Here is a 69,605-nt window from a genome sequence, read left to right as displayed (position 1 = left end):
TCTTTCATACTTGTGTAGTTGAGGAATGAATTGGTGCACATTTGAACAGAACTTGGAAAGATATCTCCTTAACATTTGGACTTGTAATGGATTATTTGAGATGATAGAATTTCTTGTTCAGAGACAAAGTCATACTAGTTTTCTTGTAATTCTTTATGTATCTTCAATCTATACATCAATTTCATATATAGCGAAGTAAATCAAAGTGTAATATAACGCTATCAATCAGATAAAAAGTTACAAGTTAAGGGAGTAAATATAGAACCAGCAAGTTCTATGATATATATTTGACTAACTTTTAGGCTGTTAAAGCTTTTCCAATTCACAAAACCCTGAGAAAGCTACGTCACCAGTCCGACGTGTACTGTGTTTCAGACAATTTGTTACCACTAATAGTAACAAATGTACTCAAAATCCCCTACCAGCACCTAAATAGATACCAAGTTCAGAGCAGTAACACAAGTCCTGGGAATGTTGCAGCAAAAGTTCCAATTCCCTGATGATGATGCATAACATTACCTGGCATAGATGAAGGTTCCAACCTTGAAGGAAATGGAGAGGATTAGAACCCAGAAGAGAAGAAAGTAGAGCCAACCCCCAGATAGCATCTTCCCATGGCCGACTGGTTCCAAGCTGGCTGGACTTTGTGCGCCTTGTAAGAAGTCGAAAGAAAGGATGATGTTGTAATTGCCATGCTTGCTGCCGAGAGTCAGGTCGCTGATTTGAATCAGACCAGCAGTAACGTGCACTGAGCTGGATGCTTGGGTTGCTGCATTGAGGCGCAGAGCTGCATCTTTTGGGAACTCTGATGCGAACGCTGGAGGAGCGGGTATGTTCCCCAACATTTGGCTGGCCTGCTTGATAAATGGATGTTGGAAGTCTGTGAAGCAAAAAAAAAAAAAAAAGGAAAAAAATGAGAAATAATCTCAACAATGAAATGGAGAAGTTTGATTTCTCAGTAAAACAAAAGCTTTCGACTGCCAAGGCATTCTTATCCTACCTGATCCCAATTTGGTGGGCTCTGGCTTTGACGATGATGCAATATCATTCTTATGTTCAGCATCAACGGACTTTTCGTTGGGCAAAACAGCCTGTTCAGTTGTGTCACACACATCCTGTCAAACAGCAAGAGTTAAACTGCAGTCACTAGGATTGCACTGCTAAACGAAGCAACATATAGTTCAATGTGCAATTTAATTTACCTTATCAGCAAAAGGTGATTGCCCTTCAAGAAACTCATCATTTCCAATAAATATATCAGAATCGAACAGCACGTCCTGGAAATCATCCTTGGCATCATAGAAATTAAGGAAGTCAAACATGTCGAAGCCTGAGGTATTTGCTTCGACAGGATTTGAAAGATCATTAGTTTCAAGAAATGTTCCATCATTGAACTGAAATCCGTCGGAAGCGTCCATGAGTGGTTCATTGAGTAAGCAATTCACATTTTCAGAGGTCATGCTATTGCTAGACTCGCCCATGTACTCGCGTTTGACAGGCTTGGGATCAAAATCATGAATTGGTTGATCAAAGGGCTTCGGCTCATCAGGATGTTGCAGTCCACAAGGATACTCAACATTATCCACCAAAATATTCTCAAAATCTTCAACATGGGCAGCTGCGTCCTCAATGTTCCCAGTAGTATTGTTCACAGGAACCAGAGCACCGTCTATGGGAATGTCTGCCCCAAGAATCTGGTCAAAGCATCAAGCATATTAAAATATAAGCACACCACCAACAAATAGGGTTCTCTTGTATTCATCTTATCAAATAGGAAATACAACGACTAAGTTTTTTCCTCAAAAAAAAAAAAAAACAAAAAAAAACAACTAAGTTTCAGATTACACTACTAAAATTTTATCTCAACTCCCACTCCCACCACACCTTAAATAGTGATCATGGTGTGCTCATTTGTAATAATACTGCCATTTGTTTACCACTATACATATTTTTAAGAGAGAATTTGAACATATTAAAAAATAAAATATAGATGAGAAATATATAATGCAGCTCTAGAAGAGAAATCAAACCTGCTCAAGGTCATCTCCATCCAGAAAGATATCATCTGCAAGTTCTGCTTCCTCAGGCAAATCTGCCTTAGGGACCATTGCTATCTCATCATCCTCCCACTCTTCCTCCACGAAAGGTGCTCCATACTGTTCCCCATTCTTTGGCCCTGCCCCGCTTTTTTGAAATACTCTACACAAAACAAATGCATCCTTCTCCACAAAAAAATAAAAAATAAAAAAATAAATGAGACAATTGAGGAAAGTTAAAAACAAAACATACACACCCAGATAAAAATTAAGACAGGGGTTTTCCTCTATTGTTTTTGCTATGGACAGCTTACAAAGATATAAAAGGTTTCTTTTCCACCTCTTGTTGGGAAGAAAGGATCAGAGGATAGAAGAGGATGATTTCACCCAGTTTTATGTAAAACAAGTAGAACAATGAAAAATGTGTGCTTGTACATGAATTTACTATGCAAACCTGAACAATTCCAGCTTTACTTAAATCCTCATCTACAAGCCTGTATTCATGCATCACCCAATTACTTCTCTGACCTCTTGGAGCCCGACCACTATGATATACCAGAGTCTTCTTCATCCCCACAACCTTAGACCGATGATTGACAGCCCTATCCTTCCCAGTAGTCTTCCAGTACCCTTTTTCAGTTGCCCGGTTAGTCCTTGAACCATTGCCATACTTCTTATCAAGCATACTGAAGAAGTACCACTCGAGATCTCTGGTCTTCAGCCTTGACATACCTGATGGCATGACACAATTACACCCCCAAAATTAGAATAATTTGAAAATAAATCTGAGTCATTGTATGCTAAAGATCAGTAAAGAAGTTAATAAATATTCTACTTAACATAAACAGGATGGGATAATACAACATTAGTTTCTATAGGTGGAGTCTTTATATACCTCTTTATATGATACAAAAAATGCTTCAACAACTTAGTAGATAATGTTGATAAATTTATTAAGGAATTGTAACCATAGCACATCCTACACTCTTCCAATATTAAATAAAAATATGAGATTATAGTCCTAAACCTCCTTTGTGATCCCAAAGTACCAATCACTCAAATAACAATATAAATTTCAGAAATTCAAATGCCTTTTGAGTTTTCTACAGCAAATGAGATAACAGTTATACTGAGCAACCTGTCTTACAAAGGAAAAAGCTTTTCATTAATTTGGGGAACAACTCCAGAAGGGAGATTATGCTTTATAGTACAACCTTCATCAACAAAATCCTCAGTATAGTAGTATACATCTCATTAGTCCATAGCGTGACCAATGAAAATCCCCTATATCAGAAAAACCCAAATTAAACATATTCCTCGACAACAAAATTTTAAAAAATCCATATTCTTAAGCAAAAGCAGTGATTAACCCTGGAAACTCAAGATTAGTGCGTCATTTAGATGATATAACCCTAAATTCTAAAAGGGAAACACCGATAACTCTATATTAGCTCACTACACCTCGGTCATCATTCTTTTCAACTAGTTATACCTAAATTCCTCGTAAACGCTAAGACTATAGCTCAGATCCTGGTTCAAACACGAAAGGCGCCGCCTTTTAATAATACAGTTCACCGAGACTGATAATCACGTGCGTGTATACAGCGAAAGAGAAAAAAGAAGGTTCTAGAAGCGGGTACCTGGGAGATCCCAAGGCTCGACCTTGTAGATATCGATCTCGGAGATGGCATCAAAGCGGAGGGGCTTAGCGCAAACCTTACGCCGGAGATAGTAGAAGACGAGCTCCTCGTCGGTGGGGTGGAACCGGAACCCCGGCGCCAATAGCTGCGACGACCCTCTGGATTCCATGAAACTATTCCAAAACTATGAATCACTCTAGGTTTTAACACCGTGTAATTGAAGAGAAGAGACGAATTATAGAGAGAGAAAGAGAGATTCTGAGTTTGGCGATTGTTAATGTAGAGCTGGAAAAAGGAAAAGGGATTGCATTGGTTAGGTCAGTCCGTCCCAGGCAGGACTCATTATATTTAAGAGTTTTATAATTAGTTTTTGTTTTCCGTATAATTTTTTTGGAAACTTGTATTCCGTATAATAAAAACCTAATATGCGTGTTTACTGCCTTCTTTTCCTTTTGGTGACAAATCTAATCTAACTACTATTATATGAGAGAGTATCTAATATCTAGCCTGCGTATAGAGTTAAATTGGTCACAGTGATAAAGTTTGAATAATAAGTCAGGGATCAAATCTCATCACAAGCTTTGTTGGGCCGGCACGGTAACAGTGATGTTATGAGATTACAAGGTATTTAGTATGGTTCTTTAATATAATAGTGATGTCATAAGACTACAATATATGGTAGACTAAATGGTCAAAATCAGCAATTAGGCATAAGGTTGGTGAATGATAAAGTTGGAGATTGTTGTGAGAATGTCCGTGAATAAAAAAATTCACTACCCTCTCAAAAGTTTGATGGTATACAAAAATAAACGCACGCCTTTATTAAAACTTATAACTTTTAACGTTATGGTAAGCGTTGGATCCTAAAAAGGTACTTGAAATGCTTAATTGTCATTATTGGGGTATTAGTGAAGGATTGCAAAATGTCGAGGTAAGAGCAAATGAATATAGTGATGGTATTACTCATTGAAAAACCATATATGAAGTGCCAGCGAAACAATAATCTAAGTTGGTGTTAACTCCACTCTTTAATATTAAATCATGGTCTAGTGTGTATTAGAATAGGACACCACTTATTACGCGATAGGTTTAATAGAGTGTTTAGTTGGAATGAAGGATGAAAATTTGTACTTATGTGAGAAAATAATAATGTGAAAATTTAAATTACATTATTTGGTATGAAAAAATATAATGATTGGGAATTGAGAAAAAAGAAAGAAGTAAATAAAAATTAAAAGAGTTAATACCCAATATAGTCATCGACTATAGTGGTTTTACTCAATTTAGTCCTAAATGACTTTTTGTGCTCAATTTAGTCCTCGACTTTAATGATTTTACCCAATTTAGTTCTTTGTTAAAAATTCTGTTAGTTGACGCTTAGAAATAGGGTCCTAATGGTAATTTCTCATCATTCGTCCCATTTGCTTCTTCCCCTTATTAAGATCCACACAGAAATGTAAATCTTTATACCTAAATATTTATTTACTCTGTATTTATTTATTTAGGGTTGAAGCTGATTTGGTATGAAAATTTGCATTTTTGCGTTGATCTTAATAAGGAGAAGAATAAGGAATCATCCCAAATGGGATGAATGGTGAGAAGTTACCATAATGGCCCTATTTCTAACAGTCAACTAACATAATTTTTTACAAGAGGGCTAAATTGTGTAAAATCATCAAAGTTGAGGACTAAATTAAGCACAAAAAGTCATTTAGGACTAAATTGAGTAAAACCACTATAGTCGAGGACTATATTGGGTATTAACTCAAAATTAAAATGTCCCTATAATAATAGTAGTGGTGGTGGTATAGTAGTAGCAGTAGTAATAATATAATTAGAAGGGTAAAATATTAATTTACCATTGAATTAATATCTATTGTACATCATCATATAATGACAGAAGATTTATCTCGTTATTTAATAATTATATTTTTTATAAATACAAAATTACTACTCCGTATTACTTATTTTTTTTGATGTAGTATCTGTCCATATACTTTTCTCAACCTACTGAAGCCCAACAAAGTCAACATTGCCCCCACTGAGGGGCGAACCCATGACCTCCCACTTGGGAGAATCACTTCATGCCGCTTGACCACAGGGCCTTTGGCCGTATTACTTATTAATTATGAGCTATTTCCCTCTTTATTTGGTGTTTTAGATTAGATATTTTCGTTGTTGATATTCTTAACTTTCTTTAAATTTGTTTTCCAAAAAAAAAAAAAAAAAAAACTTTCTTTAAATTTGTGGGTCAATAGCAGGTGACGTAGCTCGTGACAACTTGCGGTTTACCGTTTACGCCGAAAAATGGTCTACTACGTGTCAAAATACTGATGAAGATTCTAGAAATCATCTTATGTTTATTTTGTCTATTTGGGTCCGTCATGGTTTATTCATTTTGTTTGATCAGGTTTGATACTCTGATTTCAACCGTCATAACCGTATTACAGCCCTAACCGCATGTTTACTTCATAAAATATGTCAGAAATAAAATAATATTTTTTATAAATAAACCTATTTCACTATTTATTTTGAACTTTTAATCTGAGAATAACATTTCTACGAATGAACTATTCACTTTGTAGGGGAATAGCTATTCCTAAGAGGTTACTGGTGTTAGTTATTCCTAAACACTCAGGAATAGCTTTGTATTATAATACGAAAAATATTTCATTACTACGCACTTATATACAAGGATAGAACAACTGCGCTCCTTCCCCACCCCACCCCTTTATATATATAAAGATTCCATTAAGAATTATATGCCCTAAATGTCCCTTTTTAATTGCGATTAGCAAAACAAAATATCTTTAACTTATTTTATGACAATTTACTTATCTCTTACACCGAATAATTTAAATTTTGTAATAATCTATAATACACTATTATTTGAATAAAGATGGAAGCACCTTCTCCAACTCCACTTGTCCCCCCGATTTGCATCTTGTTAACTAGAATTGCTTCACCGTATCCCATGCATCGTATAGTAGATGGATTAAAAGTCTAAAAATGAATGAAAGTCGAGGACTGAAATATGAAATTTAAAAGCGCAGGGACTTCAGCGATATAAAATTGAAGGGCTGAAGTGAAATTATCCATGGGCTTTATATACATTCCACGAAAGAGAAGCTTGCTTACCTAGCAAGAAATAGAAGATTAAGGTGAAGAAGGTGGACGCCATTTCTGACTTCCTTCTCCGTGAAGGCACTGCCACTTATCATCGGAGCTGTGACGTAAGAGCCTACGTCAACGATGTTGGACGATATCAATTTTAATACTCCATACATTATATTTATTCTTATATATATATATAAACATACATTTACATTTTTTGAATAGTTAACGAGGATCAAGTTAATATGATTCATCATCATCCCTAATACTGTTTGGGATGATCCGATAAGACATGTTTGGGATGACCCGATGGTCCGATAAGACATGTTTGGGATGACCCGCGACTGTTTGGGATGATCCGATAAGACATGTTTGGGATGACCCGATAAGACATTCGTGTATCACGTCTATCATGTTTCTACGCTCAGTTTCCACACATGCTATACAAAAAGTCTTCATCACTTCTGATCAATTTTTAAGACTGAGTCTCAGTAACCTACATATTTTCAGTGATGACTCTTGAATCATTGAGCTAAACTCCTCGAGACCATGTAATTGTTTAAAAAAACACAGTGAACCACTTCCACCATGCACAATCCCAACAGAACATTTTAAGGTTTCGGCTAAAAAGATTGAAACATCTGAGGATTATTGCAACTGTTCAGGAAACACTGCTTATATTCATAGCTACTGGCACATCTGGTTCATGTACTCAGTCAACTATTACACATATATTACAGAGTTGTCGACGGATGAAGTAGAACATCATCTCCAGCATCGCTTTGCTTGTCTTCTTCCACTTCCCGATGCCATCTGAGATGTAGAACTACAAAAAGCTAGCAAATAGGAAACACGGCTTCTACTAGCTTAACCCCCTCGGACAACTCGTCTAAGGTCCTCGTTCTCCTTGTTCAAAAGGTCGATGCGCGATTGAAGGATGTTGATCATGGCTTGTGCCCTCATTACTTCGATCTTCAGTGTCTCTCTCTCCATGGACACGTTCAGGATCTCGTTCTCCAAGTTGCTAATGAACTTGAGGTATCCGGGAGGCACTGATTTCTCGAGGGTGGAGGAGTCGAAAGTAGGGGCGTTTGTAGGCTGGTTCTCCCTGGGTTCAGTGGGGTCCAGCAACGGGAATTCTAAGAGAACGGGGGAAGAATCATTTGTCGTCATCATCATGGTTGGAGGATCCTGACTTGTGGTAGTTGAATCTTCCGAGCCATTTGCGTGGCTCGAGCTAGGGCAATCCTGCTTCGATCTTTTGCTTTGGGCCAGAGAGAGGGGTTCAGGATCCTCCTCCGATCTCTCTCTTTTGCAAACAAATGAAAGGGACAATGGTTCAACTGGACTCTCGGGAGCCTTGCATAGAGCACCCTGCAATCGTGGCCAACATTTAAGAGTACGCGTTAAATACAATTCAAGGCCGTGCCAATGAATAATTACGAGCACCAATGCGGAAAGAAAATGGACTCATTCAATTAACAAACCTGGTCGAGGTCGTTGCCATCAACTCGAGCATCATCACCATTGGCTACATCATCTTCGGCTACTCCTCCGGGAACCACAAGAGCCTTACCATCATCCCACTCTTCCTCAACAAAGGGTGCATACCTATCACCATTAGGAGGTCCCAAAGCACTTTTTTGGAAAATTCTACATAGCACAAAAGCATCCTTTCCTCGCAAAACAAATATCATTTGAGATTCCAAATTCTCGAAATAGTATCAAATATGCAATAAATAGATTTTTTTTTTTTTACCTGAGTTACCCCAGCTTCCACTAATTCATTATCGGTGAGTCTGTACTCATGCATAACCCAATTCGTCCTCTTTCCATCTGGAGCTCGTCCACAATGGAAAACGAGTGTTTTCTTCATTCCTACTGTCTGAGACTTATGACGGACAGGGCGATCCTTCCCAGTGGCCTTCCAATAGCCTTTACCAGTGGCTCTGTTGAGCCGAGACCCATTCCCGTACTTACGATCTACAGGGCTAAAAAAGTACCATTCTAGATCTCTAGTCTTCAGATACGAATATTCTGCATATTATGAATAACAAGACAAACCAACCCTTTTAAAGCAGCCAAAAATTCAACAAAAATATCACATAATGCAGCAAACACGTCACTGCATCGCAAAGCACTACGTACATAATTGAGGTCTGAAAGGAATCACAATTAAAACAGCCAATTCCATTCACATTTGCTACGTTCATTCCTCGGAAATTACTTTTACATTCCACACCTCTTTTACACCACTACACTAACATAAAGCAAGAAATCAACATTTACACTGTTGGGAACAAATTAACTTTGAGTAACCAATCGCAATCCCAATCCAATTCCACTTTCACACGGTTCGATTCCAGCAATCATAAACGAATCCTAAAATATGCATAAGAACCAAATTAACTTTAAGCAAGCAATAACAATCCTTCTCAACCCAATTCCACCTTCACACGTTTCGATTCCAGCAATCATAAACAAATCGTCAAATCCTAAACCACGCATAACACAATCAAGAAACCGACACGGGAAATATGCAAAAGTGAGCTCAAAACAATAACCGAGAATCTTAAAGCTCTGCACGGCACTACAAATATATAATCTTCCTCAGAGACACACATGCCTGCAAACTGGAATGTCCACAAGACTATCTTACTATGATTACAGAGAATAATTGTTATCATTATTTTTCTCAAACCCCCCAAAAGGGAAATCAAACTGTGCCAAGATACTAAAAGCTCCAAACTTTACAGCATTCCAACCATAAAGATATCATTTTTTATTCCATTTCAACGCTTTACAGCTCCATTCCTACTTTTTAACCTCACCTATTACTGATAGAAAATTAGAAATGATCTTAATTCCAGTCTTTAAAAAGCAGCCATAATTTAATTTTACACAGAGTAAAAAAAAAAACCAAATTTCATTTAAAAAATAACCAAAAAATCAAAATAGAGGTAAATAATCAGCACGAGTAACACTGGGAACACCACATAGATCCGGCAAACAGAACCCAAACAATAAAATTAAAAATAAATTTCAAATAAAATTGAAAAAAATCAGAAAATGGAGATTAAAAAAAAAAAAAAAAAAACCTGCGAGTTCCCAGGGTTCAGATTTGTAGACGTCGATTTCAGAAACGGCTTGAAAGCGGAAAGGTTTGCCGCATGCCCGGCGTCGGAGATAGTACCGGACGAGCTCCTCGTCGGTGGGGTGAAACCGGAAGCCGGGCGCGAGCGACGTCGGCGGCGCTAACGTCCGTTTCGGCGGCGCCGGCGACGCCACCACCAAGGCTCCTCCCTCCTGCGCCGGCTGTTGCTCCATCATTCGCAAATCAAACAACAACAACCCAACCCAAGAAATCGCTAACGCATACAGATTGATATATAAACACCGGTTAGGTCTGAGAGATGATTAGAAGTGAAGCAAAGCTGGAGAGAGAGAGAGAGAGAGTGTTGATAATGGTGCGAAATGTATGTATATAGAGCAGTCCAAAAATTAAATTAAATTAAAAATTAAAATAAAATATAGAGAGAGAAAGGGAAGAGAGAGAGAGAGAGGGGGAAGAAGGCTAAGCTCTTGCCCGTCGGTTAAGCAAACGGAGATAGAAATGGATCCTTGCTTGACACGGAAATCGATAAACTAAAAATAAATTTATAAAAATTCCTCTCTTTTTTTTAAAAAATATATTCTATTTTTAAAAAAATATTAAAGGGAGATATTGGTAATTTTAGCAAATTGCATTACCTAGCAGGCAACAACACAATGCACAAGAAACAGCTTTGCTCTTTTGTTTTCTTTTCTTTTCTTGTTTGTAGTTTATTGGTTACAACTTTAACTTGGTGCGTAATGCATGACCATTTTTTGTTATGCATCAAAAAATATTACAAAAATTAATCGACAAATTCACGCGATTGATAAGATGACTTGTTAATGCACCTTCAAGGTCAAAGGATTAACTTGTATCGATGCGTCATATTAAAGAGTTTTGGTGTAATCCAATTTCACTATGGTAGAGTACTAAATACCAATGTTATATAAAATTTACAAAAATTGCATTATATAGTTAATGTTTTTATTTAATTATTTGCTAACTGATTAATTTTATGATAAGTTATGACATTTTTATTACAGTAATATTCATCGTTGAATAAAAATGTAATCTTACGTTATTATCATATAAAATATATCTCTTTTTAATCGATTAGCTATAATGTTATTTCCATATATGGAGTTGAGCTGTCAATTTTTATTTTGTTTTACATTTGGCATTTGGTTTTTAAAAATATACTAAATTTGACATTTTAACGTGATTTTTAACGTGTACTAAATTATCTATGAATAATTATTTTACCAAATATTCTGTGATCAAATTTAGTAAACTTTCAAAACTCAAGCACTAAATAGTACAATAATAATACTCCATAATTGGGTACTATAAATAAAAATTAATATAGTAAAAACAATTATCTAATTCTAAATGTGTTCAAAATATTAGATAAGATTACCTTCAACAATACTAAAATCTCACACTTAATTGGTGGAATTGTCCCAAAAAATATCATCTAAATATTAAAATAGTAGGGAATTGCAAAATTTAGTATGAATCACAAATTTAAAAGTTCTTCATCGCTCTTATCTTATAAATGGGTGAGTGAGATAAAGTGTACGGGATATGTCCCAACTGGCTTACAGACTCGCAAATACTTGTAAACTAGTGTTAACAACAAAGTCAAAACCATAGATATGAACTTATTTTAAATTAGTTAACTAGTTGAGTTATGTCCCGAGGGAGTGAATTGCAAATATGATAAATATGACATGGTCGACTTCTTAATGTGAGGGAATATTTCAGTCATGCAGGATAGTTTTATACTCAATTTTTATTTTATTAAATTTATTTTTATTTCATTTATATTTATTAAAAAATGGTGAATGTAAAACATTTATTAAAAAAAAAAATTTGTTTACTCTGTTGATTTTGGTTGTTGTTTAATTTTGGGAAAGCCCCTCCAAGGCTACAAGCTAACCTACATAAACCATAAACGCACAATTACTGGATGATAGCGAAGGGGCTTTTTTGGTAATCTGCGAGAATCTTGGTTATTTTTGGAAGGATTGTAACAATTGGGGTCCATTTGGCAATAAAATAAACCCGTGGAGCATCCTGATACGGGAAGTTTATCGTTGCACGGCTTTGCGTACCAGCCCACCAACTTTTGTAAAATTCGTAAACTGCTTCATTTTGGATTTTAACGTTTTATCCTTAAATGTATTATGTTACAACTTACAACCCAATACTAACATTATTACTTAAATAATTTAATCACTTATTTTATATGATATTATTGTGTTAATATTTTGCATCCAAGCTAAAAAATTAATATATATAAAAAGTAATGTTTGGTAAATTTAATCTTTACAATATCATACATTGAAAATGCATTTCTTTATTTGTTTTCTTAACCATATCACACTAGCTAATAGAATTGAATTAGACATGACGAAGACACGTTAAGATCAAGTTGTAAGTTATCAAATAGTTAATCTTTTCTTGTCCCAAATAGTTAATCTTTGATATTATGGTTGTATTTAGCAATTCAATTACCGATTGTTCTAAACTATTGTGGTAATTTTAATTATATGTTACCACTCAAATAAGATGATTATAATATGATTTATGAAATTTCCCCACCAATTAACATCTCATACTTCAACTTCATCATTTGGTTCCGAAGACTTGTTGACACTTATGGTTATTCAGCCACATAACAATTGTTGTCATGAAGCATTATCTTATGGTATATATTGGGTATATATTCATTTCGAACTACTATCTGATGGTATATATTGGGCCTGGATGACCAAATATGTTAGAAAAAGCATAGTTAGGGGATTAATTTGTTGGTTTTTAAAGTCAAGTGTTACAATTAACAAGAGTCATATAGTCATAGGACTTTAACACTTAAAAACTGAATAGATCAAAATGACCTTGTATTTAACGTTATTTTAAACGAATTTTGTTGATATATAGAGGACAAAAAATAGTCATATCACAATAATATTAAGACAAAAATGATATATATTTAAAAAGAAAACTAAAAATCCACTAATATCTATAAATTTATGACAAAAAAACAAAATTAATTCGGACACAAAATATGTTAACAAGCATCAAACCCATAAAAATTGTTGTCATGAGGCATTTTATTGTTCCGGTAGTTAATAACATCATGCAGGGAATGCCAAACAGATAATCCTGTTAAAAATATATTTTAAACAACAATATTTTTGACACGTGTTATATAAGAAAAAGTAAAAGACAAAAGGATATGGAAAGGCAAGGACGTAGCGTTGACCAACCAATCCAACAAGGATTACAGCACAAGAATTTGATAAATAATGGGCCCCACTCTGTTTTTCACTTGGTATCATGTGAGTACGTGGATGGACGGTGAACCTGTTTAGACTACAGTCAACTCAAAACAAAAGATGCTCCGTAACGATGAAGCAACGGTCGTTTATGTGAAAACTGAAAAAGGGATTAAGACAGTTTAATTTGGAGATGAGTTTTACCAATTTAATATGAAATTACGAATGGACTTCCTCATTCGGTATTTGTTACAAAGTGAAGTGATTTTTTTTGTTTCTTAATTATTTACGAATTGATTTTTGTTTTTTAATAAAAAAAATAGGTGGACTTAGCATTAGTGTCTTTCGGTAATTTTTATTACCCAATAGACGTTGACATACTCATTCTCAATTGCCTTCCAAATCTCCGGTTACGCATTTGTATATTCCTTCCATCGCTCATTCTGGTGAATGGCCATCTTAGCGAGAGCATCTGTCAACTAGTTTGTTCTCGGTAAACATGTATGACTAAGATCACCCATTCTTTTCTTCATATATTTGTCTCACATAATTTCCAAATTGAATTATAAAATAAATATACAAAACAATAATTATAATAATTATCATTATTACAACAATATCATCATTATATTGTATATTTATGATATAAGTCATTCACTTGTTCAAGGCATTTCAAGGTTACGCAAATCACAACAAAAATGAAGAGCCAAATAGAAGTATCTTATTTTCTTAGAATTAATCTCGATGATATTTATAATATTATAAACAAATGTTGATCATCTTCCTATAGACAAAAATTAGTTTTTATTTTTATTAGACAAATATACTCGTATGTAATAGTTCACAAACCACATAAGAAAAGTAAATTACACTACTAATACCTTGTGAGATGAGCTCAACCGAGATGGAGAAATTAGTAATTTTGAAGGTATTATAGATGATGATAATTTATTAATTGTGTCACAATTACTTGTGCAGGTGACATTGGCGACAAATATATGCATAAATGTCGTAAGTGAGAATTTATTAAAAGTTAGAAGTACAAGTAAAGCAATCTATTGCCCATCCCTTAAGATTTTTTTGATTTTCTAATTTATTTTGCTTTCGCACAAACTTTGCCCAAACAATATAGTATCATGTAGTCAACTGTGGTTTATATTCCCCTAATAAAAACTACAATAATGTTAATTTTCAATGTTAACTTCTTAAATCATAATGTTCACTTCTTAATGCATGCGATAATAATATTTTTTTTTGATACATTAGATTTCACAACTTACGTTATACTAATCATAAACTCCATAATCCCTGTCCAAGGGCACTGGATGAGGTAAATCACGAATTGCCTAATCAACCCTCATTTTTCACCCTTGCCTGTACACTCTACACACAATGAGCTTTCATTGCCTTTGATAAATTTTTTGGAGCTTGGGTGGTAATAAAAAAAATTTTGGCATCGGAAAAGATGAATGCATTGGTGGACTATGATTCTCATTACAGATAGTTACGAGTTCAATTATACTATAACTAATTGTATTTATCATAATCACATATGAGCCAAAGAACATGTGATCTAGTGGCATCCGGTTTACACTCCTATATGAAGAGGAGTAGGTTCAAGTTTCAGTGGAGACGAAGTAGTTATGAACAGATAATACATTGTGATGAGTTTACTTTGGAAGATGAATACGGATAACTATTGGTATTTGACTATATTCAGTTGCCCTGTTTCTGCAATGTGGCTTCGTGTTGCACATGCAAAGCTCTTTTATCCATGTCTGGTCAATACTCGCGCGCGCAAACAGTATGCAAACAAGGAAAAATCATTGAAGGCAACACTATTTCACTCCACTCCCAATAGTTGCTGATAATCACACCATCACCCCTTATAAATTACAATTTACAAGTTCAGCAACTACAGGGGTAAAAATGAAAATATTATAAATTACATATGTCTAGCCAAAGGCATCAGTGTTACCATTTCAAACGGAATGTTATAAGTTCGAGTCTCATTCAAATCAAGGAGGTTGTTGACATATCATGTGAAGCAGATACTATAGATAGACTAATATGAATTCCACTGAGTCATACTTACAGAGTTTGATTCTTATTCAAAATAAAGTTTGGTGCATGACTCTTTAATATGGCACACTATATACAATTATTTTAAAATTCACAGCACTACTCTGATGGTCTGCACTAAGTAAATTCCGCTATTTTTTAATATCTCATAAACCACACATGATATGTAAACTGAACTATGAAGATTCTGTGCAATATGCTCAATCGAGAAGTTGTTGGTAAAAATCAAATTCAAATTTTTTTTTTGCTATGAAAATTACCCACCTTGTTATAAAAAGCAAAGGTGTCCTAGAAAATGGAAGAAGGAAATTGGAACCAGCTTGCCTCCTTGGTTTCACTTAAAAGAAGAAATTTCAGATTCGTAAAATTGCATAATTTTGAAAGACAACACAATCCTCACGATTAGTTCATTAATTGGTAGCCTAATATGGGTTTAGTTTAGGCTTTAGCACCTGTTAATATAGGCAGACTGGTAATATGTCGCTGCCTATGTCCCATGAATAACTAGGAATACTTGCTATAAATATAGCTTAATTAATTGGGCATGACAAGCTTAATTAGCTGTTTTTGAAACGTATTTACGTTAAAAACTTCTATAAAAATATTTTCTGACCATTTTTAACATTTAAAAAGTTTCAAATTAAAAAAAAAACGTATATATAGGGAAGAAAATAAAAGTTAGGAAAGAGGAAAAGAACGTATATATGTAGGAGGGGAAGTGGTTATGATAAAAGAGAAAGGTCTTTTTGAGGTGAAGGTGAGCGATTGGTCAACACTAAAGTAAAGAAGATCAACTGAAGAAGATGATGAGAAGATGTGTATGTATTCTCTGGATAATAAGCAAACTTTGTTGTTGCTGTCCACGTCTTCTCTTCTCCCTCAAGCAATGCAATTCCATTACGGATCGGATTACTATTATATATATATATATATAAACATAAAACATACACACATCCCCATTACCCACCATAATAATTATTATTATAATTGTCTAGCTCGAAAATGGTCGACAAGTAGGTGAAGTACAATTCTTATATATATATTAAAAAATCATGAGTTTGATTCTTGTTAACATTCTTTCGGTCTAACTTATTGCACATAATTTGTCTAGTACAATTTATCTGTGTGGTTTGCAGGTTGTTAAACATGTGCTAAGTTTGTCCAATACACACTTGAATACTGACAGGAAATTTTCCTCATCAAGCAAAATAATTATTATAATAATATAAATTCCTATGATATACATAATGAATACATCTATGTATGTTATTTAAACTGTATCAAACATTATAAACAGTTATCTTTTCAATATCCAATACAAGCATACATGTTATGCATGAGAGATTGTATTTAACAATTGTTACTAATCGAGACCTTAATAATCATAATCATAATATTTATTAGTTTGAACCTTATTTTGTTATTACTTTGATTAGTTGATTGCACAAATGTCCCCCTCGTGCACGAGAGGCGTATTAGTTAAGGTTTTGTGGATCCAAAATCGTATCCTCTGTTTGACCATTCAACTATGGGTTGCCATGTCCCTCAAGTAAAGTCTGCACCTCATCCATCGATTAGGATGGCTTCAACCAAAATATTATGGGTCACACCTGTGTGAGACCGTCTCACGAATTCTTATTCATGAGACGGGTTGGTCGGGTCAAATCACTATGCAAATGTCATACTTATATGTGCAAATATCATACTTATATGCTTAAATATAACACTAATTAAGAATACAATTTTTGTTACTTATTAGAGCAAAAGTAATACATTTTTCATAATAAGTAATGTTGACAAGTGACCCTTACTTATAAGGGTAAATATAATACTTTTGTGAAAAAATGTAATACTTTTAAATCGAAATGTAAAAGTATTGTATTTTCTCTTAAAAGTATTACATTTACCCTTATAAGTAACAAAAATTTTATTCTTAATTAATATTACATTTGAGCATATAAGTATGACATTTGTGCATAGAAGTGTTACAGTTGCATCTCGACCCAAACCGACCAGTCTCATGGTGAGACGGTCTCACACAAGTTTTTGCCTATACATAATAACTACTATATGGAATTTTATCCACCCATATTCATTCATGATGTTTTTCATTGCCCCAAGAGATTTTTGGTACATTTAAAAGGTTTGTAATCTTGATTTTTTATTTGTGGTCTGATGACATCATTGTTATCATTCCAAATAGAATGTCACATGCTCAAGTCACATCACAATCAAGGATGTTGGCATAATCATGTTGAAATGATTGTAGTCATCAAATAAAAGTGTCACTTCAAAAATATATCTAATTTGGTTGTACCCTTAGTGAAGTATCAAGGAGCTCAACTCACTAATTTTTAAAAAATGTACATGTCAACTGGTCCGCTGGGTCCATGAATCAAAAATTAAAATCCGATCTTGTCCATAGTATAAAATGGGTTAGTCCAAATCTACCCATTGTAACAAATGAACCGGACTGAATCAACCCAAAAAATATTAGGACTAGAATGAACTTCATACTAACCTGTCTCTTTGACACCTCTAGATCTTATCAATTCAAGCACTAGGTAATTCTTTACTTAGATCACCCTCTTTGTTAGGCCAACCTTAAGACCCCATGAAGTACAGAGAAGTACGAAAGAAAAACTTACCCACCATTACGAAATTATTTGCAAGTCCAATGGGCCTCGCAAATGGATATACATGGGCCGAACAGTTTACAGTGACAAATTTCAACATACATGACTTAAAACATTATGTCCACTTATAAAAATGAGCCTGTCCATTACACAAAATACTTCATGTTGAGATTGTTTGAGTATTGGCCAATAAAACGGTTAAAATGGGCTTAGTCTCATATAGATCGATCGACCTCTAAACCTAACGAGGTAGAGGATAAGTTGGGGATTTTTAGGCCCACCTCACCCTGCCAAACTGGAGGCAGGTTGTTATGCCGTGTAAGGTGGACCTGGGTCTACATTCACATACACTATATTCTACATTCAAAATTTGTAAACTTCACATTCACACATTACAGGATTATATGTTTAGTAATTATATTATCACTGTTATGCATTCACACATTCAAAACTCTATATTTACAGGTCCTATACTCCATATTCACAACTTGAGAACTCCACATTCACACATTATAAGGCTACAAGTTGCTAGAACTTCTTAACTCCATTACAGATTCACACATGCGTAACTCTACATTCACGATTTCTATATTCCATATTCACAATTTGAAACCTCCACATTCACACATTTCTGGGCAACTCTACATTCACACAATCATAAATCTACATTCACAATTTCTATACTCTACATTCACACATTTTTGGACAACTCTATATTAGGCAATATGTTTACTAATAAAAAAAGAAGAAGACAAAAACGACGTAGTTTTGGACCCAGGTCCACCTTGCAAGGTGGACCTAGGTCCACAGCATAATTTGCCACTGGAGGCATGGTGAGTTGGCAATATTAATAATAATGTAAATTAATTTACTTTCTATTTAAATTTTAAATTGTATATCAATTTTATTTAGTATTATTTAGACTCATTTAATTTTTTGAGTACAGTTAATTCTATTACATGATAGTATATTTATTATTTTTATCTGATAGCAGTCCAAAATGCGTATTGTACAATTGTAGAAAGATTTACAAACACTCATCAATAATAATGTTTATAAAATCACATGCCGTAATGAAGAATAAACGCCGTTAAATCTACGGCAGCCCTGGGGAAAGCGGCAAAATGGGAAGCTGACGCTAATAAAAAACGAAAAGATCACGGAAGATGAAGCCGGTGACGCAACCGCGAGGGGCCCACGCCCCCCTCCCAGAATCTGGCGCGTGGACGACAGACTGAGTGAAAACACGACATTTGTCTCGCCACCTCTCACTCTCACCCGCCAACTCTGCACCCAACCTTTTCAAACAATCTTTTCTTCAAACATAAACATAAAATATCGTTGTCGGAAAATATTATCTTAACACTGGTAGTTTTGAATTTCTTTCTCTTTTCATCTGAACCTACTATCCTGTTTCTCTCTCCAACAAAACTGCCACCTCCATGTAGAGAGAGATAGATGAAGTTGAAGGTATAAAGAGAAGGAAATATGGAGACAAAAGGCGGGAAGATGATGATGAGTTATAAAGGGTGTGGGTATGAATATTCTTTCAAGATTCTGTTGATAGGAGATTCTGGTGTGGGCAAGAGTAGTCTGCTTCTCAGCTTCATTTCTCATCACTGTCCTCTCCAAAATCCCTCCCCCACCATTGGTAACCACTCAAATACTTGTAGATTTTAATTCTGGGATTATATTAATTTTTTGATATATAGCTTCATATATATACTCTATGAACTTTGATAAATTGTTTAAAAATGATGCATTGATTTTTAAGAATTATAGTTCTTGGGATATCTAGAGACTAGAGAGCAGTATCTATGTGCTGTGTAATTTGTTTGTGTGTTTTAAGACGTACAGTGAAAGTTGTTGATTATTGCTTTAAATTTAAGGGAGATGCTGAGTCCTTTTAAATTTTGATGGTTGGTAGGACTAATTAAATTGGTTTACTTGTAGTGTTAGATATTAGAATGTTGATTAGGAGAGGTTGTTTAGTTAGTCAACATAACAAAAAACTTGCCCATGAGCTCTTAGTAGGTTATATCTAGTGTTAGTGTGATGGACGGCTGAGTCACTGTGATTATGCTTTCATTATCCTGTCTACTTGAGGAGTGAGTATGGCCCGATGGATGGCTGAGTCAATGTGATTATACTTTTATTATCCTGTCTAGTTGAGGAGTGGGTGTGGGCTCGGCGGGCAACTGAGTCACTATGATTATGCTTCCATTATCCTGTCTAGTTGAGAGTGGGTGTGGGCCATTGGGGCGAGGAGATTTTGCCTTTAACATAACAAAAAGTTAAGACTTTGATTCTTTGCATACAAAATCATTGACGTTGAACGGTCTATTGGCATTCTTGATTTGAACCGGTTAGCTATAGACAATCTAGGTTGGTTTATCTCCCAGGTGGTCCCTTTGCTTGTTAGAGTCATAAGGCGAGTTATCGAGTGCATGCTTTAACTTTGCCCATGTTTAGGTGTGGACTTCAAGATCCGGGTGCTAACCATTGGTGGGAAAAGATTGAAGTTGACAATTTGGGATACAGGTGAGTGAATATATATGAAACCATTATATTATATTGGCTCAACAGTGGTATCCCATTTAGTTGTTTTGTCACTGGCCTGCATATATATGCAGGTGGACAGGAGAGGTTTGGGACATTGATAAGCTCTTATTATAGAGGGGCACATGGAATTATACTTGGTAAGCCACCCCCATCATTTCTACTCAATTGCAGACAAGTTTCTTAATTCCTACAACTTTGTCATCACACTTTCCTACAACATATGACCCATGTTCTATGTCTATTCTTGAACCAACTTCTCTGCTTTTGGTTTCTTGTTTTAGTTTATGATGTCACGAGGCGGGACACCTTTACAAACTTATCGAAAATCTGGGGGAAGGAGATAGAGCGTTACTCGACAAATCCAGAGTGCATCAAGATGCTAGTTGGAAACAAAGTTGACAGGGTGAGTCGAATTGGATTGCTTATCGTGATCATCAATCTCGTCTAGTTAATGACATATTGGGTTTTCAGGATAACGAAAGGGCTGTGAGTAGAGAGGAAGGAATGGCGTTTGCACAGAAACACAAATGTCTGTTTCTTGAATGTAGTGCTAAGACCAGAGAAAATGTGCCCCAGTGTTTTCGAGATCTTACTCTCAAGGTACACTATATAGCACGATTCAGCACCCGATTTTTTTCTTAGAAATGTCTGCAGATCGGTTTAGTTTAAACTTTCGTTTTTTGGTAACAGATACTAGAGGTGCCAAGCCTGGTAGAGAAAGGATCCAATGTTGTGAAGAACCAAATTTTGAAACAAAAGGAAATCGATGAACACAAAAGCAAATGTTGCACGTGATTCGACTTTAATGTGTAATGCAGACTACTACTGTTTAGAAGTGTGGATCTGTTGTTGAGAGGAAAGCAAAATGATCCTCCATTTTTGCTGGGGAAGAAGATACATCTAAAGAAGACAAGCTAGCTTTTGAGCTTGGATAGATCTTCTGAAACATCATGGGAACTGAGATCATGTCAGGGAACAGAGATCATATTTGTGTACATTTTTTATTGTTCGATTTCTTTAATGTTCAGAACACATAAAATAGACGACTACAGCTTATATCATCAGGAGTTATACAATACTGGTTTGAATGAAAACAGTTTTCTTGGCAGAATATTTTGTGCCAATTCAAGTAGAAATGAAACAGATAGGCATAGCAATATGCATTCTTCAGCTAGGAAAAGTTGTTCTCCCATGTTTAATCCCACAATCTAACTATTACTGGGAAAAAGTTTAGTCAATCATAAGACTTTATAATTGCATTAATCGTTCACTTAACAATTCGACTCTTATTAGACTTAATAGTTGTATTAGTTGTCTGCTTACCGGATTTTGTTGCAAGGTTCTCCTGCTTTATTTTTATTGTTAAAGACAAGAACTTTGTACATGGGTTTATCATTAAACACAGCAAAAACTAGGATGATTTGAAACTGTCAAAGCCATACACATATTCTTGATTCTTTACAATGTCTCGGAGTTAACTAGGCTTTTCAAGCTGGCAAATACTGCAAAATCTGTATATCTCTCTGACTTTTTCTTGCCGGCCTCATACTTGTGCTGTTATTTCCTTCTTTACTACTCCAAACTTGTCTCTTTCTATTTGTCCACGACTATCGGTTTAGACATTTAGTTGAAACAGAACAAAGCTCGGAATCAATTCTGTTCGTCTTCATTGATAGGCTGCACTGTATATATATATATATATATATATATATATTGCATTGTCAACTACATGGGAGAAAATTAGAGCTCAGGATCAATGGCGTTTTGCAGCGCTTGCGGGTGGCTGGTTCTGAGTCTGATTGTGGCTGTCTTAGCTCAAGTGAATTGCATTGATATCTATTATCAGTGGATAGTTTCCTTAGACTACTTTCTGGATCCTCTTGGAGGTTCTAAGCCTGTAAGTTAATTGATCAGATTAGTTATCTCATTTACTTGAACACCACAATCACTGTTCTAAAATTTGAACTGAATAATGAGTGCAGGTGATCACCATCAATGGGATGTTTCCAGGCCCCCTGATCAATTCCACAACTAATGATGTTGTTCATGTCAACGTCTTCAACGATATGAATGAGCCTATGCTCATAACATGGTACGTTTTATGTACGAATTGAATGGAATTGATCTCGAGATCTCTTGACGAACATTAATTGCAGCTAACTTAATTAGTACTAGGATGTTTAATTTCTGTTCTGCATATTTAAGATTACTGATTGTCTGTCTGATATCATGGTTTTTGAAGGAATGGGATACAGCAGAGGTTAAACTCATGGCAGGATGGAGTGTCTGGAACTAATTGCCCCATTGAGCCTGGCACAAACTGGACTTATGTTTTCCAGACTAAAGATCAGATTGGGACTTACACCTATTTCCCTTCCATCCTTATGCAGAAGGTGGCTGGAGGATATGGGCCGATTCGTGTCAACAACCGCGATGTGATACTTGTCCCCTTCCCGAAACCAGAAGCTGAGTTTGATCTTCTCATCGGGGACTGGTTCCGGGATGATCACAAGGTAACTATGCGCTTGTGCACGCGCGCACACACATACACATACCCAGTAGTTGACTTGCAGCTTCATCTGTCTGCATTTTCTGGTGCCTGACAGCTTCTTAGGATTTACTCAAGATTCAAGTCCTCCAACTCTTATCTCGATGAGCCTGACGCGATTCTGATCAATGGCAAAGGATCTGCAAACCCCGAGTCTCTCACTGTCACAAAAGGTACAAAAAGATACAGCCACCTAGTAAGACACGATTATTATGATTTACTCTTTCACTGTCTTGTCGGGCTAAAAAGTAGGTCCTGGACAAGGGAATTGGGCTTTTCGTAAGCACCAGATCAGACACTAATCCCCCAACCAAAGAGTCTCAATTTACCCTCCACTATACTGTCGGGCCGGGCTAGGGTGTTGGGTGGGTTGAGTGATTTAGCCTTTTGTGGGCAACAACTGTTGAAATTCTATTATGGGAATGATGATTGCAGGGAAGACATATCGGCTAAGGATATCAAACGTTGGGAGTGTGTTCAGCTTCAATGTCAGAATCCAGAACCATAAAATGGTGGTGGTGGAAACAGAAGGCTCTTACACCAACCAGATAACGTTAGACTCCCTGGACGTGCACGTTGGACAGTCATACTCACTTCTTGTTTCTGCTGATCAAGACGATGCAGATTACTACATTGTAGCTGCTCCTAAGCTGCACGAAGCCAACGAAACCAGCCCTCTCATCGCCAAAGGGATACTTCATTACGCCGATTCCGTCGCTGCACAGCCCGCCGGTCCTCTGCCGGAAGGCCCTGACCCCTTTGATCTCCAGTTTTCAATCAACCAAGCAAAATCTATCAGGTAAGCATTAGTTTCCAACTTTCCATTATAGTCAAGATGAAGATCTGTTGGGCGGAGGCCAGAAAAACCAAGTCCACCACGAGGTAATTAGGAAATTTTCAATCATTCAATATAAAAACAATGTACATTTAGTATATTAAAAATGTACAAACACTATGTGAACCATGGTCCACACAATAATTTGCGGGAATTTTTGGACTGAGGCTGAATGGTAGTTTAACATTCTGCCTTTTGAAAATGTGACTAAATCAGAATTGCTAAAGCGGGCTGGTGGGTCAAGTCCACCAAAATCCGCCCTTTTGGTAGGGCGGGCTAAAAAGCCCATCAAAATGTTGGGCAGAACGGGCTTTAGAAATTAGAGTCCGTCTCACCTTTTCGACAAGGTGGAACGAGCCAACTTGGCGAGTTTTGACAGCTCTAAATGTGACCCCTCTGGACGATGTTAATTAAGTGATGATGAATATATATAGGTGGAACTTGACGGCCGGAGCTGCGAGGCCTAATCCACAAGGGACGTTCAACGTGACCAACATTACACTGTCGCAGACCTTCGTCCTCCATGGCTCCAAGGGCGAAATCCGAGGAACCCCGGGCTACCTAGTCAACAACGTCTCGTATCTAACACCAGACACCCCATTGAAGCTGGCCGATTACTTCGTCAACGGCGCCGGCGTCTACAAACTCGACGAGTTCCCAACTCACTCCGTGAAAGACGCTGCGGATTACGGCGTCTCCGTCGTCTCCGGCACCCATAAAGGCTGGCTGGAAATCGTTTTCCATAATGACCTCGCCGTCATGGATTCTTGGCACTTGGATGGCTTTGGCATGCACGTCGTAGGGTAATTAAGCTTAGCTTATTATATATTATTGTCTTGAATTGAATCATATGATGACAATTTAGCTGTAATTATTATTTTAGACTATATTTATATCAAACATTTAATTGTAATTGTTGCGATTTTTAGATATGGAGACGGAGAATGGACGCCGGCGGCGCGTGAGACGTACAATTTGTACGATCCGGTGGTTAGGTCGACGGTGCAAGTGTACCCGGGAGGATGGACGGCGGTGTATGTGTTCCTGGACAATCCAGGAATGTGGAACTTGAGATCACAACATGTTAAACATTGGTACTTAGGACAACAACTCTACATTAGAGTTCACGACGATGATCCCAATCCGGCCAAGGAGAAGCCACCTCCGACCAACCTCCTCCTTTGTGGTTAGCTCCATTCCTTTTAACTTTTCTTTAGTAGCGTCAATGTGGGCTGGCCCACCCCATTGACTCCAAGCGCTTAATTCAACCCTGGGCAGATTCTCAGGCCATCTTCGACCCTAACTGCCTTATTGCGGAGCAGTTTAGACTGGCTCGCCTGTTTCAATCACTTTTGACACCTCTACTTTTCTTCAACTTAATTATTTCTTTCTATCTATCTAATTTTTGGTCACAATACTTCTTTTTTGGCAGGAATATTTGCAACTTCACCTTCACCCGCTCCCGCTCCTCAAGCAGGAGGCTGATTACATACTTTGGAATGCTGATTATGAGTTTGCATAGTTAAAAAAATTAGTATACAATTTTATCATTGTCCTCCATAATTTATAAATAATGTTCAGTGTATCAACTACCAAAGATGATAATTTTATAAATCTTTATTCTTCCTTGATCAACATCAAGATCAAGTTTCATGTAATGTATCATGCATGGTTGAAAACTATTTATTTATTTACATTTTTGTATATTTTTTTGGTTGGTCGCAAAGACATGGATGGTGATAGCGAAATTTTCGCGTATAAATATAGGAGTTCAATTTTCAACTTCAAATCAATGTTACGTTCCGTATAATCATGTTTGGTGAATTACTACGTAAGTAACTATGCACGCTAAAATTTGAAAATGACAATTAAGGCTAATTAACGATACTTCAGGCAGGTAGTGCCAAATATAAACTGCGTACTCAGCTCGCTAATACGCTTAATCTTATACGGAGTATTTTTTTTTAGGTGACAAAAGAAAATCATAATAAATATTTGGCAAAAACTTGTGTGAGACCGTCTCACCATGAGACGGGTCGGGTCAAGATGCAAAAGTAACACTTATATACACAAATGACATACTTATATGCTCAAATGTAATACTACCTCCGTCCCAAAATGGTTATCTGGTTCGTTTAACGAGGCTTGACTGAAGTAATTTTTAATCCAATTTTTCATATTATTAAGTTTAGCATTGATATATAAAATTTATATATTTAGAAACTACATTAAAAGTACTATTAAACACAAAAAATTAAATTTAAAAATAATAAAAAATTACTAAAGAAAATAAGCAAAGAAGGAAGAGTTGGTTTGACCAATGAATAGTAAATAGGACATGTGAAATGGGACAGATGGAGTACTAATCAGGAATAAAATTTTTGTTACTTATTAGGGTAAATGTAATACTTTTAAGGGAAAATACAATACTTTTACATTTCAATTTAAAAGTATTACATTTTTTCTCAAAATATTATATTTGCCCTTATAAGTGAGAGATACTTGTCAACCTTATTTATTATGAAAAATGTATTACTTTTTCTCTTATAAGTAACAAAAATTCTATTTTTGATTAGTTTTATATTTGAGCATATAAATGTGAGATTTGTACATATAAGTATGACATTTACATGGTGTTTGACCCGACCCGACCCGTCTCACGAATAAGGATCCGTGAGACGGTCTCACACAAGTGTGACCCTAAATATTTAGTATTTGATGGTATACGTACAATAAATAAACCAATAATCTTATGATTTTGACACTTTAATTAGATTTAATACAAATTCATTTTTATCGAATAATAATTTCATATCCGATATTAATTTTGTATATGCTAATATTTATAAGGAAAAATGATAGTTTTAGTTCTTTTAAGTTATTAATATAATCAATTTTAGTCCTTAAATTTATCTATAAGTGGTGTTTTTAATTTAGTCATTGAGTTGGGGAGCATGGTTTCTGTCATCTATGTTATAGTTAAAGACAATGCATTATAAGTGTTTAAACGTAAAGATAAGAATGTACAATATTTTTTTAAAGAAAAAGAATATGCTTATTATATAATTCTAAGTTTACAATCGAGGTTAAAAGTCCCACTTCGAAGAAAACTGTACCAACTAAAAGTGACTTAGAAGTCCCACTTCGAAGAAAACTGTACTAACTAAAAGTGACTACAAGACTAAGTGAACTATTCTCCCATAACTTAAAAGACTAAAAACTGTCCCCTTTTTTTTTTTTTTTTTTTTTTTTTTTTAAATTCAAAAGCTGAATAAATATAAATGACAAGAAAATATTATAAAGAAAATATCTATGCAATTAATACATGAAATTTAAAACAAAATATCTATACGCTTTATAATGTTAACGTTCGGAGTAACTTTTTAAGTCATAATAGCACTGGTTTTTTTTAATCTTAAAAAAAAAAAGGAAAAAAAAAGAAGATAAGAACCATTAAATTAAATTTGAAAATTAAAGAAAAAAAAAACCGAAAATTTTTGGGTGTTTAAAAATGTTTTGAATAGTTCTAACGATTTATTATCGATCAGTTATTTTACTCATAATAAATTGCCATTGTATAAATCAGAAGGTTACGAAAAGGATGAAGACAATAGCCTAGCTAGTATCGTTCCAGCCTATGCTTAGTTAATATCAAGAAACGCCGTTTAAACTATGCTTCGCTTAAACAACAATGATAAAATATAATAAAACTTTAAAAAATATAATCGATACCTATACTGATCATACCGTACTCGTTCTATAATGGTAAAGATACACAAAACACCAACAAAGTTAGTCAAATTTTTTACTTGATTATTATTATGTTTTAAAATTTGACTTCCCGTGAAAACGGTTTGTTTACTTAGTGCAAATTAAAGCATGCGCTCCATCTCAACTAAAAGCAGTCGGACTGCACATATTATATTTATGGTCACAGTGCACAACTTAGACTCGAACTTCAATATTTTTTTTTGAATACTACTGACTTTCAAACACAAAGAGTTAATATTGCATTCAAACTCACAACCTCCAATACGAGGAAGTAACTTAGTGTTACGGGACCAGAAGGTTTTGGCTTAAAATTTCAAACTTAGTTTTCCAAGTAATTATGCTATAAATGGTTAAGATGAGAGCAACTACAAATATAATACATAGATACAAACAAGTAGAGCGTGAAGATTGTTACATATATCTCTAAAGTTGATTCATTCTCAGGCGGCAGCCAGTTTAGGCCAATCTAAGCTGTGTTTTACAAGAACAGAATTAATTAGCGTTTCCGACAACATTTGTATCGGCAACCAAACAACGTTGTAACATCCATCTTTCTGAAGACCGCCTGGTCTGGTCTGTTTCGTATTCATCGGAGAATTTACAAACTAAAGTCGCCGGCCGGCGGCGCCGGGAAATGAAGGCGGTGGCAAGCTTCATCTCCTCCTCAGTCCCTCGTCTCCTTTTTCTTCTTCTTCTTGTGGGCATTGTTGCAGAGGGAGAAGACATTTTTCTGGATTGGCACGTCGCGCTTAACACCACCATCAAACCTGTTTCTGCGGATCAGCCGGTACACAATTTCTTTGTTTCTTGAAATTTATATATACAAGTTTTTGGTTGAATCTATAGGTGATGATACAGTATATATGATTATGGTTATTTTATATATATATATAGGTGATTACTATCAATGATGAGTTCCCTGGACCTCTACTCAATGCCACAACCAATGACATGGTTCATGTTAATGTCTTCAACCACATGGATTCTGAGCCACTTCTAATTACTTGGTATTTTACCTTAACCTTAGCTTCCCCTAACTTTATTCTTTATTTTAATTTCAATTACAAAATTACATTTGCGTTTGCATTAAACTACTAGCTAGGTCCTGAGTTTACTGTTTTCAACCCTTTCAATTTATATTAAGAACTGATACTACATTCTAACAGAGTTAATAATAGTACTGGAAAAAAAATTATATTTTTTTGGGCCGGGCGTGCAGGAATGGAATACAGCAAAGGCTAAATTCATGGCAGGACGGAGTGTCGGGCACAAACTGCCCGATCCAGCCCGGAAAGAATTGGACTTACGTCTTTCAAATCAAGGATCAGATTGGGAGCTTCTTCTATTTTCCCTCCATCAACTTTCAGAAAGCCGGCGGTGGGTTCGGGCCCATTCGGATCAACAATCGGGCTGTCATTACTGTGCCCTTCCCTAAACCGGATGCCGAATATGATCTCCTCATTGGGGATTGGTATAACCAAAGTTTCCAGGTATCTATAATTTTTTATAATGTCAAACATCATGAATATGATTTTGTTATCCGTTTTCAAACTTTCAACTCGCGATATAATTTTTCACTAGGGCACATCTCGTGAAAAAATTTAATCATTTAACTTTACTATAACAAGTGTGGAACAACTAACATTGGTTGATAACATTTCTTATTTTGTTGTGCCAAATGATAGACAATTCGGAGGGAATTGGATTTGCCAGAGACAAAACCACCAAATATGATACTTATGAATGGCAAAGGATCATACCTGGACTCAAAAGCAAAAACTCATGAATCCTTCACAGTCACTAAAGGTATATTGCAGAATTGTGAAGGGATAAATTACAGAATTGTGAAGGAGTAAATTAAATCCGGTGACTTAGTAGCTTCTTAGGCTGATTTGTCGTTGCTCTTGTGCAGGTAAAACCTATAGGTTTAGGATTTCAAATGTGGGAACAACATGGAGTGTGAACTTCAGGATTCAAGATCATAGAATGGATGTGGTTGAGACAGAAGGATCCTACGTTAACAAATTAACGGTTGATTCTCTTGACGTTCATGTTGGGCAATCATACTCCGTTATCGTCACGGCAGACCAAAACGTCGGCGATTATTACATTGTGGGCAGTGCAAAATTAGTTAACGTCACGAGTAACCGCTCTCTTGTTTCCGTTGGTGTTCTACACTACCACAACTCAACTACCCCTCCTAACGGGCCTCTACCCGTCGGGCCCGACCCGTTTGACATCAACTCTTCCGTCACCCAAACTAGATTAATCACGTAAATAATGTTACACTAATTTGTTTTTTTAAATACAACTGACCTTATTACATTATAGTATCTATTCTGAACTGTTAACAAAAATGTTTGTTTGTATAGGTGGAATTTGACGGCTGGGGCAGCTAGGCCTAACCCACAAGGATCATTCAATGTATCAAACGTGACGTTATCACAGAGCTTTATTCTTCTTGGATCTACGTCCAAGATCGATTCTCGTGTAAAATACACCGTTAACAACGTCTCGTACCTCACCCCCAATACTCCGTTAAAGTTGGCGGATTACGCCTTGAACGGCGGCTCCGGCGTGTTTGAGCTGGATAAATATCCGGCCAACACTAGCCTGTCCAAGGCGGTGAACGGAACCTTTGTGGTTTCCGGCACACACAAAGGATGGCTAGAAATTGTGTTTAAGAATGATTTGGACAATGCCATGGACTCTTGGCATTTAGATGGATATGGTTTCTATGTTGTTGGGTGAGTATTAATTTCACTATAACTGATGGACTTAAACTAAGAAAGTCATAGACAACTTCTGATCTGTAGGTAGATAAACTTTTGAAACCCTATGGCTACCTAACCAATTATTCAACCAACTTAGTTGAGGTCACTACAATATAATTGTTTACTAGTCAGTAGTAGTCACCCTTTTTATTATCTTTTCGTATACAGGGTAGGTTTTGGGGAGTGGTCGCCAGCATCACGACAAATGTATAATCGTTATGATCCGGTTGTCCGTTCTACCGTTCAGGTACATATTCATCAGACTAATGATAACATGTAATGTTAGGAGCAGAAAAAGGTCTTAATTAGCAATTTAGCATGATATGTGAGCATATATATATATATATATATATATATATGCAGGTGTACCCTAAAGGATGGACAGCAGTTTATGTATACTTATCCAATCCAGGGATGTGGAATTTGAGGTCACAACATTTGAAGAAATGGTACCTGGGCCAAGAGCTCTACATTAGAGTGTATGATCCTGATCCCAACCCTGCCAAAGAGAAACCTCCACCCCAAAATCTACTTTATTGTGGTCAGTTTAATTTCCACTAATGCATTTTCATTTTGGAAAGCTTTAAAGAAATTTATTTAAATTAATTTTTTTTTACACCTGTCCCGCAGGAAAAGTACAACCACCACCATCTCCACCTCCATCTCCATCTACGCCTCAAACACCGCCACCAAATCCAAATATAGTGCCGCCTCCGGCACCAGTGCCAGCCAGTGCAACAATGTCACAAATGCGATGGTAATTAATCATCTACTAATTGATATTTTCTTAACTCAAAAATTGTTTAAATGTTTAATTATATGATAATCAAGTTGTAAAATCTAATCTATTGCTAATTGTATTTTCCATGGCGACAGGTTTAACATTGGCTTAATACTTGTTCTCCTTATACTTTAAAAATGGAGGCGGAGGTATCAGATATATCAGCGAAATATATAGTCGAGTTTAGAATCTTGTTGTTACCGAGTCATGATCAACTCGACTGATATTAACCATCTTAACCTAAAGCTACCATACAGATCGACAAGGACATTGTAATGATAATCATGGGTTAATGCGGTCCATCTTCCGATTGTAAAACTATACATTTTAATGTTATTTTATACATTGTATGCCCAATGATATATACAGTATGATTATGGTTATGGCAATGCATGCTAATTAATATATGTTGCAATACTATAATATTAATGAATGATTAAATATATTGAAGCCAATAGTATTGAAAAAAAAAATATTGAAGTACAAATATGATCTAAATTTACTTTTATAGGGGACAACCTAAATTTAATTTTATAGGGGACAACCTCATCTAAGTTGGTCTTTGTAACCAAATGTTACAAGTTGAACTCCTACCAGACAATCTATACTAGTTTACATCTTTGTGATTCTTTGACGGCCAGAGTTACAAGACAATGTTTACACAGTACTGATCCAAAAATAAATAAATTTGATGGTGAGGTCAAAGAGTGATCTTGTTTGTGAATGTTATCTCCGTGTAATCAATTTCATTACCAGCAGAATCCTCTGCGAGCTTCGCAAGCCTAAGCAGACTGCCAGTGGCAAGAATGTCCTTAGGGCTGATGTCATGCAAAGCCCTAGTGTAAAGACACCGGCATGCCGCGCGTGCGGCCTCCTGCAACTCCTTATTCTGGTGATTGGCCATCATACAATGCCCTAAGATCCTTAACGTCGGCTGTAGAAGCTCCCGCGAAAGAATTATCCTCCCTTTCTTTTTCTCTTCCTTGGAGATTGATGACCCCGCCGGCGCCGTGTTTTCTTCGTTTTCGCCGTTTTCTGTGATGAGTTTAATGTTTTTTCCGCTTTTGGAGGTTTCGCTGGGGTCGCAGCCTTTCTCGCCGGCCCAGATTTTGCAGAAATCGCAGAAATCGAGCTTGGATTGGAGGGGAATTTGGGAGATTTTGCTGTAGAATAATTCTAGGGCGACGCCGACGATTCTCGCGCGTTTTGTGGATCGGACGTTAGTGTAGGGCTCTAAGCTGGAGGAGATAACGGCCAAAGCTAACTCCGTTGAGCTAGTCCGAGTGGTCTGTTTGGTTTCGTGGTAAATACTGGAATGCGAGAGATCCGGGATTGTAACGGTAACGGCGTGGCCGTTACGCGCGACGGTTTCGTGGGCGTATAGGGCTAAGAGGATGGCTTCGAAACCGGCTAAGGGCTTGTGGAGGGCGACGCGTGAGAGGTACACGCCGGCGATGATGGGGAGGAAGCGGAGGACGACGAGGTGGAGATCGGGCTCGGAGGAGTGGAACGTGTCGTAGAGCCAGCGGCAGAGGTTGTTGTCGCCGGCGCTGGAGTCCGGCTGCCGGAGGAGGTCGGAGATTTGGGCCGCGATCTCGGAGTCATGGAGGAGGGAGAACGCCGGCGTCTCGGAGGAGGAGAGGGACGCCGGGACGTAGCGGACGATGGAGGCCAAGGCTTTGATGGCCGTGTTTGCCTTGGTGTAGGAATCGGACCATGAAATGTGTTGCTTAGCGGCCGGGGCGGGGGCGGCGCCTGTATCTTCAGAATCGAAAGACATTTGCGGCGGAGGAGGGCGGCGCGTGGAGATTGAAGGGTTAAGGATGCAAATGAAAAATTAGGTGATGAGAAACAAAGTAGTAAAAATAGTTTTTACTTGTGAATGGAGAAAATTCAGGAGTAAATGGTGGATCTTTCAATTGCAGAGTAATTTTTTTTTTTTTCCAAAATAAAATATCCCTAATATTTAAGGTTACGATATTTTGATATTTCCTACAAGTTAACTTTTGACGGTACTAATTGAAATAGACAATTTTAAAATTCATGGACCGAAATTAAAAGTACACCTACAATAAGTGATAAAAATGCCATTTTTTCTTGTATATGCTGCTTGGTCCAATGGGCCTACATACTGTTCGGGCTTATTGTCCGGGTTATTAAACTATTCTATACCATCATTACGTATACTTGCATGGATTGGACCATCGACCATTTAATGAAACAAAAAGGATATTGCCGGCCGGCCGGCCTATTCACTCCTCCCCACCTATCTTACTTCAACTTCAAGCTTTTGTCCCACAATTTCAAACTTACTAGTTCAACTAACTCTACTCTGTCCCCTTTATTTTCATTCTCTTATGGACTTAATTAGACATCCAAGACAAATCAAGGATAATTGTCACAAAAATCAGGGAATTCGTGACGCTCAAGCTGACCACAAAGATGTAAACTAGCGTAGGTATAGATTACTTATAGTTGACCTACTCAAACCAAGAAGGATAGCTCCCAGCTCATGAGAATGCAACTTTAGAACCTTGTGATTACCAAGTCAATTATCTGCCTAACTTGCAACTAATAGATTAGGTTTGACAATGAGAAACTTAAGTGATTCATATACATAAAAAAAAAAAAACAGTTATACATTTTTTGATCAGTTTCTCCCTTTAGTGTAATCATATTGAGATTTTGAAATGTGTGATCATGTATATATAATTCCTATATATTTTTCTTCTTCACTAGATTATTGATGATAGGCTTGAAGTTTCATAGCCCATAAATGTTGCTTAATTAGGGTATATAATTTAAAATGTATAGGTATCTACATATAAGAGTACATGGATGCATGTCTTTTGATTGGACTTAAATTAGTATGTTTGATCAAGAAATGTATTCCCATACAGATATTTTGCTTTATAGCCACCATTTCATCCAATGAGACTATTAGAGGGTTTACTTTTGAAGCAATAACAATTTTTAAAAAAAAAAATTATTAAACCTAATTAAAAATTGCATGATAATGAAATAAATTAAAGTAGTTCATGATGAATTGGATGCTATTTTAATGGCAGACAGAGGCCATGCATGGTAGGTGCACTTTGATGGAAAAGTAGGATATCTGGAATCTCTAAGATTGCTTCTTCAACTCATATTTATGCATAATCAACTTCACTTTAACATGATTGTGACCCTAAAGCAAAGGATAATTACAAATATTACTAACCACAACTTTACTTCCATTCCATTATTCTATTAAATTACACAAATCTCCCTCCTCAATCATCACCATCTTTAATTTATGAGAAAGCCCGTAGCTGTTGTTATCCGTAGATACGGTCTGAATGATGCTCACTTTGTGACCTTAGGGACTACAATGAGGTTTTTCATAAATTAACTCAAATCAAATTAAATGTATGACTAACTTGATACATTATACAATAAGATTAAGTTTATTAGGACATCGTATTAGAATGACAAATTGAATTGTACTGTTATATGTTAATATTATGAGTCTTGAACAATTTTTCATCGTTCTGAAAAATATTAATTGAAGTTATCACCGACTCTAAGTTTTTCGTCCAATTAAATTAAATAATAAAAGGTAAGAAAAAGGAATTTGTAAAATTAAAGGATTGAATTGATTTCCAAACCATAGTATTAGTGGGATTCATATATGGTTGAAGGAGAAACAAATCAAAAGGCCATTCATAATTAGGCCTTCGATCTAAAGCTCTGTCTCTCTCCTAAAATTAGTAATGAAGGATGCTTAGTTTCTAAGACAAACCAATACTAATTAATCCTAAACAATCTCTTTTCTTTTTGTTTTTTTTTTTTTTTTTTTGGTTCTTCCTAATTGGATGCATGCATGATACCATCCACGTCATTCTGAGTAACTTTCCCAGAATGTTTTTAACAGTATGACAAGGATGGATATATGTATGCTTTCTGGTTAATATATATATATATATAGTAATGATAATGGAGGCGAATTGATGCACGCGCCGTTAGCTAGCAGAGATGATGTTGGTGGTCATTAATGGCGATATTTGGTTTAGGGCTTTTTGGTACTTTGAGGGAGATGGAGAAGAATCGCACGCGCCATTTGCCGGCCTCTTCTTGCTGAAATAACCCATGCCGCCGGTGGCGGCGGAGGAAGCGGCGGAGGGGGAAATTGTGACAGGCGGGATGTCGCCGGAGTTGAGCTGAGGCGGCGGGTGTTGCCACTCCGGGAGAGGTCCGGCGAGGAGGAGAGTTTGCAGTAACGGCCCCGCTTCCATCACCGCCTGCAAGAATTTCCCCTTCTCCGGCAACGGCATTTTCGGCGCGATTTTTTCCGTCACGTCAATTCCCACCAACTTCGCCGTCGCCGCCGCAGACGGCGGCGCCGGCGGCGTTGACGAGCGTTGACCGTCACCAGCATTAATGTTTTCCTCGGAATCCGACGACTGATCTTCATTGCTCGCCGTCTCCGCCGCCGTAGAAGGCGGCCGGAGCTCCACAACGCCGCCGCGTTGCCTTAGAATCTGCAGATTCACCTGCTGCCGGAGAAGCTGTTTCTCTAACCCTAACCTCCGGCATTCCTCCATAGCTTCATCCCTCTCCTTCACAATCCTCCCCAACAGATTCCTCAGCCGCACGATTTCTTCATCTTTCTTCGCAATCTCATCACGAGCACAAACAACTGTGTTCTCTAACTCCAACGTCGTATACAACAGAGAATGTTTGAGCTCCTCGATTCCCTGCACTCAAACCAACACATTAATTAACTTCAATTCTCATAAAAATCTCCAACCAACAACAATATTAACAAAGATAGATAGAATGAGATAAAGTTAATTACCTCTTCTTGGAAAAAGTAAGGCAAGACAAGAGGGCTACATTGGTCTTCCATGTTAAGTGTGTAAACTAAGTAGTGTTTGGTTGAAAGAAGCTAAAGAAGAGAACACACATCAAGAGAAATGTATTATTAGGTATGACTTGTGAGGCTATTGGTTACTCTCCCTACTTATAATGGGGTTTAAACTTTAAGGTGGGTTGCTTTTCCCCCTTTTTTTTTTTTTTTTTTTTTTTTTAATTTAATTAAATAATAATTTTAGATTTTGATTTTTGAGAAAGCCCGTAATTGCTACTGACAATCATTATACATGGATCATGATCCACCTTATAAGATAGATCAGAGCACTGACATAAGATTCATTTTATGTGAAGGTTGTCCGCCTTGTAATCTTAACTGACAAATAACTATATATAAGAGGGTAAATCAATCTAGGTTGTTCATAGCTAACGAGTTCAAATCAAGAAAGCTATTAGATAGCTCTCAAAGTCAAATTTAAAATCTTATAATTATATTACTAAGTTAATTGTCTGACTAATTTGGTTGAATTACTCTCTAATTTTAGATTCTTTCCCTTATGGAAAGGGTAGTATGGTAAATTAAGTTGGGTGCAAGCTTTTTAGCAATAAAACTATATAAGATTATTCTTCCTATTCGACCGGGGGTGTGGGGTGGAATGTGAACTGCTGGACTAAAGTTGACGGCCGTAACGTCGTCTGAAATAGTGAGTCCCAACTTGTGTAAATTAAAATAATTAATCGTAACGTTGACGCGCACGGTTGAGTAAATATAACAGCTATATATCCTCGTCTTCGGTCTTCCATAGTCGTTTTTGCATTTATTTTGTTTTATTACTCCGTATTATCTATTTTATAAAAATTCTACAATATTAAAAATGTACTATTACTATAAATAGAAAAGAATAATGACATTTAAAAAAATAGAATGGTAAGGATATAGGGTACTTAGGTGGGTGATTTCACCTTTTATCGCAAGAATGTAATGATTTTGGAGGTGTTTCTATATGATCTGTGTGTTTCAGTTTATCAATTACAATATTTTATTTTGTATAATTTCAACTTATATATATGGAACATTACGTTATTATATATTGAAAGGGGGACGAATCAAATAAAAATGAGCTTTTAGATGTGGATGTTGGACGTGTACTTTTCAACACTATCAAGTGTTATGGCTTTCAATATCTCTAACCACAATTCATGTAAACACACCATTATGGCCTTAAAAATGGTAAATTTTACATTTTTAAAATTTCATCAATTTGGTCCCTAAAAAGATTTAATTGACGAAATTTTAAACAATAATTCAAGGATCAAATTGGTTGAAATTAAAATTTAAGAACTACGACAATTTGGAAAGAATTGAGGGACCAAAATGTTAATTTCCCCTAAAATAATTGATACTCTTTTTGTTTAAATTGAAAATTTTTTATGCATATTAACTATTAAGGCATATATAGTGTAAAATATGTGTTTAAAAATGATTAAGTTGTTCACACGTGATGAGTCTAGGCTTCTCCACCAGACCATGTCAATTGTGTCACAGGCAAGATCTAAAGAAATTCTCTACAATATAATCAGATCATCAACTGCATTCTTTGGGTACACTCAAAATATTCTTCTTTAAACCCCAAAAAAAAATGTCTGATTGAGTGAAACATAATTTTCATACTATTATGAGTTCATTTTTACATCAACACTGATTTAGTCCACTCAGATGTATAGGATTTTCTTAGTAAGATTTACCTCTCTGTGTAGTTTGTGCATTAGATAATAAAAAGAGAGAACACGTGGCTAGCTAACCCCTTCCCCTCAACAAATTTCTGTTATATATATATATATATATATATATATATATATATATATATATATATATATATATATATATATATATATATACACTCTTTGTACTTCGTCAGTTTTCAGTTCATCAAATAAAAATTCATTCTTCATCTTCTTCTCTCTTGCGTATATTCACCCGGCCTATGGCATTGTAAGCTATTACACAAGAGTGGGGTTCATCCCGTGAATACTCTCAAATACGACGAATAGTGAGTTTCCCTCGTCACTCAAAAAAAATATTTTTTTCTTAAAATCAAGATTATCTTATAATATAGTAAATCAACCAGTTATATAACCCATCCATAAAAATGTGAAGAAATTTTAATTTTAAAAAATCTCAAAGTGTAGCTTGCAAATCTTGAATCTTGAGATATGTTTGGACTATAGTAATTAACTAATTAACAAAATATACCAATATCTAGTATGTATATATAAGTATATATACACCCAACAACTAGTTTGCAAATGTTGAATTTCTGAGTGTTTTTTGGTTTGAGGCCACAAGACATTTTTTCTTAGGTTCACACTTTAGTACTAAGAACACCTGTGAGTGCAACAGTGATATTCAAACATAAATAGCTCTTTGACTTACGCATCTTCGGAAGTTCAAACTCAATGGCCAAGTTTGGTAAATGACTGTTAGCTGATTGGGTTAGACGGTATGATTTGTTGATATATAACATTGGCTGATTGTAGAAAGTTATTTGATAAATTAGCTGTTAGTTGATAGCTGTTTGGTATAATTTCTTTTCTCAAAAAGCTAATTGAAAAAGCTGGTTTGAGTAGCCTTTTGAATTTTAGCATTTTAAAGTTACAAAAAACTTATTATTTACCAACTAATAGTGGACAAATAAGCCAAAATTGGCTGATAGGCTGATTATTTACCAAACAGGGTAAATGTCGAATTTAAATTCACTTCTATTTATTGATATTGTTAGTGTTTTTTTTTCTTATATAAAAAATATATAACAAATAACTATTTTTTTTGAAAAAAAATAACTAATTAATTGTAATCAAATCAAACCCACACATTAAACTAAACAGTTTGGTCAGAGTAAAAGACAGCTTATAAGCTTATTAGTAAATGGTAATGATGAAATGATTATACACCATTGATCCAAAGACTTTTATGCTATGGTTTTCCTTTTTGACTCCATAAAAGATATATATATACATATATATATATATATATATATATATGAATGCACAAAAACTACCCCACGAATGCGCCCGAACTACTCCAGCTTCGTCAAAGGTCTCCATCCCGTACTCCAGGCATGCCTGGAATAGTTGTGATGCATTCATACAGTAGTTTGCACGTTCTCAACTAATATATAATTCTTACTCGAACCTTATATATAATATAATACTAAAATAGATGAATCAGATTAGCTTTCCCATGAGAATTATTCTCACAAGAATAATCTTCTCCATATATATGCATGTGTGTGGACACGGAAACGAAAATTACAAATAAAATTTAATTGATGTTAACCACTCTTATTTGTTTTATTTGCCGCACAATGAAAATGACCCCTTTTGACTGTTACGAGGTACAAGATCAAAATGTCTTCTAAAAAGGCTGTATGTGTGGGAATTACCAGACAATCTTTAGAATTTCACTTGTTTATTGTTAGTCAATTTTTCATATAGAACTATGGTGTATAAATATTTTTTAAAATTACTTTGAAATGACTTTCTCTTTAGTTAGTATGCAATGTGGTAATTAAACTAACATGATTGCACTTTCACAAGTTATACTATAAGATCACGTCCTATTTTTGGAATATTGTCTGAAGGCTGATTAGAAGAGTATCAAGATTTTAATACATTGGTGATATATGATTTGGTATAGTATTGTTAGTTTTAACAATACTGGTCCTGTTTAGTTTGTTAACTATTACACACACCTAGAGCATATTTTTGGGTATTGATTGCAGATTTTCCTTATTGTTAAAAAAAAATAGTAATATAAACTATTTTAGATCAAACTCAATCAAATTAAATATTAAATGATGCGTTTTATCTTGACCTAACTGGAAGTGAAATTAAACATTTATATTTTAATTTGTATATGCTATTCTCAACCAGAATAATGTATTTCATAATTACAAACAAGATTTCAAAACTTTTGCACTACGTTAAACCTAAAATTAAGTCATATAAAGTCAAAATATAATTATATAAAATTATTAAATTCTACCTAAATTACAAATTCATTACTAGAATTTAAACAAGTCTAGGATGCACGTAACATCAACACAACTTTTTTATTTGGTCGATGCTGCTGATGTTTTTCTCCTAGGAAACTTTCATTCACCCCAGTCTATACGAGAGATGAGGGAATTTTTTTTGCTTTTTTCTTTTTGGGTGGGGGATGGTGGAGGTATTGTGCTATTAATTTTTATTTTATTTTGGTGACGAGAAAACTCGTAGTTACTATGTATGCACTAAATAAATTAAGCCCAATTTTTGTGTGATAGTCTGTAAATTCAATAGAAAAAGTAAATCGATCTTTTTAGACTCGATCAAAAAAGTGTTAAAAAATTAAATTTGTGATATTCTGGTATAAAAATTATATTTTACTTACTTGTTCACTCATTTCGGAACTTGTTTAATTTTATTTTAATAATTAAAGAATTAAAAGGGCGTAAAAAAAAAAGAGAGAAAATTATGGTAGGGGCCTCATAGAAACATTTTGCAAAGCAAAGTTGCCTTTGAAGGAAATAGAATAACGGCTTCTATACTTTGACCAACTGCTCTTTCACGCGTTAGGTAGTGGGCCCAAATTTATTATAATTCTTATCAAATAGTTTTATTTAATTAATTCATGATTTTATTAAACAATCGGTTATTTTTGTTAATGTTGAACATGACTCAATTATATATTTACATTAGTGATTATAACTCGTTAGTGTGAAAATATAGGTAGTTGATAATTTATCGATAACAGCAATAATAGACTAGAGCTATTTAACATTTATATATAGTTCTGAGCTGATCATGCAAAAAAAAAATTTAAGATATAATTCATTTTCTTAAAAAATTTATCGAAAAAAGTTGTTATGAGCAGCTTTTTAAATTTTAATGTTTTTTTTATGAATAAGTTACAAAAAATTGATTAACCAAACACTCATTAGATGTTTAACCAAGTCGATCAAATAGCTAATAGTGATTAAACAAGTCGAAATTAGCTGATAAGCTAACTATATTACGTTATGTTTGACTCTAACCAACGAAATGCAAAGACTTGATGCATGGAGGAAGACGTTGAATCGGTACACAGTCTTTTAATTTTTTTTTTTCCTCCCAAATTTTTTTTTTAATTCTGTACAGTTTCATTTTGTAGTGGATGAGTTAGAGGAAGACCCACTTTGGGAGTTTGGGGACTCGGAGGAAGACGATAATGGTGGACTGGAAAAAATATGCATTTTGATCATTCTCTGCGAATCTCTTCAAAGTTTTTTTTTTAGTTTTTTTTTCTTTGGAAAATGACCAAAAACAGAAGGCAAAGTTGAAACAAAGGAGGATTTAGTAAAGGTCAAGTTGGACATGTTTAAATGAGAGTAAAATAGAGTTATATATGAATTTATTTGTTTAAATGGCTATTACATTTTGCAACTTTTTATTGCTCTCCTTTTGTTTTGTTTTTTTTTTTAATATTACTGACTTCTATTCGAGAGAGCCATAGAGGTGTCATGCATTGAGCTATATATAAGCTACTTGACGTTGCCACCGTTTTTAAATTGCTCCTAATAGAAAATTTCATGAAGATTTCTTAGTTAAGGAAGATTCTTGTGAGAAGTAATAGTTTCACTTGGGATGATCCGTGGGGCCGTGGCCTCCTTTCTTATTCGAAAAAATAAAAAAATTATATATTTATTTGAATATTGAGAAAATTTCATTAATATATAAGTGAAAAATTAGAAATTTTATAAAGAAAAAAGTTTAATGTTCATTAAAAAAGAAAGAAGTTTTAAGTCATGTATTGACCCTCAAGTCTTCCTCCTCTTTGAACCCACTTTTGCCCACCCCGCCGAGAACGAAACACAAAGGTAACAACTCGAAGCTCCAATCCATACTAAATATAATATTCTTAAAAAAGAAAAAAAAAACTTAGGTGATCCTAATTTTGTTGGACTAAAGCTAAGCTCACAGGACCCTTCTATAGCTGATCGATTCAAACCAATAAAGTCAGAGGAACACAAATAGATAAACTAGCGTAGATTGTCTCATAGCTAACTGACTCGATTGTTCAAGCCAAAAAAAATCAATGGACAACTTTCACAAAAACTCGAACTTAAAACCTAATAATTAATTACCAATCCAATTTCTCGACCAACTATGATACAATTGCCACAATTATACTAAACCCCTAGATCCTTCTTGGTTTAATAAAGATTTGGACACAATAAAACTCATAATTTCCCAAGTTCTGATTTGTTCCAAATTCTTGGAACACAATTAACATAGACTCTCACGGACACAATTATTTTAAGCACCAATTAATTAATAGTATTATATGTCTGCTAATGTTACCATTATTGTCTATAAAAAAAACATAGGGACAAAAATTAGCATTGTAAGATAGCTTTTGCCAACATCCCTCCCCCCACACTCTCAACTAATACATAACCTAATCATCATATAATTGCATCAAATATACATATGATGGGATGGAGCTAACTCCACTTAATCAACATAAATATTTTCTTCTTCTTTCTATCCACAAAAATGGATAAATATATTTAAATGGAGTGACAGTATGATTACAAACTAACTTATACTGTAACCTAACTTTTGCAAGATGGTTTAATTTATTACCATAACTGTACCCATCAGAAATGTGTGACAACCTTAAAATTGGCCAATAATGGTGCTTCCTTAATCCCACTTACCACTTATTAATGTAACTTCCACTGCTTAGCAGTTATATTGTTGTGGCCTTGACACCTTTCATACTGACTATAATTAAATGAGTCTGTTGGGTGGAGACTTAGAGGAATGAGTCTAACATCTTGCTATCAAAACGTGACATTGATTATTATGTGAGTATAAAGAAATAAAATTGTCTTTTCACTACCAGCTTTAACTTTTAGTAATTTGATTATTGCCGTGGACTAAGGATTGATCAGTATCATATCAACAATACACTAACCACCCATCTCTTTTGGATAACGCGTCCACACATATGGCGTCCAAGATTCATGATGTCGACATGCATGATTATGATGATTTCTTTACATTTATTGTCCTCTTATAAAACTAGGATACATACATGTTTCTCTCCTCCAAATCAGACAAGAACATGGGAAGATTTCCCACTGGGCTAAACTTTATTGCTCTCATCTTTAACTTTTGATTCGTGCAGAAACACGGTTTTGATGAACTGTTTAGGACAAAAATTATTATGCATGGGTGCCCGTCAATACTATATTAGATGAGCAATTGCACTTGAAACTTTTTTTCAGTATGAAACAAGAAAAAGGGTACAGTTTAGTGTGAGGCTCGAAGCTACACAGATTCAATTTACTGGCCTCTTCATGGATTTGAGGACGAGTTCATGAGGCTTAGGCTTGATTTACCTTCCACCGCAAACAATCTGAAGATGTGTTCTACCAATTTAGTCTGGGGTTGAGGTTAGACTCCTTATACGCATAAGGATATAGTTTCTTATGAAACTTGAATTGAAGTTAGACAAACTCAATTTACTTTCTCATAGGTTTAAGGACGGATTCATAAAGTTCAAATTTAATTTACCTCTTTATAAATTTAATTTATTAGGTTCAAGATATAATTTAACAAAATTAAGAGCCATAGATCATAAAAAAAGTGTTTTTATGGGTGGGAGCCAGGGTCATAGGATGAATGAAATATTATCATATCAATTGTCAAGCTTTGTTTTGTCCCCCTTTCATGTGAAAAGATTGATTAATATTAAGGTTGGACCTTTTCTGTTTGTCCATTTTCTCTTATGATTAGATGTATTGGTATTATTATATTATATTATGAATCTTTCGATTCAATCAATTAAAACAATCCCCAGATTCCTCCACTGTAATTACCGGTCTTAATCCAACCGTTAACCGGTCTGAAACTTTAATCAATTCAGGGTAGAAGATAGAAATTTTTGTCGTCTGCTAATCACAAGAGATCTTGAAATATCATAACAATTAAAGAAACTTAGGCTAATCACTTGAAACATTAGTAAGCGAATTTATAATAAAATTATAAAGTTGAATGATTGATTTTTATATATATATATGTGATGTTAAAAAGTTTGAGCTAGGCTTTTATAATTTGAATGAAATTTTGCGAGTTCAACTTGAAGTGAATCTGGCTTAGTAGTATAGTAGTGAGAATACTAGATGCCCAAGTGTTGAGTATATAATATATATACATATGCAATATTATTAACAGTTTAGACTTTTAGTTGAAAGAAAACACAGTTTTGTCTTTATAGGGATCAAAAAGATATCATTTATATACTTCTAATTGAGATTGAATGCATCTTTCAATTACTTTAAATTTAAAAAAAAAAAAAAAGAAATTATCATAACAAAGACGGTATTCAACTATTCATATACATATATACAGTTTTTACGTCAAACTTCTAGAATGATTTATTGTCAACTATTTTAACAACTTAGGACCACATTATTTACAAATTTATTATTTCGATTTATTAAACTTTGTAATTTAGCTGCATAAGTCAGTAACCTGCCTATAAGCAGTGCTGTCCAATTATCAGTTTAGATTTTAAATTTTTAGTTGTTGTTGAAACCCACAACCATGCCACTACCCTTGACCCTAGCTCGGGGTTTGATTGAGATGGTCTTAACAAGAATTAAATATATAACTTGTTGACACAAGAATTATATTTTATCCACTCGGTTACTTCTTTCGAGACAAGTTAACTTGTTAGAAACTAACATGGACGTGTTTTCAAAAAAAAAAAAAAAAAACATGGACGTGGGGACTGAGGAGTATAACTGGGCCCAAATATTATTGGGCTGAATTAGTTGTAGAGGAAGTGTGGGTAAGGAGGCTTGGGCTTTCTTGGATTGTTAAGATCAGATTTTCTCTTTAGCTTAAATTGATTTTAAAAATTTTCTAGTTGTCTCATTTGTTAAAGTCAAACAAATAAGAGGATGGCCCAACATAAGAATGCCCAAAAATAAAGAGAAAGCCTATGTGGAAATAGCCCATTATATTAATCAACAATCATTATGGTCCACACAGCTGTGTGGACCACACTATCAAATAATGTATATTCAATATAAAAATAATGTACATTGTATTTAGGAAATATACATTATTTGTGTATTGAATGTACATTATTTTTATCAGTACAAAAATAATGTACATTTAGTACATTAAAAACGTACATTTTATTATGGTCCACACAATAATTTGCCATTAATCAACACAACCGTTTGTTCAATCCTTGGGCCAGGGTTCACAACACAATATAGTGTGGGACCATGAGTCAGAGTTCATATTACATTGTGAATCTTGTACAAAAATTTTGTATCTTTAATTAATATATTCTATATCTACTGTTAATCGTTTCTGTACATTTTAACAAATAACTTAATAATTGCTGACACATAATATGACAGCTACAGATACAGAAACTTTCAACTGCAGATTATGTTTCAACTACATATATACAGAATCTGAATGTTATTTTTGAATCAGGGTCTACAATGTAAGGTAGACCCTAGTCCATGGTATAATTTGTCATGTGGACCTTTGTGCATATGTATGTGTCTAATTTTGTAAGTTTTTGTGTCTTATGTTATAAAATTTTGTACTATAAGATATGAATTTTGTACGTGAAATAGATTAGTAATCGTGTTTTATGTTATGAATTTATGTGTCTTGTATTATTGCATAAGTAAATATATACTCCGTAACATGCTTATGTGTCTTGTGTAATAAATTTTTGTGTTTTGTGTTATGAAATTTTGTACCTCGTTATTTCGATCCAGTGTTCATAATGTTATATCGACCTGGTCCATGATATAAATTGTCACGTTTGTTTAGGTTCACCCCCTAATCAGAATCTGGGATAGTCAAGTCCCAAAAATTGAGCCTACACAAGAAACATTTATGTCGTTTTCGGACGTTGTGGATGAATGTAAACACAGGCTATTGAACAGGAAAATTGGAGGGCACTGATCTTCTCCAAAACGTACGTGCATACTCCAACCATATTATATATAGATTCTAGAACTTATGATTTGTCTATTTCACTTATCCATAGAGTCCTCATTGAAGGTAGAAGGTTGTTAGAACATCAACTAATCAGCATTGACAATTTTGTTCGTTATTTATGGTGCGGGAATTAAATTGTTAAGTTGTTCTAATTTTGCTTGAACTTATCACATAATATGGTTCATTTTTTAAACTAAAAGACTTGTTGAGATACAAACAATCTTAATATATTTTTTTTTTCAATGCATGTATATATATATTTTTCCAATGCATGTAAACAACAAATAAAGAAATCCAATCACAATGTGCAAGATCCAAATCGAAAAATCTTACCAAAGACTAAAAGATATTAATTTTATCTCGTTGTGAATATTAATATATAAATATTTAAATGTTAATTATTCAATTAAGACATATTTTGTAAATTATCTTATCTTTCTTTAGACGAGAGCCTCACTCTTAAATTTAAGTTTCAAAATTCAAACTTATAAAAATAAAGAAATCTCCTAATTCAACAATTCCAACTTTTGTCGGTCATTGGCGTTTGATTATTCTTATTATGAGTATTATATATATAATTCTTCATTGCGTGTGCTTGCAGTGTATACCGTACAGGAATTTGTCTGTTATTTGGCAACTTGCACTATTGTATACTATAGTGTCCAGTACACAATACTATTCGTACAACGAACTTTTAATATTTAATTTAAACATAAATTCTTGGAAAGCATAGTTTCTGGTCAATAGTTTTAATTAATTTTTCCTGCAAGAACCAAAAAATAAATAAATAAAACCCATAATAGTCAATGCTCTTCTTAATCATTCATTAGCTTGCAAAATGCAAAATCTCCAACTCCAGTTTTACAGATATTTTGAAGTTTTTAAATTACGGTGATTCAAATATCCTTTAAGATTTGAGAATTAGTGTCAGGTGCAATTAGTGTCAGGTGCTGTCACCCCGACATGAAATATATTTATTAACCTTCTTGGTTTGAGTTGTTTGGAGTGATTTAGGCTTTATGGTCATATGCATATTAGAGCCACAAAACAAACTTTATCCTGAGCACACATCAAATAGTAGTTACGGCCTTACCGGTCAGGATTTTCATAAATCATCTAACTGGGGTCAGGATGTGAGCTCCACTCAAAGTGTACTCAAAGTGTACATTTATGTAAAGCTTGTAAACTTTTTTGTAAATTAAAATAACTGGTCAATAGTTTTAATTAATTAATTTTCCATCAAGAAACAAAGAACCCATAATAGTCAATGCTCTTCTTGATCACCCATTATCTTCTTATCTTAGTTTCTGGAAACCTTGTGGAGTTGTGGACATTAGACAATGACGTCTAATGTACACACGCCTTGGGAAGAATGTTGTTTGGGAGTTTGTTACTTTTGCACTAGCTAGGCTTTTAAAAGACTTTGAAAAATGGGGCATATTTGCAAGTTGCAAGTCTGAATTGTATGTATATATATATATATATATAAAATATATCTCACCTACCACCTTGAATAGAAAATAATCAAAATATCTCCACTCCAATCATTACTCTATTGCACAGTAGTATAAGGATTAACATGATTAACAAACAAAGTAATGAACCTTAATCTAACATTTAATTAACATTTGTTTAGTTCTATTCTTTTTGGTTCACTGTATTTCGTAGGTTTTAGCTCATTCCTTAAAGTTCTGTATAGAGCTGTGTCGGAATAAACAGCGGCTAACTTTGTTCTGTGGTTGTGTCTGCCACCGTGTATGCGTCTTTGCTTGTTGTTCTCTTGTTTCTCTGCTTTCTTTTCATCTTCACATGGTGATAATAATTTCTCCATTGTTTCTTCCTTTTTAGCTTCATCGCTGTTGTTTGGTTCCTTTTGGCTAGTCTCCGAGGGTGCAACGTAAACAAATGTCCCAATTGGAATGTCCTTTAAGTCCAACACGGGCTCTAGCCTCTTGACCACATTGCTCATTGTGGGCCTGCATTTTGCGTGGTGGCTCAGGCATTGGTATGCCAATGCAGCCACCCTCTTGGCCCCCTCGGTTGAGTATTGACCCTCGAGCCTCGGGTCTAGTATCCTGTCAAGTTTATGCGGATCTTTCAGGTATGGCTTGGCCCATTCCACCAGGTTCTGCTCTCTACTTGGCCTCTTTTTGTCCACAGCTCGCTTCCCGGTTATTAATTCCAGTAGAACTACTCCGTAGCTGTACACATCGCTCATAGGTGTCAAATGACCTAAAATTCAGTGACATTAGAAAGTGTTAGTCTCATATATTTTGAGTGAGAACCAAAAATTAGTATCTATTATATGAGGGTGCGCATAGGATAAAACTGGTCTTGTGACTCTAATATTTAAATCAGCATAGATTGTCATAGCTGATTGACACAATCAAGAAAGTCAATAGACATCTCTTACCAGTCATGAGATACTCTGGTGCAGCATAGCCATGGGTGCCCATGATACGAGTTGTGACATGCGTGTTATCCCCTTCCGGACCATCCTTGGCTAGCCCAAAGTCGGAAAGCTTGGCAGTGTAATCCTGAAAATTATAAATCGTCACCGGTTACAATGAATCCCACACAACATCATAGTAAAAATTAAAAAAACATTGTTACAATTTACAAATGCTCTGGAATTCCTCGTACCGAGTCCAGCAAGATGTTTGAAGCCTTGAAATCCCGATATATCACCGGCTGTTCTTCCCCGTGGAGAAAAGCCAACCCCTTCGCGGCACCGACAGCAATCTTGATCCTTGTTAGCCATGGCAGGCAAGCAGAACACCCTGCAGATATCAGAGAATCAGTAAGGTAAAGCATTTTTAGACATTACAGATCAGAACCAGTTAAAGTGTTGTTGTTTCTCACTTCCGAATAAATGGTTTTCTAGACTGCCTCTTGTCATGTACTCGTAAACCAACAGCCTATCTTCATCTTCCCAACAATATCCAATCAACTTCACCAGATGTGGGTGTTTCAGTTGAGCAAGGATTATGACTTCAACCTGAACCAAAAAATTAGAACAATCAAGAAAACACTCCAAACAGAAAACAAGACAATTCCATAGTGGGTTACAAGTTTAAATTAGCCATAAGCTACAGATAAATTAGATTGGTTTATCAGTGCACATTTTCTAATAGTGAGTACACCTAAATCAAATTTTTTTTAGTACTATTGACTTTGTTATAATGATGTTTCTTACCAGCCATTCTCGGTGACCCTGAGTGCCTTCCAAATCCAGCCGCTTAACAGCGACGGTCTGAGCTTCTAACCCGGGCCGGCTCTTGTCAACAACGAACCCTTTGTGGACAGGGCCGAACCCGCCTTCGCCGAGAAAATTCGCCGCCGAGAAGTCGCCGGTGATGACTTTCAGCTCCGCCAGTGTGAAGATATGCAGGTTTGAACCTATAACAGAATTGGAGGACAAATCATTGGCTGATAATGGCGAGCCGGGATCGCTCAGATCGGAAACCGCCAGCCTGTGGCGGCCGGAAGGCTGTTGAGAATCTTGAGTTCTTGATTCGATGGCGGGATGATTCCTGGGCTTGAAGCATCTGGGGATTATATGATTCATAACAAGCTTGAGAGTCATTTTTTTTTTCTTTTTGGTTCTTGATTGATTGATAAACTTGAATAGTTGAATGTAAATAAACAAAAACTGATAAAAAAATGCTGAGGTTCCTTGTCAGAAATGGGACCAACAAGGAAATTTTGCAAGTGAACAAGGATGTTGATTTTCAAGCAATATGATTCTGCAATATATACACACGCAGAGAGAATGCATACATGTATATGAATATACGTATGAATACGTGTATGTGTAGTTGTGTACTAAGTATAAAGTCTTTCTACACGCTTCTTGACTTGACTTTGAAATGGAGCACGTGTAGAAAACTATATGCATATAAAGTATATACTATTATATTACAACAACTTAGTTGAAGCTTCTTCACCTGGCTCATACTCAGAATTTTGAAAAAATGCTTACAATAATCAAATAAAAGAGATAAATTATACCCAAAAAATTCTATATGTAACAAGTCTGATCGAGAGAGAGAGGATTTTAATAAGGATCAAATAAATAAGATAAATCATACTAGCTAGAAAAATCATAAATGTGTAACTGATTTTACCTAAAAGGTATTGATGGACTTGATTTATAATGATTATAGGGTATAGGCAAGAATCAAATAAATGAGATAAATCACATTAAAAATATTGATCTATAACAAATTTAACCATAAAAATATTAACAAAAATTAAATTCAGTAATAATTAAGTACTAGAATATGCTATCCATCTTTTTACCTTAAACAATTTAAAAGTTTCGGGGATCTTGTTACTCGACACTTGTTCGTGGCAGCTCGCTCGACCAAAAAGATGGGTGAATAATATATAAAAACTATTGCCAAACACATTTTTAGTGTACTTTGCCTGGATTCCACTTTTTATGATGTTTTTTTTTTCTTTAATAATGTCCCTACCATCTATAATTAATCATCCTTATGTGTAATGATGTGTCGCGTTTCAGGCCACTACCATGAATGAGATTTTGAAAATGGAGAATGGTAAAAAGGTAATTAAGAAAAAGGGAATTTTGTTGTCAAGGTAATAATAGCTATAAGCTATGCATTATAATTTTAAAATTTTAATTGAAGTAATTAAAACATGTATTTTCTGGGGTATTTTAAATATTTAATTGAAGTGATTAAAACATGTATTTTCTGGGGTTTGGATATTTGAGATTATTTTGTTGGATGGATGCATACTGTCGCGGGTAAAATTCGATTCATGATCTTTCCTTTTTAAACTTCACCTATGTGACCAGTTGAACTGCTCATACGGGCATACTTTCTGTTCCTTGCATCCTTGACATACTAAAACTCTATTTTACTGTCTAATTCTTTTATTTTGAACTAGTTCTGAAATCACACTTCACCCAAATAAATCTTGTTTTATCATATGAATTTTTCCCAATGTATGTGCTATGACACCATGCATTCTTCGTGTAGAGTTTGTCAATGCAACCTGTTGAAAAATGAAGAAAATGGTGACATTGTGGAATATCAGAGATTTCTTTGGCGGAATCATCATGAAAAACAACAACCACAAAAAAGTCGAAATCCAAACCGGTTCCATATCAGCAGACAGCAGTCTAATAAGAGATACCAATTTTTTAAATTTGTGATAAAGATAATAATTATGAGTTTATCTTGTTACACAAAAAATTAAAATTAAATATTTTATGGTCTAATAATTAAAAGATCGGTTAACATAAACCTACTAAAAATTTGTGGGATTGTATGAGGTGCTCGAGAACAATGAGAAAATATGGACCACATTACTACCTTTGTCTGAGAATGAGGACAAGGATCTAGATCAAGCATTATCGCTGTATTGGCACCGTTGCAATTTTTTTTCCACATGACCTACATTTTCCTCTTCAATTCATTGCTTCTTCTTCAACTCCGTTGCAGGAACATAACTTTTTGTAATTCATAAAATATATTATTATAAAGCATAAAGTACATAATTCTAGATTAGTCGAGAACACGAAGTCCTCTTTGAACTATCCAACATTTAGTAACTGAAATAATTGTTAAATAAAAATAATCTCTTTATTACAAATCATTAACCACAAGAAGTCTAGGTTTTTCTTCATCGGCTATAGCCTATATGTATGCGTACATATAATTATTACGTACGACATATTTCCGCCAAATTTGAAAGAAGGTAGGGATGAAGATCGAAGAGAAATGATGGTAGTTTTTAGCCACTTGATCAAAATACTAATTATTAGTGGGTGGATAAGATGTATAATTTTCATTAGATTGACTATATATACACATGCAATTTGAATTCTATTTTCTTGGTTTGATTAAGTGGAAAATCTTTTATAGATTGCATCCGCAGGATGCCTATTTAGAAAGTTTCTCAGGTTGAAAAGAGGCCATGGAAATCAATGAATAAATAAAACCTATTCCAAAAATATTAACATAATTAATAACAACACATTATCAAAATAAACATGACTCGATTCTCACCGGCGACGGCAGTGTGAAGCAACCTCTCAAAATAAGGGGTTCCTTATGCACAGTAACCTCTGTATTTAGCTGAATTACCATGATTTACATAATCTTAGATTATCTATCAGACCGGGGCGTGGAGGGCTATTGGGTTGGAGACTTAACATTTTGGAAAGGAACATGACTTCATAAATACAAAAGAAATTACTAAAATATAATATGCGGCGAATAACAATGTGGGATGTTGTCACTCTCTCCCAAAAAACAGAAGTCAAATGTTGTTCTAAGAGTACGTGACGATCAAGTGGCCTGGGTGAAACATATTTTTATATTATAAGGTTATGAGTTCGATTATTGTCAATGCACTCTCGGTCAAGTTCATTACATAGTATCGTTCTAGCTAGTGTAATTTATCTTATATAGTTCGTGGTGTTTCTACACAGAGTAAGATTTACTCCATGCCCACCCCAGATAGTGATGGTAGGCACAATATGAGCCGAATTCATAAAATATTATAGGCAAACAAAAAATGCTACATTTTAAACATTAAAAAGTACAGTTACGCATGCATGTTAATTCAACCACTACAAATATATACATTCATTACTTTCTTCTATAAGTTATATAAATTTTGCACTTTTTTTTTAATTTGGGGAAATTTCACAAAATTAAACATTGAAATCGACATAGATGACCCCAAAAAAAAAGTCTATTAAGAAATTAAATTAAATTGTCCGATTGCAGTATTGTGAAGTTGAATGATATGATGATGTTGATTATGTTCCTACGGAGGAGCTGATGGAGAAACCACCATAGAGATTATACGGAGATTGATTCAAGCCTCGTGCGAGTCAACTCGCCGAATATGAAGCTTTTCGTTCACATTTTGGATGAATATATTATATATGGGATTGTCTTTGTGAGATTATATTACCACAATAATAAATGTACTAGTAGCTTCATCTGTGCCACTAGGTAAGTATAGTTAGGCTGTTACAAGGATCACATGTGACATATATAGGAGAAGAGCATGTCTCAAAGATAGATGCAACTGGACTGACTAATCGACCTAAAAACCAGTCAAGAGGAGATGCGTGGAGGCATAACAGTGGATTAACTTAGTATAAGCTGATTCTATGTGTAATATATAAATAGTTTGGTTGATCCCACTCAAGGAGACATCTTGTACTTACTTACATACACTTCACTCACCTACTGTACTTAATTGCGGAGAGTTTCTCCACCGACTGATTAGTATTGATATATAAACACTCATTCTACTTCATTGTTCGCATCATAGCAAACTCCCTAGACTCTAGTCAATTTATGCAATATATCAATCTCTATACATAAATGATAATAACTAGGCAAAGAAACGCTTTATGCTGCATGTTTATAGAGAGTATAATTAATTTTTTAACGAGCACTTTCCTATTCCACGACCATAAAGATTTGTGGGTCTTGAAAACCCTCCCCTTCATTCCCCTCTTTTGCGACGGTTGAGTGAATTGAGACCATATAGGATGAGTGTCCGTCCCAATTGCTAGCTAATAACTAGTTTGTTCTTTGTGAAATCTTTTTTTTTTTATCTAGAAAAAAAAAATAATAATTAACGAGTTAACTCAAAATATGTAGATTCAAATTCAACCACTTAGGTATGTTCTATACTAGCTTGTGCAAGATTCTTGTGTGGGAGACGTACCACGTTAGAAAGGCAACACGACAAAGGTACTGTGAAAGAACATGCTATTAGATGAAGTTGATTCCATGGAAAGTACCTACAAGAATCCAAATATTTCACAATAATTGCTATTAATACACACCGCGTATGCTATTGCTTTCTATCCGGTCTAGCCCATCATGTGAAATTTTTGCATTGTCAAAGAGGAGTGAAAATGTGAAATGACACCAAAATGAAACAGTGACTGCTTTTTTGGAAATTCATCCATTCCTACGGCAACCGGCATGAACCATTTCAAGTGTCAAACCATACACTATCCTCACAAAGTCTTGCCCATAATTACAAATTTCTCTTTAGCCCATATTATTATGTCCAGATAAAATAATAAAGAGCGTAAATCATGATAATTTTAAGGTTTAATTCTGTGTCAAACCATATATTATTTGCACAAACTATTTCTAGTGTAATTTTTTCTCTCTTAAATTTTACAGGCTATTATATTATATATATGAACGGTAATTACGTAATATGTAGTATGAAAGAAGAAAATGAAAAAGTAATACTCAATAAATGAAATTAACTCAATAATTTATCAAACGTAAAGATAAAACAAAGTACCTTCACTTGTCCTATTCCAATAAAGACTTTTTATTTTCTCTTCTTAATTTCTCCATCTCATGTTGAATTATGTTTTTTTTTTCATATTCAAATATTGAATCATCAAAGCTTTCAATTTATAACGAATGATGCAACTGGTATTATTATACATTATTATTAAAAACTAAACTTTATATATATGTGTACACACAATTACAGTAATTAAAAGTATGCACAAAAATATATAAAATTTAGTGTGTCAAAACATAATCATCCAAATTTGAAATGAGAGCATTGGTTGGTTTAATTTGAAAATTTTGCATATTATATTCTAAATTCACTAAAATCCCAATCCACAAGTTTTCATGTCACATCAACATCAACATCAACTGGTCCAAAACATCACAACACACATATTATGTTTTATCGAAATTAAAATCAAATTTTCTTAATAACAACAATTTCAAGTCCATCCACTAAATGGAGAAAAATATACATGGAAGATTCAAACAGATGAGATAGGATTAGATATTCTATAATAATATGCCAACATCCACTCCTGTATAATAGCGAATTTTTACGTTCAACTCAGACTCTAAGAAAATATTAGCAAAAATTAAACTCGTGACCTTTCTTGGGGACAAAGAATTATGTTCGACTTACTTGGTCACCATTTTCAGGACAAATTTAATGTATCAATTTATTATTAATTGGGTCAAATTATAGTTAATGTGGTAATTCAGAAGTATCTAATCGTATGTCCCTAGTTAGCTAGGATGTTTTGCAATTAATTACTTTTAACATTATGTCATCTTTAATTGTCAAACATAGGAAATTGCTGAGCACAAGGTTGTGGCGTTGTGCTGCGTTCAAACTCGGCAAATCTTTCTAATCATCATATCATATATATGTTGTTTTAACCACCATAAGTCTATATATTTTATTATTTTGTAGCCAAGAAAGTTTCTTTGATCCCTTTTTGGTTGGTGAAAATTGAGACGAACTAAATTGAAAGTACTAAATATTCAACCTTATAGCGTCAAGATTGCGCACAAAATTACTAGGTGTTACGAGGAAAGTGTGCTTACCACAACCTCTTTACACTTTAGGTCTTGCTTTTTCTTTCTTTCTTTCTTTCTTTTTTTTTTTTTTTTGGTTTTTTTTGTTTTTGATAATTTAGATTTTCCGACCCAACGTATTATATTTTGGACATCATGAATCCGCTTTAAGCCCTTACAGTCAATTTAGTTTCGAGACTCAACACTGAATTGTACACTTTTGCGCACAAGAAGTCCAACTTAAACACAAACCCCAGTAATCGTGATAAAAATTGAATTATTGCTCTGCACCTAGAAGTAAGTTCTGTATGAGACTTCTCCACTATTAAGGGTGTTTATTTTGTTAACTTGGTTAATAACTGAATCGAATTAAGAGAGTTTGAAAAATGCTTTAACCATTAACTATTAAGTGAATCTTGTCTTTCCTACCCACTCTCTTCTCCATGTCATATAATTTTATTAAAAAAAAAAAAAGAGAAAAAAAAAACTATTAATGGCCTTGCTCCAAGGGCCCAATTCTCATCTAGAATGAAAAGAGTGTGAGTGGATTAAGCTTTAAGTTTAGGGACTTAGGGCCCATAGGCCCTGTTTGAACCAACGGAGCACATAATGTTTGGGCCTATGGATAGGTTGAATCTTCCTACAAATTGCAGGCTTGATGGTTGGGCCAATCTCTCTACACCAACTTTGTACTAAATGTTTTATTGTTTAGAACTTTGGAATTGTTATATCATTCATCCTATTTATTTTGAGTTAATTCCAGCAATGGTCCTCCAACTATGTTGATTTTTCAAAATTAGTCCCCGACTTTTAATTTGGACAATTTAGGTCCCTTGACTTTCAAATTCTTTCCAATGTTGGTCATTTCGTCAAATTTTGGTTAAATTGAGGTCAAATGAATGGGTAAAATTGTCCGTTCACATGTTTAATATATTATTACTCGTATTTCTCCTATCCTATACGTTGTATATATGAATATAATCTCAGTCGAAGTCTCAATCGAAGCTATATAATCCCATTCGATGTATCTTTGACTGATATTATATTAATATATATAGCGTATAGGACAGAAGAAATACGAGTGTACAAGTGAACGGACAATTTTTACCCCTTCATTTGACCTCAATTTAACCAAAATTTGACGAAAGGACCAACATTGGAAAAAATTTGAAAGTCAAGGGACCTAAATTGTCCAAATTAAAAGTCGAGCACTAATTCTGGAAAATCAACATAGTCGGAGGACCATTGCTGGAATTAACTCTATTTATTTGTTAGAACAATTTAGTATTTTGCAGAGCTAAATCAAATTAGTCTATGTAAAATTATTAGAGATAGTGTTTGAATTTTAGTTACTGAATTGCTTGGATACAAATAATATATTTTCTATGAAATATTATATTATGACAAGTAGAGCAGGCCTTAAGGAGTTGAGATCACAAATTCAACTCCCAATTAAGAACAACCTATTAACCTATTAATTAAGTCGATCAACTAGAGTTTCCTTATATTAATTTATCTCTTTAGAATTTTTTTATTGGCTATACTCTAGCTAACGGATTTTATCCTATACATGCACATTCTTAGATCTACGGATTTTTTCATAAAATAATGCAAAGAGTAAAGCACAAGTAATCCTAGTAAGCACGCAAGCTTGACTAAACGTGCATACATAAATTTTAAAACCTGGATGTGTTAACGTCAAGAGAGAGCGACGCATAAACAAGAAAGTTGATTATGGGTGCAAAAATGCCCATCAATTTATGCATGATTATATTGCCCAATTTTGCTTGCTACAGTTCATCATCGTTCATAATAAGCTTAACTTGCACGCCTCGTAAACCATAGGTCCTACGTTATTGCCGGCCTGTTGGTCCATCGCCATACGCCTCCACGTGCCGCCCAGCCAACGTAGATAACAGAAATATATATTTCATTTTTTCAATATTAAAATTTTATTTAGGTTGAAAAAAAAATTGTAGTAAAAAACAAAATAATTAGGTTGAATTTGGAATGAGAGTGAGAGATCAGAGTAGAAAAACAAATTAACGGCCAATATAATTCAACTACGTGCCGGGCTAGAATTCCAGTTTCTGATTTGGCACAGTACTGCATATATGGTACGCCAACGCACAACGTTGACAACAACGTAAAACTCTGACTCAACCAACGAACCACGACTAAATGCAGAAAACAACAACGTAGGAACGTAGCCGGTAACTGCGTAGAATATAGCCTACTTGGCGTTCCAAAATTATTCACTATTCACATGCACAAGTCTTCTAAACGTCCCATTCATCACAAACCGGCGGTGATGGCGGATTGGACCTTGGGGAATGAATCTATTTGAATCTTTGATTAATCTACCATGCTAGCATGGCTTATTGAATCAATTAAGTTAGCAATTTTTTATTTTTTTTTACTATAAGGGCATCTACATTAGTTGGTTTTTGACCCATTTTTACCAGTTTTGATGCCATGTGGAAGAGAGAGAAGGCTGAGGTCTTCCTGCAAGACCTTAGTTTTTTGTGGGACCCACTGGAGAGAGAAAAGACAAATACAGTCACCCAAATACGCATTTTTTGCATTGCCCACGCCCTTGTTGGCGCGTTAAAAGCTACCTTTTTAATTTTTTTTTTCTTTTTATGTGTCAGATTTGCTTTTTGTTTTTTTTTTCCTCTGATCTTTTTTCTTATTCTCTCTCTTAATTGGCACTTCAAAAATCTCATTATTAAGGCTGCCCTAATTATTGTCTGAGAGTGTGCATAAAAAAACGAATTTAATCGGTAAATAATTAAGGTATGCAAATTCAAATTAGATTATCAATAGTTAATTGATTTAAATCAAGAATGTCGACCAGTACCACTTTATTGTATACAGTGTTTTGAGACAAGTGGGTGTGGATTTTTATTTGGGAGGAGATAGCTGCCTAGCTTAGGGCCTAGGGGAGAAGATGCATGGAGGGGAAATGAGAATGGTCTAGTGGATTCGGAGTGGACCCATGAATCTACACATTTCATGTCGGAATTAGAAGAAGAATCTTTTGGTTATGTGAATCCTATCGAATTGAAGACATCCGATCCGCACCATCCAATATAATTGTCAAAGGCTCAGAGCCGCGCAGAACACACACTTGTTTGGGTATTGCCGTACGTTGCCACTGTTGACCACGTGTTCACTTGTTGCTTGTCCTATGCGCGACACGCACTAAACCTCTCTCTCCACTTGTGACTTGTACGTTCTTTGCTTCATTGCTTCCATCCTTGATCCTTCTCCATTTTTCTTTTTCCAAAGGTGGACTCACATAAATACCCCTCTCATCTCATCGGATTTCCAATTCAACCACCATAGTTAAGTTGGTCAAAACAGTTATTTTGATCATTACAATTCATGACAAATTATGCTAGATTACTTTTTGTGACCCTTTCTTAGTGATGATGGTAAATACTCGTATGATATAGAAAACAATCATATTCTTATTAATAATTTTGAGAATCGGGTATAAAAGATGGTTGGACCGATTCGATTGACTATGAAGTTGAGTTAAGGATCTTATCTTAGATGGTCGGGCAATGGGTCTTAGTCTCTTAGATCTCCGAGAGTTTAGCTATCTTTGGATCAATAGCCTAAAAGTCTATCTCTCTTCATTAAATGTGGTATTTATATCTAAAAGAAAAGGACAAGTTTTGCCTCTCGGCATGGCAAGCACATAGAAAACATGCATAGGGTTAGTGTCGGGTAGAAACAGCGTTGTATACGTACCTTAAATCAGATTAGCTGGACAGTTATGCTAGGGGATCCCAAGATTTAACTGGACAGTTATGCTCGGAGGTCGACAACTTGGGAGCAGGTGAAAAGGTCTATATAACTAAATTGTGACGAATAGATTGGCGATGGTAACGTCTCTATCCCGACCACCCGAGCCTTGGAAGATATCGAATACGATCGGGTGCCGGAGAGGCGCGCTATGGGTCTGAGTTCTGACCGCTTATACGTACAAGGCTTAAGGCGGGAATATTCCCTATCACTTAGGTCAGCTAAAGACATATTTCACCTGAAACATACATTTTTATTAAGAAAAATCACTGATTTAGTCGCTCAATTGCTTTGCAACTGTTAAAGTAGTTCATAGTTTCCTATTTGAATTAATTTAACCATCCAATTGTTTAAAATCTTGCCAATTAAAAAAGATTTTTGTGTTTCAATAACTTAAAAACGTATGTATGAATAGAAACTACATTGTAACAGAGTTAATAGTGCTAAAAAGAAAAATCATTTGCATGATGAAGAATAAATCTATTGTTAACGTCATTTAAGGATGAACTACAATAAAGTGGAGGAATATTTTGAGTAATGGACATTAAATCCACAACTGCAATAAAGTGGAGGGAACATTATTATTTTTTACTTTATAAAATGCAACTTATATAATTTTGGGCATAATTCAGGGCAGATACATTATTGATTATTTCCTATAGCGTATTATGCAAGTGATGTAATGTTCTTTACTTTATATTGTACATATAAAATTATTCATCTGTTCTATATAAGATGTTAAGCTAGTAATGCATAAGTCAACATAACTTTGATTTATTTATATAATTATTACACACTAAAAATATCATCCAATTGTCTTAATGCATAATGATAAAACACGCGTCAGCAAAGCACCCTTTATTCTTATCCAAAAGCTGTTACGTTACTTTATTTGGTTTATTTTATTTATAAATCGCATTCAAGATAAGAGTAACGTACAAATTTTTTAATCAAAATAAGTAATAAATTCAGTACAAGATAATTTATTAATATATGTTGGCTACAGCTAAACGTAAGTTTACATTTAATAATCCGTATTATTAACATGGTGTGTATTTTTGTCGGTCTAAATATAATTTTTTAAAAACAAATCATAATAATAATGAGTAAAAATAGCACGTTTAATTTAATCCCCCAATTCTAATTGCAATATAGATTTAGTTTGATTAATTATTTACGTGTAAATTTAGTTCATACATACATTTTTAGTGTAGTGAATTTTCATCTATCAAATTAAAATAAGACAAGCTAGAAAGTTACAAAAAAAACTATATGTTGATCGTATTTGGTAAAATAGTTAGTTTATCAGTTAATTTTGACTTATTTAACCGTTATTAGTTGTTTGAATTGATTAAACAATAAATATAATTTTGTATAACAATTTATTATTTAAAAATTATTTTATATCATTTATCAACTACTGTAACAATTAATTTATCGAACAATTTTCCCCCAAAAAAACGCGTCCTTGCTGGCCAGAATACTAGGCACTACTCACTAGCACATTTTCCGTTATTTCAGGTATTTGTCTAGGCTATTATTGTCATTTCACAGTCGCTTCAGCCGGTGTTGAACAACTGGTGATATAAGACGAGAGAGATTAGCGTGGTAAATTTGATAGAATATCAGAGCAATAATTATCGTCCAGAAGAAGGAAGAAACGAAATCCAAAAATTCGTTCTTTAAAATTCGTCGAATTTACTTACAATATTTTTCTACTCCGAATTAGCTTTGGAATTTCAATTTCATTTCCTCCTTTTGAGGTTCAAAAAAGTCAAACAATTCTCTCAGATCTCTACAAATCCGGCTATTTATTCTGCAATTCACTTTGAATTTGCAGGTTGTGCTTTTCTTTCTTCACGTTTGAAACGTGGAATTGGCAATTCCTTTTCCCTGCATATAAGCGTCAGATCAGAATCTAGGGTTTCCTTGGGTTGTGATACAGTAATTGGGGGAGGGATTGCCTTTGATTATTGTGTGAAAGTTGATCTGATCCTCGGTTGGGTGAAGAAATGGCGGTTCCGACGATAGCACTGTACGCGAGCCCGCCGAGCAGCGTGTATTCCACGCCGTACTCTTGTCAGATCAACTCGCACGCCTCCCACGACTTCGATTTCAACAGCAGATCGTCGTCGTCGGCGTCGACGACGACGTCCTCGTCGCAGAAGCCTGCTGTTGGCGGGTTGTCGTGTCTGTTCTCCTCGCAGTCGGTGAAGCACGCCTCGTCTTCCTCGAGTTTTTCCACCGGGACTGAGGATTTGGGGTCGTTGTGGCACGATAGAGGCGAGGAATTGAGCAGCTCTTTTCGGGGTTCGTCTCTCAGCTCATCGTTGAAGCGAGATCACAGCCCTATGACTGTGCTTCAAGGCCCGGGGAGTAGTAGCGGTAGTGGTGGGATTGGGATTGGAGCGTGTTCTAGAAGTCCTTCGAAGAGAATTGGCGGGGATTTCTATTCAGCTAGATCCGGAAGTGGCGGGTTGTTTAATGGGTTCGTTAGACACGCACTGGGCTCGTGCGTGGACTACGATCCGGTGAACTTACATTTGCGGGATTCAGATTCTGCTCCTCCTGGCCTGCTAGATGAACTCACGTTTAATATAGACGATGGTTTTGGGGATTCCAAGCTGGAGCCTTATGCTAAACATTTGCTTTTGGATGCACAATCAAAGCATAAGATATTTCATGATGATCTTGTGGTTAAGGCTTTCTGCGAGGCTGAAAATGCTCATAGAGGCCAGGTGTGTGTGTGTGCGCTTTTGTATATGATTTTGATTTCCTTCACTATTTGGTGAAGTCAAGATTTTTACAATTTTACCTTTTGAATATATCAAGAATTGCTATTGTTATGTATGCAGATGCGAGCTAGCGGGGATCCTTATTTGCAGCATTGCGTGGAGACTGCAGTTTTGCTAGCAACAATTGGAGCTAACTCAACAGTTGTGGCTGCTGGTCTTCTACATGACACACTTGATGATACATTTGTTACGTACGACTATATTTCCTTGTCATTTGGAGCTGGGGTTGCTGATTTGGTTGAAGGGGTATGAAGACAAACTCTGTGAATTCTGTGTTTCTGTACATTGGATGATGAGAACTGAATGTATTGTATTGAATTGAATAGTTCAAAGATACAGATTACATGGATATATGTAATGAGAGAATCCTAGGGAGACTAGATTAGGGGTATTACATGGAAGCCTAGAATAGAGAGTCATAATCTGATTCAAATACATAGAGTTCTAATATAGATAATTGAGTGAAGCTTATGCCAAAAAAAACAGAGTGTGCTGGGGTTGGGGGGATTTAATGGCTATTCTGGTTGACTTAACTTCAATTAGCAATAGATAGTTTTGTTTCCAGTTGTCTGGAATGTGATTTGCCTATGCATGTCTTAATCTACTGATATGTGGACACTCTATAAGGTTGTTATATTGTGAGAAAAAAATGGATTTTGATGATGGTTAGGTAATTGATTACAAGAAACTTTTAGATGAAGTCTGTAACCTGTGATTGGTTGGTGACTTTTGATTGCTTATAGGTGTAATAATGTAAATATAATCTCTGTTCATACTATTCTAATTGGACTATTTGGTTATGACTTATGATTTAATGACAATTTGCCTGATATTAATTTCTTGTTTCTTCAGGTGTCAAAGCTTAGTCATTTGAGCAAGCTTGCACGGGAGAATGACACCGCAAATAAAATTGTTGAGGCTGATCGATTGCATACAATGTTCCTTGCAATGGCAGATGCCAGGGCTGTTCTCATAAAGTTGGCTGATCGGCTGCATAATATGATGACCTTGGATTCTCTACCTTTGATCAAGCAGCAAAGGTTTGCCAAGGAAACATTGGAAATATTTGCTCCGCTGGCCAATCGTTTAGGTATCTCAACTTGGAAGGAGCAGCTCGAGAATCTTTGTTTCAAGTACCTTAATCCTGTCCAGCACAAGGAACTGACTTCAAAACTCGAGACATCCTTTGATGAGGCTGTGGTTACTTCTGCTGTTGAGAAATTAGAACGAGCGCTGAAGGATGAATCCATATCTTATCATTCTCTCTCAGGGAGGCACAAAAGCTTGTACAGCATCCATCGCAAAATGTCAAAGTACATTATCTCTTTCTTATATATTCTTATAAACAAAGGCATTTATGCATTGATTCATTATAGATGTTGCTTTAAATCATTCTATTTGAGGTATTAATGTCTTGTATTGTTCAGAAAGAAGCTCAACATGGATGAAATCCACGATATTCATGGCTTGAGGATAATTGTTGAAAACGAGGAAGATTGTTATAAAGCAGCAACAGTTGTCCACCAGCTATGGCCTGAAGTTCCTGGAAAGTTCAAGGACTATATTCTGCATCCCAAGTTCAATGGGTAAGCAATATAATATTGTGAAGATGTGTCTTTTTTAATTTATGATATTAAAGTTTATAATCCTAACTTATGTTGAATTTGAAGGTATCAATCCCTGCATACGGTAGTTATAGGAGAAGGCATGGTACCGCTTGAAGTTCAGATTAGGACAAAAGAGATGCACTTGCAAGCAGAGTTCGGTTTTGCAGCTCATTGGAGATACAAGGAGGGTGATTGCAAACATTCTTCCTTTGTGCTTCAGATGGTCGAGTGGGCACGCTGGGTCATAACCTGGCATTGTGAAACAATGAGCAAGGACCAGCCATGCATTAGCCATTCTGACTCCATCAAGCCACCATGCAAGTTTCCTTCTCATTCCGAGGATTGCCCATTTTCTTGTATACCCGAGTGTGGGGCTGACGGACCAGTTTATGTGATCATGATTGAGAATGACAAGGTTTGCTTTTGATGTTTTCACTACATTTTGTTACTTACACGTTAACTCTACATTCAAAGTAGAACTCAACCTAAAATGTCGAGACTATATATATTTTTGTAACTATGCACTGATGTTTTCAAGTAACTCTCATTTTGGCAGATGTCAGTACAAGAGCTTAATGCACATTCGACGGTCATGGACCTGTTGGAGAAAGCTGGGCGTGGGAGTTCTCGATGGATCCCTTATGGATTTCCAGTAAAGGAAGAGTTAAGGCCACGGTTGAACCATAGTCCAATTATAGATCCCACCTGCAAGCTGAAAATGGGAGATGTGATAGAACTCACTCCAGCCATTCCCGACAAATCCCTAACCGAATACAGGGAAGAGATCCAACGTATGTATGACAGAGGACCGAATGTAGCGACTAGCACAACCATGGCTGGCTTAAGAAGCTGACCATGGATTCATTGTTTTACCCACATTTGTTCATTGAAAATTTGAAGTTGTAGCCATATATTCATGTATATAAACCATATATAAACTATTTGTACAGAACAGCAGATCTGTTATTATGCTAACCGGATTTGGGAATGTTGTTCAATTCATGCTTTTCTTTCTTAAATCTTTTGCTTTTCCAGTTTTTATGTGAGCCGTTGGATGAGCAGGATATATGCACAAGAAGCTATCTATCTCTTCTTAACAAGATTTTACTTTTATTGCTTTTGTAGGAAGGTCAAAACTGAAACTAGAAAGAGGATTACAGAGGAGGAGCTTTGTCCATTTCTATGTCCAGAAGTAATGCTGCACAGAAGACTGCCATGAAAGCACATATATGAGCATGATCAACATCCCTGCAAGTCCCCACGAGGAGCTCCCGATTCTAAACACCGACGAAGAATCCGGTGACAGGAAAACCGATGATGCCCGGGTCACACTCTGGACGGATGAGGCTGTCTTGATGGCAACTATCAGTCCTACAAGCACCGCGGGCAACACTAGTCCACCGGAGCTCCACCTTGTCTCGGCTTTTCCCCGGCCCGTGTACAATGGAGAAAGCACCACTGCAGAAACCATGGCCAAAACCATTGCCACCCCTCTCTGGGAAGAATTGCTGTGTGCATATGAATCATAGGTTGCCATTGTTGAAGGACACAATGGAAGAAGGTATCAAGGATTCAAGGGTTGGTTTTCTTGGACTGTTTCTAAAGAATGAAAGCTGATACTTAGGGATGACAGTATTGACACTAACATGGGCATTTATAGAGGGGTGAAAGATGAGGTGGTAAAGGAATCTAGGTGGAAAGCATGGGGTTAGATGACAAAAGTCTGTTAACAGCCGCCCAAAAAGCAAAAAGAAAGGAAAAGTCACACCCGACAGTCACAAAGTGCAGAGTTTGATTCATACTAAAAACAGTATAAAACTAGTCTTGTTGTGGACACCAGTATATAAACACTTTGAAAATTTTGTTAATTTTAACAAAAATAAAAGGAATTTTCAAGATTGGGTGTGCAATTCTTTTGAAAAGGAAAAGTTGGATCATACGTTGGAGAAAGAGCCGGAGAGAAGGATAAAAAAGAAGGGTAATAAAGGTGATGTTTAGACTCAAAGGAAGCAAAGTATCATCAGTGGCTGGTTTCCATGATTGCTCCATTAAGAAAATTCCAGAAAGTTTAATATTTTAACTTGCCAAAATGAACATGTTCACACCTGATTGGGGGTTTATGTTTTGTTCTATAGCAGTGTATTACCTTTGAAAAAGCAAATGGGAGTTAGCTGTTTCCTGATATGATATTGCCGTTATTGCTCTGAAGCTGTAAAGCAACTAAGTATCTATATCAAGATTCATTTTTGAACCTCAGCCAAACTGATTGGACAATTGTCTTGATAATTAAAATAACCTCAATTTTCAAGGTATTCTTATTACTTGAGGTAATCTAAGATTTTGAAGAGATTCATTAAAAAAGTGAACTTTGCAACAATGACTTGGAAATGTGTATCCAATTCTACAAAAATTATACTAGGAAGGTGATAGATAACAAAGATGAAAACTAGTGGCAAATTTCAAGCATCACTTGCATTCAGATTTGTCTTCCACAGTGAACAAAAGGATACAGGCTGACCAAGATTCATCGTACGAAATATCTAGGAACAATGGATGATAGGATAAAGAATCTCCGAACCAATCTAGTATTTGATCATTGGAGGGGGGGTTTGGGTCTGGATCAATAGTCATTGCAGGACGAAGAGAGTTAAAGCTTGATGATTGATAATATGGTTTGGAATTATGTTTATAGTGGCAAAACAATAGGATTTTTTTTTTTTTGAAAACAATAGGATTTGAGCACTAGTCTTTTTCAAAAGAGACATAAGAAGGCATATGTTAAGGTCATTGGTTTACTGTTTTTTTTTTTTTTTTTTTTTTGGGAGTTTTTGATGTTTTATTTACACTTTCTTTATTAACCTTCCATGAAATGGGGTTTTAGATTCCATTTTACGGTTTGACTTGTTCCTTGGTGTGGATTGGGTTGGGTCTAGTTTGATATTGCGAGAGACGGCAAAATGCCTTATTATATATATATATATATATATATATATATATACACACACATGTAGTTCTCGCATTGCTTTCATTGCTGTCATTGCCTCATTGGGTGTAGTTTGCTATTTAAACATTCAAGTTTTTAAATAGTCATAAAATTGAAGAATAAGTTTCATGTCTTTAAATAGTCATAAAATTGAAGAATAAGTTTCATGTTTTTAAATAGTCATAAATTTGAAGAATAAGTTTCATATATTCATAGAATTGAATAATATGTTTCATATCAGCTAGAGAAGTAACTTGGAACAATCTTAGTCAAGTTGATTAGGTTGTTGGCCTGTTATCACAATATTTCAAATTCAGCTCTCAATGAGAGCGACATATTAGCTTGAACCAATCAACTATGGGCAATCGAACACGCTAATCCGTTTCATATATTCATAGAATTGAAGAATATGTTTCATATCAACTGGAAAGTATTAACATGCACAACCCTAGCCAAATTGGTCACGTTATTGGCCGGGTAATCGTAATATTTCAAGTTCAACTCCCAATGAGAGCGGCGTATTGACCTGAATCGATCAAAATTCAACTATGGGCAACCGAACAAGCTAATCCTAATGTCAATGTGGACCAGAATGCAGAAGCACATGGAGGGGTGATTTTTGGAGAAAGGGGAAAAAGAGGAAGAAGAAGATAAGGTTGACAGCTAGAAGTATGATGCCAAAAGGGGTTAAATGCTATAAATTCAATGCACAGCAAGCTGGAAATGGAAAAGAATCTGTGGACTGGGGAAACTGGGTTTTGGATCAGTTTTTCATTCACACATGTTCACTTGTAGATGTAAATATGTAATGTAATCAGCTAAGCAAATATATTCCGATATATTATATAGTAGGGTATTACATATAGATTGGTGAATGGTGATAACACTTCTCCAACAACATTAAATACCTAGGACTTCATGTCTCACCAAGCAAACGAAAAGGCAATCGTCTTCCTGTTCCTCTCCAAAACAACCCCCAAGTCAGATCAGATCTCTCATCTACAACTTTGTTTATCACCTACAATGTCAAAAGCCACAACCATGAGTTCCCATGCTTGGAATAAACGTACTACAAATTTGTGTAGGGGGGGGAGCAAAAATAACCGGCTCAACTGAATTTCATGTCCTGGTTATCACAAAGAGGCTTTCAAGCTTCATAGTCAACATTACTACAACTTCTACTAAGCCAACAAACCCTTCTCTAATTAAAGAGAGAGATTCGAATTCCATACAATACTTAAACATTGGCTTCCCATAAAAGCTGTGAGCAGAATCTTAAAATGCTCCAACTCATAGAACCAGATTCACGAGGAGATGAAATAACAGGGAAGCTATTTAGTCATATAACAAAAGAAAAACTCATTATGGAACACGCACTACACTACACTACGCTAAGGTAGTAAGGAGTTTAATTACACACGTCTATGAATGATAGTTTCATCCACTTGCGAATACAGTGCTAACCCTTCCATGTAAAAGAAATGATTTTTGTGAACACACGAACGATATCCCACCAAAATCACAAAACTATGAAGGTCCATACACACAGCGGAAGTACGAATGAATAAAATGGGAGTCTGTAATAGGTAAATGAAACAAAAACAGGATATTGCTGCCAAACTATAAATCATTCACTATCATAAATGTTAAAACTATATTCACAGTACAATCCCAATGGATAGCTTGGTAAGATAAGTAAGGAAAACGAATTCTAGTCATAAATCAAGTGGAAGCCAAAAATTGAACAGAGAAATGTAAGAGCAAACAGAGAAAAAAAGAATTACCAATTTACATGAGCTACAACAACAGATGTGGAAGCCAAAACTCCGAAGGATCAAGGCGTAATGAATCAATTCATATCCTTACTCATTACCAAGCCGCTCGTTAAAGAATTTCAATCAGTACAACTCCAGTTAAGTGTAAAACACTCCCACCAAAGAAAGAGACTAAACAGAAAGAAAGAAAGAAAAAAAAAATCTGAACTTTTTTTTTTTTTTCACACGTCTTTATAATATGCTCTCAGCGTTTAACAATTGTCTCCTCTTGATTACCAAGAATGCTACCACAAACACCTGCAAAAGCGCAGCAATGCCCACAAATAGCAATCCCAGTTTCTTTCCCAAATTCAGTTTCTGGCTTGACCTTCCATGTGAAGTATGACTTGATCCATTGGCATTATGTCCTTTATGTGAGCCCTCTTTGGGAGGGTGAGGGGGAGGGGGGGAGAATTTTCGCCGATGGGAGGGAGGGGAAGGGGGTGGAGGTGGGGTGGGCGAGGTAGGCGGGGGAGGAGGGGGTGGGGGAGATGAAATTGGAGGCGGAGGAGGAGGAGGAGACAATGGCGGTGGTGGCGGCGATTGAAGAGGCGGCGGCGGCGGTGGTGGCGGCGGGGATTGTGATCCGGGGGGATTCACATTTTGCTGCGACTGCACGAGGATCGCAAGGAAAAAGAAGAAAAAACCGAATGTATTAACGATTGAGGTCAACAATGGTGAATCCATATACAACGCAAACACTTAATCAAAACAATTAGGGGTGAAGTCTGATCCCCAGAGCCCTCCCCGCATCTGGTTCACACTCCGATTCAACAACGCCGCCCCTTAAACCTAACCCCAACCCTCCTTCAACAAACTAGGGTTGCAAAATCTTCAACCTAGCTCCAAAAATCCGTCCTGATCTCTCTCTCTCAGAGAAACAACCAAACGATCTCTTTCTCCTCCGCAAACGAACAGAATATGGCAGCGCGAAATAACTAGGGTTAAGCATTCACGCCGGAAAATGGGATCATAGCGCCTCGTACCTCTTATATGATTTCCACAGAATACCTTATACGATATGAAATCCGATACCGGAAAAATCATAAAAAGGGGATCTTTGTTTTCCGTTTGCTTCCTTTCCCCCTTTCTTCGTGATCCCCCCGTTTCTCAGAAATGGCGTAGGGGTAAAAGAGAGAAAATGGGGGAACGAAGCCCGGGGGGGGGGGG

General features: G+C 35.4%; 10 protein-coding genes and 1 long non-coding RNA gene across 11 annotated transcripts in view; 5 read left to right on the top strand and 6 right to left on the bottom strand.

Annotated features, from left to right (window-relative positions):
- Window positions 1-132, top strand: part of LOC116009922 (probable small nuclear ribonucleoprotein F) — a 2,495-nt gene extending 2,363 nt beyond the window's left edge. The window contains exon 5 of the mRNA XM_031249123.1: window positions 1-132. This exon is cut by the window's left edge and continues 177 nt beyond it. The gene's annotated coding sequence lies outside the window, so the exon portion shown is untranslated.
- Window positions 133-230: 98 nt separating this feature from the next.
- LOC116009921 (NAC domain-containing protein 53-like) lies at window positions 231-4,017 on the bottom strand. Its single transcript, XM_031249122.1, has 6 exons — window positions 3,677-4,017; window positions 2,491-2,768; window positions 2,031-2,219; window positions 1,203-1,694; window positions 1,001-1,115; window positions 231-880 (listed from the first exon to the last, which is right to left on the bottom strand). The coding sequence occupies exons 1-6, from the start codon at window positions 3,843-3,845 to the stop codon at window positions 516-518; spliced, it is 1,608 nt and encodes a 535-aa protein (XP_031104982.1). The 5' UTR covers window positions 3,846-4,017; the 3' UTR covers window positions 231-515.
- A 3,300-nt stretch (window positions 4,018-7,317) lies between these two features.
- On the bottom strand, window positions 7,318-10,259 carry LOC116010086 (NAC domain containing protein 50-like). Its single transcript, XM_031249350.1, has 4 exons — window positions 9,889-10,259; window positions 8,550-8,827; window positions 8,278-8,463; window positions 7,318-8,164 (listed from the first exon to the last, which is right to left on the bottom strand). Exons 1-4 carry the CDS (start codon window positions 10,118-10,120, stop codon window positions 7,658-7,660), a joined length of 1,203 nt encoding a protein of 400 aa, XP_031105210.1. The 5' UTR covers window positions 10,121-10,259; the 3' UTR covers window positions 7,318-7,657.
- Window positions 10,260-19,249: 8,990 nt separating this feature from the next.
- LOC116009720 (ras-related protein RABC2a-like) lies at window positions 19,250-21,615 on the top strand. Its single transcript, XM_031248842.1, has 6 exons — window positions 19,250-19,534; window positions 20,356-20,424; window positions 20,517-20,582; window positions 20,727-20,848; window positions 20,917-21,045; window positions 21,136-21,615. Exons 1-6 carry the CDS (start codon window positions 19,372-19,374, stop codon window positions 21,238-21,240), a joined length of 654 nt encoding a protein of 217 aa, XP_031104702.1. The 5' UTR covers window positions 19,250-19,371; the 3' UTR covers window positions 21,241-21,615.
- Window positions 21,616-22,176: 561 nt separating this feature from the next.
- Window positions 22,177-25,486, top strand: LOC116011400 (monocopper oxidase-like protein SKU5). The gene is made up of 8 exons (XM_031250964.1): window positions 22,177-22,342; window positions 22,428-22,537; window positions 22,688-22,958; window positions 23,052-23,166; window positions 23,429-23,792; window positions 24,263-24,631; window positions 24,758-25,014; window positions 25,261-25,486. Exons 1-8 carry the CDS (start codon window positions 22,202-22,204, stop codon window positions 25,311-25,313), a joined length of 1,680 nt encoding a protein of 559 aa, XP_031106824.1. The 5' UTR covers window positions 22,177-22,201; the 3' UTR covers window positions 25,314-25,486.
- A 2,747-nt stretch (window positions 25,487-28,233) lies between these two features.
- On the top strand, window positions 28,234-31,289 carry LOC116010043 (monocopper oxidase-like protein SKS2). The gene is made up of 10 exons (XM_031249305.1): window positions 28,234-28,386; window positions 28,494-28,606; window positions 28,819-29,089; window positions 29,285-29,405; window positions 29,512-29,872; window positions 29,972-30,346; window positions 30,542-30,620; window positions 30,737-30,914; window positions 31,004-31,130; window positions 31,250-31,289. Exons 1-10 carry the CDS (start codon window positions 28,234-28,236, stop codon window positions 31,287-31,289), a joined length of 1,818 nt encoding a protein of 605 aa, XP_031105165.1.
- Window positions 31,290-31,854: 565 nt separating this feature from the next.
- On the bottom strand, window positions 31,855-32,934 carry LOC116010041. Its single transcript, XM_031249304.1, has one exon. The coding sequence runs from the start codon at window positions 32,932-32,934 to the stop codon at window positions 31,855-31,857; it is 1,080 nt and encodes a 359-aa protein (XP_031105164.1).
- Window positions 32,935-34,766: 1,832 nt separating this feature from the next.
- LOC116011027 lies at window positions 34,767-36,116 on the bottom strand. Its single transcript, XM_031250526.1, has 2 exons — window positions 35,992-36,116; window positions 34,767-35,890 (listed from the first exon to the last, which is right to left on the bottom strand). Exons 1-2 carry the CDS (start codon window positions 36,040-36,042, stop codon window positions 35,156-35,158), a joined length of 786 nt encoding a protein of 261 aa, XP_031106386.1. The 5' UTR covers window positions 36,043-36,116; the 3' UTR covers window positions 34,767-35,155.
- Window positions 36,117-47,581: 11,465 nt separating this feature from the next.
- LOC116011153 (serine/threonine-protein kinase RIPK-like) lies at window positions 47,582-49,806 on the bottom strand. Its single transcript, XM_031250676.1, has 5 exons — window positions 49,264-49,806; window positions 48,930-49,065; window positions 48,711-48,847; window positions 48,481-48,604; window positions 47,582-48,299 (listed from the first exon to the last, which is right to left on the bottom strand). Exons 1-5 carry the CDS (start codon window positions 49,651-49,653, stop codon window positions 47,689-47,691), a joined length of 1,398 nt encoding a protein of 465 aa, XP_031106536.1. The 5' UTR covers window positions 49,654-49,806; the 3' UTR covers window positions 47,582-47,688.
- An 11,045-nt stretch (window positions 49,807-60,851) lies between these two features.
- On the top strand, window positions 60,852-65,820 carry LOC116011397 (probable GTP diphosphokinase RSH2, chloroplastic). The gene is made up of 7 exons (XM_031250961.1): window positions 60,852-61,974; window positions 62,092-62,277; window positions 62,884-63,344; window positions 63,459-63,617; window positions 63,702-64,053; window positions 64,195-64,429; window positions 64,764-65,820. Exons 1-7 carry the CDS (start codon window positions 61,249-61,251, stop codon window positions 64,832-64,834), a joined length of 2,190 nt encoding a protein of 729 aa, XP_031106821.1. The 5' UTR covers window positions 60,852-61,248; the 3' UTR covers window positions 64,835-65,820.
- Window positions 65,821-67,373: 1,553 nt separating this feature from the next.
- On the bottom strand, window positions 67,374-68,878 carry LOC116004919. Its single transcript, XR_004094860.1, has 2 exons — window positions 68,406-68,878; window positions 67,374-67,639 (listed from the first exon to the last, which is right to left on the bottom strand). It is a non-coding gene; the product is annotated as an uncharacterized LOC116004919 (long non-coding RNA).
- Window positions 68,879-69,605: the final 727 nt, after the last annotated feature.

The sequence above is a fragment of the Ipomoea triloba genome, chromosome 2 (assembly GCF_003576645.1).
Source record: "Ipomoea triloba cultivar NCNSP0323 chromosome 2, ASM357664v1".
In the NCBI taxonomy this organism is placed as follows: Eukaryota; Viridiplantae; Streptophyta; class Magnoliopsida; order Solanales; family Convolvulaceae; genus Ipomoea; species Ipomoea triloba.
This window is presented reverse-complemented; position numbering and strand designations above follow the sequence as displayed.

Excerpts from the sequence above, each read along its gene's own strand:
- LOC116009921 (XM_031249122.1), bottom strand. The coding sequence starts at position 3,845 with ATGGAATCCAGAGGGTCGTCGCAGCTATTGGCGCCGGGGTTCCGGTTC. Across the intron at positions 2,220-2,490 it reads GTAAAGCTGGAATTGTTCAG|GATGCATTTGTTTTGTGTAG; the intron begins GTTTGCATAGTA and ends TTTGTGGAGAAG. Across the intron at positions 1,695-2,030 it reads ATGGAGATGACCTTGAGCAG|ATTCTTGGGGCAGACATTCC; the intron begins GTTTGATTTCTC and ends TGCTTTGACCAG.
- LOC116010086 (XM_031249350.1), bottom strand. The coding sequence starts at position 10,120 with ATGATGGAGCAACAGCCGGCGCAGGAGGGAGGAGCCTTGGTGGTGGCG. Across the intron at positions 8,464-8,549 it reads TGGAAGCTGGGGTAACTCAG|GATGCTTTTGTGCTATGTAG; the intron begins GTAAAAAAAAAA and ends TTGCGAGGAAAG. Across the intron at positions 8,165-8,277 it reads ATGGCAACGACCTCGACCAG|GGTGCTCTATGCAAGGCTCC; the intron begins GTTTGTTAATTG and ends CCACGATTGCAG.
- LOC116009720 (XM_031248842.1), top strand. The coding sequence starts at position 19,372 with ATGGAGACAAAAGGCGGGAAGATGATGATGAGTTATAAAGGGTGTGGG. Across the intron at positions 20,425-20,516 it reads GTTGACAATTTGGGATACAG|GTGGACAGGAGAGGTTTGGG; the intron begins GTGAGTGAATAT and ends ATATATATGCAG. Across the intron at positions 21,046-21,135 it reads TTCGAGATCTTACTCTCAAG|ATACTAGAGGTGCCAAGCCT; the intron begins GTACACTATATA and ends TTTTGGTAACAG.
- LOC116011400 (XM_031250964.1), top strand. The coding sequence starts at position 22,202 with ATGGCGTTTTGCAGCGCTTGCGGGTGGCTGGTTCTGAGTCTGATTGTG. Across the intron at positions 23,167-23,428 it reads GTCTCTCACTGTCACAAAAG|GGAAGACATATCGGCTAAGG; the intron begins GTACAAAAAGAT and ends TGATGATTGCAG. Across the intron at positions 23,793-24,262 it reads AACCAAGCAAAATCTATCAG|GTGGAACTTGACGGCCGGAG; the intron begins GTAAGCATTAGT and ends GAATATATATAG.
- LOC116010043 (XM_031249305.1), top strand. The coding sequence starts at position 28,234 with ATGAAGGCGGTGGCAAGCTTCATCTCCTCCTCAGTCCCTCGTCTCCTT. Across the intron at positions 28,607-28,818 it reads GAGCCACTTCTAATTACTTG|GAATGGAATACAGCAAAGGC; the intron begins GTATTTTACCTT and ends CCGGGCGTGCAG. Across the intron at positions 29,873-29,971 it reads ACCCAAACTAGATTAATCAC|GTGGAATTTGACGGCTGGGG; the intron begins GTAAATAATGTT and ends TTGTTTGTATAG.
- LOC116010041 (XM_031249304.1), bottom strand. The coding sequence starts at position 32,934 with ATGTCTTTCGATTCTGAAGATACAGGCGCCGCCCCCGCCCCGGCCGCT.
- LOC116011027 (XM_031250526.1), bottom strand. The coding sequence starts at position 36,042 with ATGGAAGACCAATGTAGCCCTCTTGTCTTGCCTTACTTTTTCCAAGAA. Across the intron at positions 35,891-35,991 it reads CTTACTTTTTCCAAGAAGAG|GGAATCGAGGAGCTCAAACA; the intron begins GTAATTAACTTT and ends GTTTGAGTGCAG.
- LOC116011153 (XM_031250676.1), bottom strand. The coding sequence starts at position 49,653 with ATGACTCTCAAGCTTGTTATGAATCATATAATCCCCAGATGCTTCAAG. Across the intron at positions 48,848-48,929 it reads AGAAAACCATTTATTCGGAA|GGTGTTCTGCTTGCCTGCCA; the intron begins GTGAGAAACAAC and ends TGATATCTGCAG. Across the intron at positions 48,605-48,710 it reads CAAACATCTTGCTGGACTCG|GATTACACTGCCAAGCTTTC; the intron begins GTACGAGGAATT and ends TATAATTTTCAG.
- LOC116011397 (XM_031250961.1), top strand. The coding sequence starts at position 61,249 with ATGGCGGTTCCGACGATAGCACTGTACGCGAGCCCGCCGAGCAGCGTG. Across the intron at positions 63,618-63,701 it reads CTGCATCCCAAGTTCAATGG|GTATCAATCCCTGCATACGG; the intron begins GTAAGCAATATA and ends TTGAATTTGAAG. Across the intron at positions 64,054-64,194 it reads TCATGATTGAGAATGACAAG|ATGTCAGTACAAGAGCTTAA; the intron begins GTTTGCTTTTGA and ends TCATTTTGGCAG.